Source organism: Gorilla gorilla, chromosome 19 (assembly GCF_029281585.2).
Source record: "Gorilla gorilla gorilla isolate KB3781 chromosome 19, NHGRI_mGorGor1-v2.1_pri, whole genome shotgun sequence".
In the NCBI taxonomy this organism is placed as follows: domain Eukaryota; kingdom Metazoa; phylum Chordata; class Mammalia; order Primates; family Hominidae; genus Gorilla; species Gorilla gorilla.
Window position 1 is genome coordinate 52,583,546 of NC_073243.2, and position 72,089 is coordinate 52,655,634.

The 72,089-nt window shown below is 39.0% G+C and overlaps 1 long non-coding RNA gene across 1 annotated transcript; it reads right to left on the reverse strand.

Moving 5' to 3' along the window:
* Positions 1–11,818: 11,818 nt before the first annotated feature.
* Positions 11,819–58,209, reverse strand: LOC101131932 (uncharacterized). The gene is made up of 4 exons (XR_176634.5): positions 58,119–58,209; positions 57,131–57,209; positions 20,846–21,170; positions 11,819–18,617 (listed from the first exon to the last, which is right to left on the reverse strand). It is a non-coding gene; the product is annotated as an uncharacterized lncRNA (long non-coding RNA).
* Positions 58,210–72,089: the final 13,880 nt, after the last annotated feature.

A 72,089-nucleotide genomic window follows, 5' to 3' on the forward strand; every position in this document is an offset into this window, starting at 1 on the left:
GTGATATAAAAATACACAAAATATTTAAGAAGCCTTAGCATTCACAAAGCCAGCCCCCAGGAGGAACTAAAACATTGTCCAGGGCACACAGACAGCTCTTCTGACCCACTTATCCTATTCTCTATAGAGGAGGCAGAATGAGAGTTCATAGAGTGGATGGGATAAAACTGGACCCCTAGTGCAATCATCACCAGGTAAAAGAATTTGGAGGCCGGGCACAGTGGCTCACACCTGTAATCCCAGCACTCTGGGAGGCCAAGGCGGGTGGATCACAAGGTCAGGAGTTCAAGACCAGCCTGGCCAAGATGGTGAAATCCCATCTCTACTAAAAATACAAAAATTAGCCGGGCATGGTCGTGGGTGCTTGTAATCCCAGCTACTCAGGAGGCTGTGGCAGAGAATTGCTTGAACTCGCAAGGCGGAGGTTGCAGTGAGCCGAGATCACGCCACTGCACTCCAGCCTGGGCGACAGAACGAGACTCTGTCTCAAAAAAAAAAAAAAAAAAGGACTTGGAACATGTTCAGAGGTAGCCTGCCATAGTTGAATGATATATCCTGTTGAATTTTAATGTGCACATAAATTATCTGGGGCTCTTATTAAAATACAGATTCTAATTCATGAAGTATGGATGAAGCCTGAGTGTCTGCATGGCCAACAAGCTCCCAGGTGATGCCTATGATCCCATCCTGGTAGCAAGGCTGTTGAGTATGTTCAGTAGTCACCTGTCAGAGTGATAAATACTACCTGTGCCTCACATCCACTTTGAGGTCTTAAAGTGCAGCTTCACAGACTGGATCAGGCCTCTGTGGACTACGCAGATACTGGATAGGCCCCCAGGACAGTCAAGATGATATCAGTGGCTTCTTCAGCTACTGAATATCCTTTTAGGCCTCTCCCTAAAACTCAGAACTCATGCTTTTAAAGTGAAATCATGTGTTTGCCATGCCAATAGAAAGTGAGCTAGGGGAAGCACATATACATGCGATGCAAGGAGCGAGCCAGTGCGCCAACAGTCCATGCCTTCAGCAGTTGGCCTTCACCGCCTGAACTCCCACAATCTCCTCCTCGTTGTCTTCCTTACTCTGTTTTTCCCTTTCACTTTCTTATTACCACCCGCCCACTCCCTCTTTCTTTTTTCTGTGGTTCTGATTGTACATGGCTTCTATCGCTCCCCATTTTTCTGCTAACATTTGTCTCTTTAAGTGAATCTGGGCTGCTACAACCCTTCTGTCTCTGTCCCTCTCTGTGCCACTCACTTTCAAACTCCCCAACACAGAGAATTTGACTGTGCATGTTAATCACTAACCAGTTTAGGGCCATTCCACCTGAACATAGATATCGCACCAGACCACCTCATAAGTCATTGCACCTCTGTGGATAGCTGCCTTTGCCTCCAGTTCTGCTCTCTAAATAACATCTAACTAGATGTGGTTGATGTCAAATAGCATCTTAGAAAGAGCTCAGGTTTGGAAGATAGAAGGCCTGGTTTGATAACCTGCTTATGCCATTTATAATACTCTGAGCCTTTGGGCAAGTTATTGAACATTTCTGGGTGCCTACTTATTCACTTACAGAAGGAAATAATAATAGTTATTATCGCTGCAAGAAGTAAAAGAGAATATTCACCTAAAGCACTGATGGTTTTTTGATGCATCAACTGGTTAGGCTGAACTACAGACTCCAGTTATTCATTCCAGCACTAATCTAGGGAGATCATCCTGTGAGGGCCTGAACTAATTAGTCGAAAGGGAAATTATCCTGGGCGTGTGGACTTAAACAGTTGGAAGACCTTCAAACAGAACTTAGGCTTTCTCTGGTGAGACAAAGAGAGAAACTCCTACCTGGATAAGAGCTTCTGCTCATGCTGGTGAATTCTAGCCTGCTCATAATTTTCCCTTCCTGACCACTTGCCCTGTGAACTTGGGGCTTGCTTAGCTAGCCCCCAGAATTACGACAACCAATTCCTTGAAATAAATTTGTGTGTGTGTGTGTGTGTGGTGTGTGTGCATATGTGTGTGTGTAACATTTACATACTCTCCTACAGGTTCTGCTTGTCTGGTTGAATGTTGACTGATGATATAAGCACTTAGAACAGGGCCTGGAGCATATAGTTATGCGCTTAAAGGATTTCACTCATTGTTATTATTAACTATGCATAAGATGACACTGGCAGCTACTCCTCTGAAGCACTGGGTTGTGGGTGTGGTGAGTTCCCAGGATATCCCATCTTGAGCTATACATTCGACTTCTTAAAGTGGTAGATTAAAAAATAAAAAAAGAAAATTGGCCCTCAGAAGGAAGACCAGAGGGCATATCTATTAATAAAACCCATTATATTTTGTGCCTCTTTACTTCCTGGTTCTTGAGCTTGTTTAGGATAGAGAAGATAGCTAGATAATAACAGTGGCGCTACTATATTTTAAAAGTTGATGTCAACAATTATTTAACATATGTGTCAGTTATTTAAAGTTATTGAGATTGCTCCGAGTGGATAGTTGTAGAAGAACAAAATCAGAAGTGGAATCTTCAGATTCCACCTGATTCCACTTGTGCCAGACTTTTTTTGTTTTCTCTGCCCCGGCACTCCTAACCCCTTTCTTCTGTCATTAGTACCTGCTATGAGGGAATTCTCTCTCCACATTTCATGCAGTGGGAGATGGCTGTGGACAATGAGGCTTCACATGCAGCCAAAAGGGTGAGCACAAGAGTGAACTCCAGCAGTCACTCTATGATATCTCCCTGGACAGAGCGCACATGGTGGATACATGAATAAATGGAGTCAGATAAGAATCCTTTCTTTAGATGTCCTATGTGGACCCTGGGGAAAATAGAATCCCTCTCCTAAGTCATGAGCCATGAGGATGCAAGCTTATGATTACCTGTAGCCATCTCCTATGCCACATACAGAGAGCTAGCTCAAGGACAAAGAAATAAGTTGGGAAAACAGAGATAAGAAAACAGAATAGCAGGGTCTGTTGACTACAACATTTGAGAGCCAGGATCCAGCCATATCTGAAACTGGGTCCTCCTTTATTAGTTATCTACTGCTGCATAACAAATTACCCAAAACTTAATAACTTAAAACGGCAGTGGGTTACTTCTCACAGTTTCTGAGGGTCAGAAATCTAGGAGTGGCTTAGCTGGGTGGCTCTAGTGTAGGGTTTTTCATGCACTGTGGTAAAGTTATAGAAGGCTACAGTCATCCGAAGATGTCATCTGAAGATTGTCTGAGATTGCAGGATAAGGTCTCAGTTCATTGCCATGTGGGTCTTTCCACAGGGCTCTCTGAGTATCTTCATGACATGAGTCCCCCAGAGTGAGTGATCTGAGACCGAGAGCAAGCAAGAAGTCACAGAGCCATTTATGACCTAGTCTCCCAAAGTCACACACTGTACTTCCACTGTATTGTATTCGCTGGAACTGAGTCACTAAATCCAGCCCACAGTCAAGGACAGGAGAATTCGTTTCAATGTAGACATTTAAAACCACTACACAGAAAACTGGCTGGCCATATGTAAAAGCTGAAACTGGATCCCTTCCTTACACCTTATACAAAAATTAATTCAAGATGGATTAAAGACTTACATGTTAGACTTAAAACCATAAAAACCCTAGAAGAAAACCTAGGCATTTCCATTCAGGACATAGGCATGGGCAAGAACTTCATGTCTAAAACACCAAAAGCAATGGCAACAAAAACCAAAATTGACTAATGGGATCTAATTAAACTAAAGAGCTTCTTTAAACTAAAGAAACCACCATCAGAATGATCAGGCAACCTATAGAATGGGAGAAAATTTTTGCAACCTACTTATCTGACAAGGGGCTAATATCCAGAATCTACAATGAACTCAAACAAATTTACAAGAAAAAAACAAACAACCCCATCAACAAGTGGGTGAAGCATATGAACAGACACTTCCCAAAAGAAGACATGTATGCAGCCAAAAAACACATGAAAAAATGCTCATCATCACTGGCCATCAGAGAAATGCAAATCAAAACCACAATGAGATACCGTCTCACACCAGTTAGAATGGTGATCATTAAAAAGTCAGGAAACAACAGGTGCTGGAGAGGATGTGGAGAAATAGGAACACTTTTACACTGTTGGTGGGCCTGTAAACTAGTTCAACCATTGTGGAAGTCAGTGTGGCGATTCCTCAGGAATCTGGAACTAGAAATACCATTTGACCCAGCCATCCCCTTACTGGGTATATACCCAAAGGATTATAAATCATGCTGCTATAAAGACACATGCACACGTATGTTTATTGCAGCACTATTCACAATAGCAAAGACTTGGAACCAACCCAAATGTTCAACAATGATAGACTGGATTAAGAAAATGTGGCACATATACACCATGGAATACTATGCAGCCATAAAAAATGATGAGTTCATGTCCTTTGTAGGGACATCGGTGAAGCTGGAAACCATCATTCTCAGCAAACTATTGCAAGGACAGAAAACCAAACACCGCATGTTCTCACTCGTAGGTGGGAATTGAACAATGAGAACACATGGACACAGGAAGGGGAACATCACCCACCGGGGACTGTTGTAAGGTGGGAGGAGGGGGGAGGGATAGCATTAGGAGATATACCTAATGCTAAATGACAAGTTAATGGGTGCAGCACAACAACATGGCACATGTATACATATGTAACAAAACCTGCATGTTGTGCACATGTACCCTAAAACTTAAAGTATAATAATAATAATAATAATAATAATAATAATAATAATAAAAACTAAAATAAAATAAAATAAAACCACTACACAACCTTTTGGACTTCTAAATTATATGGCCCTACACTTTCCATTTTTTCTTAAACTAAATTAGACTGGATTTCTGCCACTTGCTGTTAACCCTCAGGGACTTGGCAGTATGACACTCACTCCTTCAGCTTTGACCTTGACTCTGCATTCTACTAAGTGGAGCTTCCTCCAGAGGCTGAGATGCCACCTGATATTCCTGTTCCTTTGTTTTCCTTTGCCAAAACCCCAATGCTGATAATGCCCAGAGGTCAGTCCCTCATAACTACACTCCAGCTTCCCTGAATGACTACTACCTATCTGGTAGTAGTACTTAGAAGTCAAAGATCTGCTATTCAATGTTCCTAGCACCTGGTTTGGGGATTTCTTTGTGCTGCCGCCTTGCCTATTATCCATTTGTATATTCTCATGTTCTCCCTTTCTACCTACTTGGACTCTTCACAGCAGCAAGGTCTGTGATTGTGATTCCCTGCTGTCTTGCCAGCACCTGCCTGTTCCCCAAGCAATGATTATTTTCAGATCATAGTCATAAAATTCTTGCTCATCTCTCCGCAGTTAACTCTTCCATACCTGTTTGATATATCACATATATTCTGTAATTCTCTTCATAAAAAATTTATGTAACTTTACATCATAAAACCTTGACTTAAGAAGAAAGTGACAAACCACCTTGAAATTATTGATTGGTCCCACTGCTAAAGAGTTGCAATGCTAAAAATATCTAGTAGCAAATGCAAGTACATGGCTACATGATTTTTAAATTTAGAAGTATTATGAGTAGCAACCAGAATACAATATAAAAAAGGACATGAATCGGAAGGTGTTAAGGCTAAAGCACTAAACGTGATCAAGTCCAGTGGTTTTCAGTCTCAGATCAATAAATGTCACAACAGTGATCATGAGCTAATTTCAATTTTTTTTGAAGAATGGAAATATTTACTTACAGTGAAGATGTCAGACTAACTAAAATGTCAGGATATTTGCTTTGCATGAAATTTTATCAAATCTGTTTTATCACATACTGTAATTGTAATACAATAATACAGTGCTAGTTATCTATTTGTGATCAGAAGTTTTAACTAGTTATACATGATAGCTGGTTTATACTTGTTAACATAATCATATGTCAGGAGATCTCAGAACCCAAACTGCATATATCTGGTATAGAAATGATCCTGAAACGAAAAAGAGCAGAAGTTAATTATCAGTAGCAGTCAGCCGTTCTAACATATGTCGGCATTTGAACTTCATTTCTCGGATCCCTTATTATTATAGCCAATAAGCCATAATTAACAAGCCTTTAAAATCTGAACCAACATTAAAATGAAGAAACATTGATGGCACAGATAAAATTAATATATTGTTTCATGATGAATGTAGTACGTTAAGATGATTAAAAAATTTTAAACATGGGCTCAATGAGAGAAAATTAATAGAAGGTATTGCTGGCGATGAATTGGTTGAAAAACCTTATCTAGTTTAATATATTTCTTTCATTCACAGGGGAACTGGTATTTTCATAGAGGAGTAGTAAATTGCTTAGATTTATGCAAGTAAGTGGCAGAGCTAGAAACCAGCTCTCACTCAAGGTATCTACCTCTCAACCATGTTATATCTTCTTTGACAACATAGAAATATGGTGTGTGCAGCCACATTCTAAATGTTCTGACTTTCTAACTCATATATATCCAGCTGCCTGCTTCATTTGAAATTCACACAGGATCTCAAACTTAATAGACTTGAAACTTAACTCAGCCCCCAAGCTTACTTCTTGCCCATTTTCCTCAAGTCACTAAATAAGCATTCCCTAGATTCTCAAGACAGAAATTTGACGGTTCAGAATGATTTATTCCCCTGCTTTAATACTAATATTCAGTCACTGACAAGTCCTAACATTTCTTCCCCCAAAACATATTTTGATTCCATCTGCTTCTCTCCATCTTCGCTCCCACCACAATAACTCAGGTAACTAACAGCTCCTGTCTAGGAGACCACCATAGCATCCTACCTGGTTTCCATTCTTCTCCCTTCCCACCTCTACCACCCATCTATTTTCCTTACAGTAGAGTGGTCTTTAAAATATGAACCTGGGAATACAACTTCCTTGCTTAAAAATCTTTTAGTATCATCTTTTTACACCTTGGTTTCTTGTGCACTACTGACACTTTAGACCAGCTAATTCTTTGCTGTTGGGGGTGGCTATCCTGTGCATTAGAAGATACTTAGCATCGCTGGTTTCTCATCACCAGATGCCAGTAGCATCCCCACATAAACAGTGGTGAAAATAAAAAATGTCTCAGGCCTGAACAAATGTCCCATGCAGGGCAAAATCACCCCTGGTTGAGGACCACAGGTTTTCTCATATGACAAATTTAAACTTTCACATTTAAAGTCCTTTTAACTGCTACTGACTACAAACCTCTAAGGAAGATCTCAAAAAATACTAGCTGAAGTCCAGTCAAATGACTGAATTGGCCAATAAAGAGAAAACTGTCTATCTATAGACTAAAAAAATATGTCAACAAGAGTTATTGGCAAATTCAACATGACTCAATCTAAAGCTGTGGTTAAGGACAAAGGAGGTAAAAGTCGTCAATGCCCCATTAACAAGGCAAGCAGAAGAACAGCTCTCAGTGTACATCTCATTAGGAAGAAACAGAGAGACCTTTCTCAGGATGACCTTCAATCTTCTCGTGCTAAGTCCTTTAAATGTTTCTCAAAGTTTCCTCAGACACCCTTCTCATTATACTCATGCCCTAGGTTGCCTCGTCTACTTCAATACTCTCAATAACTATCTAGTGCTGATTAATCTCAATTTCGTATTTTCAGCTCAGATCTCTTCCCTGAACTGAAAGTATATGGCTACACTTTCCAGCTGGGCACCCCACTTGTAGATCTCATAGATGCCTCAGATCCACATATCTAGGACAACACTCAAGCCAGAGGCATTTTCAAATTTAAGTCATAATAGCTAAAAAATTGGGGTGGAGCTGTGCTAAGATCATAGTGGTAACCATGCAGGAGGAGATAAGTGAGATTTTGTAAACCCACTGTCCATGAACATCAGAGTATATTCATGACCTGCCTTCATAATTTCATGGGTTCATAATGCATGGGTGATTGGCCTGATAATAAAGACCAGATATGAAATGGACAAGAATCATGTTTAGAAACGTTGAAGTTATCCTTGAGTGAAAAGCTTTCCATTTCATTTGTTTAAAGAAAAAAAATCAGGAAATGGACCTTAAAAAATTATACATAAAAACAAATGGTACATTTTAACATATTTGTTATCAAACACATCATATTCCCACTTATGGCTCCAGGTAGTTAATAACTTTGCATGTAGTGATGCCAAGTCCCATTCAAGTCCCATTCAAGTCAGACCACCCATTCTCACCCAAAGACAGTGTAGTCTTAGACCTCTGCTCTGACAATATGTATTTCTTGCCAAGTGGGCCCTGTATTCACATCCTAGTATATCTTGGCCTTGGCACCTGGACTGGTGGGAGCTATAATGAGAAGCAGTGTGTCCTGACATTAATATACCCTGAAGCAGTCTGTTCCAAATGAGGCAGCTCTGCAAGGCCCAGTGACCATCACAGAAAGTGCTGACACAGGATTTTCTTTAAAATTGGCCCAAGCAGTAATATAAGTCATTCCCAGAGGAGTTGGCTGTGTGGTTTACATTGGCTTCCATAGCATTCCTGTGATACCCAGGTTCTATTTCATCAGCAGTGGAGCTGTGGTGGCAAAATTCTAACAGATTGTCTTCTGAAAAAAAGCCTCTATTTTACTGCTTAAGAGAAATGCTTTGAAAAATTACAACGCATTTTTCACCAATCTCCTTCAAGTTCTATATTTTCACAACTGAGTACAAGTAATGCATAGCCAATATTAAATGCTTATGATGCCTTTTGTTGTTTCAGAATGCTACAAAGCTGTGCTGTAAACAGTTTGGAAACTATTATTGCGACTACTGCCTTATGTTAGGCAGAGAAGTTAAATGACTTGACAAGTTTACCCAGCCAGGTAGTAGAAGAGCTAGAATTAGCTGTCTATCTTCTGCCTTCCAGTTCCTCTGATATTTTTAGTAGACTTTGCATATGGAATATTTAGTGTGACGGAATGTCCAGGTAGACGTATCCAGGACTGGACTTTGGAAAGGAGGGAGGGTTTAGAGTTACCCAATCGAGATTTACATTGAGTGAAGAGTGGAATCCACGTTGGCAGGTCAGATTGCCAAAGAGAAAGATAAGAGTTATGAGGAATAGTAATCATATCATAATTCCAAATATACAACAAATAATGATTGAGCCACTGAAAAAAATTAATTCAGATAACATAAGCTGAGGTGAAGCCATACAGCATTTTAGAGTATAAAAGTGATTCTATCAATTTCATATTTACTCAGCTCATTCAATCACCATCTATGTGGTGTCTACTAGCACCAAGTTATGTGCTAAGGACATAAAGATGAATAGAAACTTTTGATGTCAAGATAATCACCACCCACTGGGAAAGCAAATAAACAATAAATTATTAGGCCATAATAAAACTATATTTAAAGTGTTATAAGAGCACAGAAGATAGTACTCACCTCTGCCTAAGGTAAAGTTCTCATAAGCACAGGATTCCAAAGTAGAACAAAGCTGACAAAATTTTTAATGCAGCATGTAGCAGTAATTTGGTGAGCACCTCATCAAATGTTGTACAACAGATTAATTATTCCGAGCGGGCCGGAATAATTCTCTTAAAGTGGCATAACAGTAGCATTAATGTCCTTCCTTTTTTCACTTCTTCACATTGTTTCGCTCTGCCTCTGTACAAAAATGAAATTAGGGTCACCATGCCTTTGAAATATAGCCTCTGCTCTCACTAATGCTAGAGCTGTCAAAATGAGGAATAAGAACTATCACTCCCATGTCTGATTCCTAAATAACGATATTTTCTTTAAGACAGGAAAAAAACAGTTACACGTATTCATAATCCATAGACTAAAATACTATAAAGCTATATCAAATAAATAAAAAGATGTGTTTGAAGTTTCATCTAACATCTAGTCAACTGGCTTTTGTGAAGAGTATCTGGTTATCACCCTTCCTTCTAGCTACACCGTACTTTATGCTACTATTTCCTTTTGGCTCTGTATCCAGGAAGAATACAGAGACCAGAAACAATAGGGTTCAATAAGAGGAGGAGTATAAACTAAGGGTCCACAGTGCAATGTTTGGAAATGTACTCTTGCCCTCTAGAACTTTAACATGAACCCTATCTCCATTCCATTTGTGCTCCTCTCTAAGTGCCTTCTCACCCTTAATGTCAGCAATACTCAAACAACCCTGAAAAGCTGGTATTATTAGACTCACTTGTAGATATATAAACTAAGGCCTAATCTAATGTTAGACAGCAAATTAGTAAAAAAACCAGGTCTGAAAGTCAGGAGTTTCTTTCTTACTAGCTCAGAAATCTGTCCTCTATATCAGCAGTTGGCAAACTTTGGCTATAGAAAGCCAGGTGAAAAATATTTTAGGCTTTGTGGGCCAAACCATCTCTGTCTAGGACTGACAGATTTAGCAAAGACAAATGCAACACACCTAGTTACATTTGAACTTCAATAAGCAACAAATTTTTTTTTAGTGTACATCCCATGCAATATTTTTGTTTAGCCGAAATTCAAATTTAACTAGATTTCTTGTATTCTCTCCGGCAACCCTATCTCTGTCACAATCACTCAACTCTGCCATTGTACACAAAAGCAGCCACAGACAATACATAAATGAGCAAGTTTGACTGTATGCAAATAAAATGTTATTGACAAAAACAGACAGCAGGGCTTATTTGGCTGGTGGGGGGTCATGGTTTGCTAACATCTACTCCACATCATTGGCTTTGTCTTTACTAAGAGTTGACTTGCATAAAGGAATAAAACATCAAACTTACGTTATCATTGTATTTGATTTATAGATCATTTAACAAGTTTAAACTTTCAATGCCATATCTTTCACTGAGGGTACAACTCACTCAATTTATAATTATAATGGTAAAACACTTCAGAGTTCCTTGAGTGTCCTCATTTTGCACATTCTAAAATTGACACTCAGAGGGGTGGGAAGACTTACTCAAGGTCACACACAACTTAGTTGCAAAAAAAAGTCCACTGTTTGGAGATAGCCAGTCACTTAAGTGTTAAATAATATTACTGTCACTGGATACTGCTTAGGTGATGGGTGTACCAAAGTCTCAGAAATCACCATTAAATAACTCATTCATGTAACCAAACACCACCTGTTCCCCCAAAACCTACGGAAATTAAAAAAAGAAAGAAAAAAAACCCACTGAGATCTCTGTGACTATAATATGTTGCCTAGGCTTTATAGAACCATTATTCCCCATCCCCCAAAATTTCAAGCATAAAAAATAGGCACGTAGAAAAATTAGGAGGTACGTTGTTCAGTTTCCTCCTCTCCAAAGTCAATTTTGGGTGTGCTGCCCTTCTACTCAGTGTCCTCATGGCCTCTGCCCCCACTGCCTCTACTGTGAACTCCCACTCCCAGGGAGGATGCTTCACAGTGGTGCATAGGAGGTGTTGGAGTCCAAATATGGATAAAGTGTCCAATCACAAAATATTTTTTCAGCTAAGATCACAACTAAGGAGTCATTCTTTTGAGAAATTAAATTGGAATTTAACCTATTTCATCACTGTAAGAGCACATCAAACACAGAAGGCTGATTAAAGAATCAGAACATAAACAGCATCAGCTAGAGAAAATAGGTGTAATAAACAGCCACTATTCCACTATTTGGGGGAGCAACAATAAAGACTGCTCATAGACAGACTTTTCAAGGAAGTTTGTAGAAATAGGTTCCAAGATTTCTGGAAATAGTAATAGTGCCCCGAAACAACAAAGTCACTTCCCAGGACAAGCGTGTGTCAACAGCAGTGTGGGACACACAAAAGAAGACCAGAGGAATCTGGGGAAAGACCAATGAGAAGCAGAATAAAAGCAACTCTCACAGGTAATAGCAAGTCGTGAGTTTATTAACAAGGAGAAATTTGAGATTTTTATACAGAGACGCTGTTGTAAACCACAGTTAGTGCTATATCTGTATACCTGAGTTCTCTCAAGAGTAATGCATATGTGTATATGTTAATATATTCTCATTTAAGACATGTTAAGCCATTCTCAGCTAACCCTTTCGATGCCTTCAGATGTCCCAAGTTAAAAGAGCTCATCCCGCGGCTGCTTTATAGAAAGGTGAACTGTGTGGATCCTACGTAACAATTACCGCCAAAATTATTGCTGCTCAGAAATGACAAAATCAGCAGTACCTTTACAAAATTTACAAACTTGATTAAACATACAGAACTATATCTTTTCTTCAATGTATTTGATATTATAAACAACATGGCACTATAAATATGCTTAATATATTTTATGGATTAGAAGTGTCATTTTGCATTTGATTTTAATTTCCCCTTTTTCTTCCTGTGCAATAGCCTCATTTCATTTTGTCTTCCCAGCATCTAAGCACTCTTCATATTCAGAGAGAATTCCAAGATGGATGGCAGGCACCTTCCACTGCTGATGCCAAAGGGGAACTAATATTATCTCCCCAACCCTTTAAAGGGGCGATTTCAGCCCACCCAAACAGATACTCCCAAGATTTTTAGTGTTAAGAATGAGATGCAAAGGTGCATGACCTGTCTTCCAGTGAATTCCACAGAGATGAGAGCCCAGTGCTGTGGAGCAAGTATGGGCAATAGACTCCAATGGTAAGCTGAAGAGAGTCCAGCAACAGCGGTGTCAACAAAAGAGATTCTAACATACAGTATTCTATCTCAAGTTTTTGTCTTCTGTGGTTCAGGTCCAGCTTGGATTCTCCAAACTCCTCATTGATTCTTTAAGCCACCCTAAATCCTTCAATTAATATCTGATTCTGCTTAATCAGGTATAGATAGATCCCATTTTTGTAACCCTAAACCTCAACTGTTAAGCCTGAGATCAAATAGTGGTGAGCAACATATAGCTTTAAGAAAAAAAAAAAAAGCTTCAAGTAATTAGTATGCGCACACACACACACACTTATGACAGATGATTATTACCAAATATTTCACCATTATAGTACTAACAGAATTGAGGTCAAAAAGAGCAGTTAATGCCTGATTCAAGGGTAGAACTCATAGTAGGAATGGCCACACTTTTGACAGGTAAATCCTCCCCTCAGATTTGCCACTCATTATTGAAACTATAATCCTTCTAGCAATTAATAAGAATTTGTTAATGTTTAACACTGTGTTAGGTACTCCATAAGATATGTATGACTGCAAAACAACTTGTAATCCAAATGGGAAAACAAGAAAAACACAAACCAAGTAATGATAAGTTGTAAAATAAGATGACCTATGCTCAAGTTTTAATACAGACTATAGCATTCAAAGAAGAGTTGTTTGAGAAGTCTTCATGGGGAAAGTGAGTCTAAGCTAGACTTTACGAAGATGTGTAGGCTTTAGGAAGGTGGAGAAAAAAGCAGAGATTAAGTTAAGAATCTACGGCAGGATTAGAAGGGGATCAGTAACAAAGGCATTATTTTCATTCTCTTTCGGTTGAACATCACTTCTGCCTCTTGTCCTGGCCCTTACAAGTGAGAGATGGCCATATGAAACATGAGAAAGGAGGTGGCATGCTTTCCTGGCTCTCTCCTCTCCTTTCAATCTCATACCCTGCCCTACTCATGTGTCTTCATGCCTACTTCTACCCAAGTCTTTCCCTCTAGGGGAGTGCCATACCATCTGTTTTTCTTTTTCCTTTTGCTTTTTTCCCCCCAGAAAATCTGTATGAATATATTGTTAGTCAGTTGTCACATCAGACTTCAATGATCTGGCTCCTGCCCTTCTTTCTAAACTTGAGAGAGTTCTGTGACAGACATAAATCCTCATTGCATCTATTGGGCAGGTTTATATCTGGACCATTCATTTGTGGTGATGTTGTCTGAGGAAACCTACCTTTATGTAAGGGTCTGTTATACAAGTTTCCACCTTTTGTGGATCCAGTATTGGCTTTCTATGACCCTTGTAGCCTTTTATAACTCAAGCTCTAGGTTATAAAAGTCTGGCTGATGGCCCAGGGGAAATGCCAGTTTTAGATTTTGCCAACTATCTCTGTTCGAGTTCATTCATTTCTTACAGTCTCAACTATATATATTTTGAACTTTTTTTTTGTAGTTTTAAATGTTCTATACTGAAATAATTTCTCAGTACATCTATAGCCATTTGGACAGGGGAAAGGCATATCTAAATACTTCCCTTTTTATTCTTTTTAATGTGTTTTCACTTTAAAGTATTTCAAACATAGAAAAATATACATGGAAAATATAACAGATCTGTGTGCCCAATGTTCAGATTTACTGGGTATAAATATTTTGTCACAATTACTTCAGACTTTTTATACACACACAAATACATACTCCGCTCTCTCCTTCCTTCAGTCCTAGAGGTAACCATCATCTTGGGGTTAGTGTGTATAATTCCATGCTTGTTTTGGTGCCTTACCTAACGTATATGCAATATATAATATTGCTGAGGTATCAAGTTTAAAACTTAATATATTGTGAGCACACAACTGATATTTTCAATCAATAGTATATTTTTGAGATTTGTCCAATTCAACACATGTAGATCTAGTACAGTCATTTAAATTGCTCTACTGCATTTTATTATATAACTAAATCATAATGTATGTATTTCTTTATGGATAGATATGGAGGCCAATCATACTATTATGAATGGCATTGCAATGAACATCCTCGTTCAACTCTTCTAGTGGACATGTCTGAGCCAGGCTCAGAGACACCTATATATATGAGGGGAATTTCCAGATGTGATGTGGAGTGTACATCTTGAACTTTACTAACAATTGCCAGATTGCACTCCTCAGTAGTTCTTGATCATTACACTCCTGTCCACAATGTGTAAGAGTTCCACTTTGCCGTACTTTTCACCTATACATAGAGTCATCAGATGTTTGGGTTTTTTCCAATTCCATAAGTATAAAATAAATCTCATTGCTTTAATTTGCTTTTATGTTTACTAGTGAGGTCACTCTTCAAATGTTAATTGGCTATTTCAGTTTATTCCTCTGTGAACTGCCCGTCTTGGGGATTTTTTTATTTTTCACTCGAGTTGACTATGTTTTCTACAATGACTTTAAAGTTTCTTTTCACATTCTGAAAACCAACTCTTAGTTATATGCTCCGCACATGTATTCTCTCATCTGAGGCTTGCATTTTGGCTTTGCAGTATCTGTTTACTTTTGACGTCTCCTCTCATTTGGAAGTTTATAAAAATAGTCAAATTTATCAGTGTTTTCTTTTAGTTTGTTGTGACATCTTTAAAAAATCTATCCCTGTTCTGGTATCATCCAGAGATGCTTCAATATTTCTTCTAAAGTTTCACAGTTTGTGTTTCACACTTAGGTCTTTAAACCATCTGAAATTTGTTTTTGTGTGTGAGATGAGATGGAGACCTAAGGGTATCCTTTTCCATCGCTTTGGATAACTATTTCAGCACTCTTGATTGAATAGACCTTTTCTCCTCTGAAATTTAATGTCCTCCATTATATACCAAGTTTCCACATATATGTGGGAATGTTTCTATAAGTGCTTCTGGGTTTTTTTTTGTTTGTTTGTTTGTTTGTTTTTTTGATTGGTTAGCTTGTTTGGTTATTTGTTCATTAGATCTTTTTTTCCCCTTTCCTGCACTAATACCATACAAGTTTCTTTAATGATGAAAGCACTATAAGAAGTCAATATAAGGCCCCACTTGTATTTTCTAATTTGTCTGTGCTATTCTCAGACTTTATACATTTCCCGTTTCCACGTTTCTGCATGTGCTCTTCCTTCTGCTTAGAATCCCTTTTCTATCATTCTCCATAATTCCAAATTTGACTCATTCTCTCAGGACAAAGGCCAGCTTCTCCAAAAAGCCTCCCCTGATTGACCTTAAGTTGAAATGAGTCCTCTCTTTTCTAAACTACCCTGTAACTTAATTTGTATTTTGCTTTCACTTTTTTGTTTTCCAACTCTAGTATATAGCTCTTGGAGAGCAAGATTCATGTTTAACTAATCATCAATTCCTTGAAATTGCTACAGTGCCTCTATACAAAAGCTACTCTATAAATATTGATTTATGCTTCAATACTAAAAGTTTTCTGTAATTAAATTTTTATCATATAGTAATGCAGGAAAATCGTCAGGGTACTTTAACATTTGTAAACCCTTTTCTATTTGCATGTAGTGGGCATTTTTGCCTAACTCACCTTTCATTTCCTTTTTCTCCTTTTTAACTATATTTGGTTCAAGTATGTAACTAACCCCTAAACAGCTTGTGATGCCAAGGAAGCTGGCTCCATTCGCAGCTTCAAGAGAGAGACCTCAAATATTCCAAACAAACCAATGCACAGCTTTCTCTGATAACTGCTACTGGTCTAGGAGTGGGCATAAGACCAAGTTGACTCAATCAGACAGAACAGAAAGACTGTAATTTCATAGTGGAGAATGGTTTATCATAGTTTCATTCTCTCTTCCTCTCTCCCCCCTATACACTGCACGTGAACAATGAAACATATAGCAATAGCAATAGTTATCTATTGCTGTATAACAAATCAGCCCAAAACTCAGCGGGCTGAAAAGAGCAATTATTTATCATCTCTTAGAGTGTCTGTGAGTCAAGAATTCAGCAGAGCATAGGAGGGATGCCTTGCCTCTTCTCTACAATATCTGAGACCTCAACTGGGAGACTCCAAGGCTGGGAGTTGGACTCAGTAGAAAGCTTATTCACTCTGGTGGTTGATGCTGGCTATCAACTAAAACTTACTGAAGCTGTTGGTTTGAACACCTACATGTAGCCTCTCCACGCAGCCTGGGTTTTCCCACACCCATCTGGTGGTTTTCCCCAGGTGGCTGGGTTCCAAAGGCCAGCATCCCCCCAAAAAGTCATCTTACATCATTGATGAGACAGGCCAAAAACCAAGTGGACTCAGAAAAGCAGAACAGAATGATGGTGTTAACCTGGTCTTGATCACACAGTTAACCTGTGAATCAACCAACATTAATGGCTAACCGTACTGCTGCACTTTCTATATGGGACAATACATTTAAAATAATTTGAGTTGGACTTTCTATTACCTGTGTTCAAAACCATCTTAATTAATGTACTGCATTTCGACTATCAATAACAGGCTAATAGAATAAACTGTTAGGAATGGGGGACCATAAATCATACCACCACATATTCTTCTGCAAGAAAGCAGCTGCATCCTGCATTCAAACGTCTGAGGGCTATTGATTCTGTATATGCCATCTCGTCTTTTTTTCGTCTTATTTTTAGTGATGTATACCTATACAGCACAGTTAAATTTCCACTGCAATAAGCAAAAATGCTAGTTAAAATTCTTATGATGCTATCAGGAGCTTCATATCCAGAAACAATTAAGTCCTATTGTGCCCTGAAGCCTGGTAACTTTGCAATTTTGTTGATGATATTCCTTCTGGATACTGAATCTATGCATTATTCAGTTAAACTGATTAGAGAAAAAGCACTACATTGTCCCTATTTTGATTATCTATACTACTATTTTAATTTTCAATCCAGGTCATTATTAAGTAGCTAGAAACAAATTGTAATGCTGAGAATTTGTATCATTATTTGCAGTGTTCATGTATTTTCAAGGATGCAGAATTTGTTCAATCTGGTTTCATCCTAAAATTTTATATATCTAGCTTTAGAACTAAGTAATAATTTGGGGGGGGGGGGAATGAGGTGTTTTCTATAAGTTGAAATGAGCACAGAGCTAAAATATTAATATTTTTGTTACATGATGCTCATATACATTTGAAATGGCTTTTCTTTTTAAAAGGCAATTTGTAGATGATTGGGACATTATATTCACAGATGATGCCACTCGATCCTTTTTTTAGTTTTTCAAGTTGTTTTACTGGAGACCTGTGAATCAGCATGCAGTGTATTGAAGATTATTCAAATTCAGAAACCAAATCTCTTGAGTTTAAAGAAACAAATGACAAAGCAAGCTGAAAATTCTTAAAATGACTCAAAGTGTCAGGATGAAAATCTTTTTCCTTCTCTCCATTTTTTGTTATATCATAATAATTAATAACATGTTGTATTTTCCCTTTTTAAAACAGAGAAAATACACAATGGCAAATAATCAGGCTTATCTCTAATGAGCAACCAAATACAAAAACATAAGAAGCCAAATCAATCCCCTGGAAGAAGATGGAGCAGGAAAACTATCAAGAAACACCTTCAATTTCTTAGGACTAAATATAAGTGAACCGTAGGTGAAATGCCATTGAAATGCTCTGAATAAACCTGCAAAATGAACTGTACAACTAATCTCATCTGGGAAATATGAAACCTAGTGGTCCCAGTCATCTAGACATTGGGGTGTATGATTCAAAAATAAATAAAAAGAAATGAGTAGATAATAAACATCCTTGAAATAAAAAAGAATGGAGTTTCAAAAGAAGCGGTTACAGAAGAAAAATGTTTTTTGGCAGCATATTCTTCACAAAACAATCCAGAAAGAACAAAAGCTCCAATTATGAATTGAGGTTTGTTTTTTCTGCAGCAGCCTTTTTTCTCTCTTCAAAGCAGACCCTCCACCCGCACTTGTGTGGCTGTTGCTGAAGATGTTTTTATTGCATAGCGCAATAAATAGTTATATAATATGTTTATTTTTCCATTTCAGTGACTTCTCTCCTCTTTTTTTCTTGAAAATGTCTTTAAGTCATTTTGCTCTCCTTCTTTCTTTTTTCTCTGGAAAGAAAAAATATAACCAGAAAAAAAAACATAAACATCCTGAATACAGTGTTTAATGCCTGGTAGAAATAAGGCAGAAGAAAACAAAATATGTGACTGAAAAGTTAGACAACCTGACTGAGGGAATGCTAGTCTACTGAGCAATGCTATGAAGGAAAATAAAAAAAAATAGCAGCCTTTGTGTTGATTGTTAAGAAAAGAGCTCCCAAAATAATAACTATGAATTTCTGGATAGTTTTTAGAGTTGTCATCTGTTCTTTCTCTACTGATTGACATATCCACAAGCAGAATCTTTTGTTTTATTATTCTTTGTTTTCTCTCATATATTTTTCATGATGAACAGTTAAATAGCAAAAGAAAGGAGAAACAAAAGGTCTGTCACTAACAACATGGTATTTTATACTGTAAAATCATTTTGAATTAGACTTAACAGCAAATCGTTAGGCTGACAAATTGTACTCATCTTAGGTACCTACCTTCTTCCCACTCTGTCACAGCCAGGGCCCCTTTTCTCCCACACATATATTTTATCTTCTGTTCTTTCTTGCCTGCAGGTCTTGGCTTATTCTATAGCCCAATCCAGAATGCTACTTCTCAAACCCCTGTTGAGATCTACCCTACAATGTTCCTTCGAATCTCAAATCTAAGCTTCTCTGCCTTAAGCAGGCTTCACCTACTAATTCTACTTCATAATGTAGATTCCTTTTCTTCTAAACAATATTATGTCTATGGCATACTAGACACAGTATCTGGACTAAAAAAATAGCTTTTATTCTTATAACTTTGAATTTCTTCAGATGTTACTTTGGCAACTTTACTATCCGTCCTAGAATATCATAAAGGTCACCTTCAAGTTAAATTCAAATTTCTCCTTATTTTTTACAGTTCTTATCACTCTCTCCTAAGTAACACTTAATGAATTGAGTTATATATTTAGAGCTTCTTATAAATTTATTAAATCAATTCTATCAAGAAGATAGCCAAATAGTCAATTTATGTCCCAGTTCTATACTATTATAGGATATGTAACAATTACAAAAATGTGTCCAGTTGTGTTCACAGCTAAAGACTACATGAAACAGAAGAAAGAAGTGAAATCAAATTTTCGAAGGATTTCTACCTACCCTACATCTCTGCAGTTGAATCAGTTGGATGTTTATTGCAGCTGCCTTCCTGTAGTGAATGATCTTTATAATTTGATTTTCCATCTAAATGAAAGAGCATCTCTACCTTCCATTGAATACAATTGTTTGCTTAAAGATCTAATGATTTCAGAAATAGATAGCTTTCATTCCTTTAATTCTCTTTGAATCTCAAAACCTTAAATAAGTTTTCTAAACTTGATTGTATAGTAGACAAGGTTATTTGGGGACAAATTAAGAAACATAGTCAGAGGCCCTTGTCTCTTTAAAATGCTTATAAAATATCTCCCTCCCAAACTCTCTTTTCCTGGAGAAAGGTGAACAGCCTTTTGACTGGCTTCTTATTATTTTGATGTTGATAAAGAAACCATACCTTCCCAGGCATAACAAAACAGGTCTGACAAATTTCTAGACTCATCAGCAAATGGCAAGGATGATAAATGAGATTAGAGTTGTCTGTGAAGCTGTTCTATCTTGGGTGTCTTGCTCTAAGTTTGGAAATGGTGTGGTTCGTTTATTAACAAAGTGATTACTAGAAGCCTGAAATATGAATCTACCCTGTTAGACCTTCACCTAGGGTGAGAATTGTGTCTTCTTATACATTCATTCCCATCCATCTGCTCTGTTCTCTCAGTTCGTATCTTGACAGATGGCTGTAACTTACATTACAGATAACTTTTCATCAGATACCATCTAAGCTCCCATCTTACGCTCAACATATTTTTAAGTTAATGCTCTTCCCTTAGATAATCTACATAAATAAACTAGTGTTTTCTCTTTCTCTTTCTTTCTCTCCTGCCCCCATTTCCTCCACACATACAATCTGATTTATACAAATAACTTCCTACTTATCTATAATTTCTATATCTATACCTATATCAAATATATTTACTCATAAAACATTTCCACAGAATTCTGAGCTCAAATTATTTCAAATAGCTGTGGATAATCAGGAGCAGACTCCAATAAATTGAGGCATGTCCCAAAATTTCTCTCTATCAAATTCCTGAAAAATCTCTAAAGTAAAGCATAAATATAGTCCTACAGAAGTAATCTGACAGCACATTTTAACCTTCTACTTACCATTTACAACCCATGCAGGAGAACACTGCAGTATTCCTCTCTGATGGTCTGATTTCATAGAATCACAGAATCTTAGCACTTAGGAGAGACTCTGAGTATACTCCACCTTTCCCATATAAGAAAAAGACTATAATTCAAGTCAAATGACTTCTCAGGGTCAAAGAGCTGGTTAGTAACAGATTTTGGACTAGAACTCAAATCTTCTCACTTCAGCCCAATGCTCTTTCTACTATTTTGTTAAGTCGACAATATTCCAATCAAATAAGGAGTTAACTAAAACAAATTCAATTCTGCTTATGAATTCCTCTGAAACACAGCGTCATCCCTGGGAAAGAAAAAAAAATACATAGATATAAATAAACCCTAGTCACAATTGCCAAAAATGCACATAATGTAAGACATTGCCAAGGCTATTCATCCATGTTGAAAATATACAAACACACACACACCATAACAATCCCCCTCAAATCAAGTATCCTATCTTTAGAAAGAAGAGTGAGACAATTCTTCAGAAACTGCCAGGGCTCTGAAGTAGCTTGAGGTCATATATAACCCTGAAAACAAGGACTTGAACAAATGCCATGAGGTGATACCATCATAAATATCTTAGAGAAAAAGGGGTTGACATTTAGCACCTGGAAAAAGGCAAGGAGAACACGTAAGAATGACATGTGGTCTGTTAAAACAACACTCTCCCAATGCCTTACTCTTAAAACAGAGTCAAATTAAACCCAGTGTGTCTACCTTGTCTTCTGTTCCCCTGCTCATATCCTAGGATATAGAAATTTGCTCTCCACGGCCCTAGTAGGGGAGAAATCCTCTTCAGTGCTCTTTTGAAAAGAACCAAAGCATCACCCTCCTCATCAAGTGCTCAGGATCTTCCTGAAAACTTAGTCCCCTCATTTCTCTCATCAGAGAATCGGTCGAGTGGTGATATGGAAGAACTGATTTGTGCCATTTCCTCTCATATCTGATAGCATGAAACTAGAATCTAATAGAATCCAAGAGTGTCTGGCCTCGTGTGATCTGGGGAAATATAAAATGTCTTCAAGTCACTTTTGAAGAAAAAGGAGGCTAAACCAGTTTATCTTTGAGATCTAAAGTCAATCCTTCCTTTTCCCCTGCTTCCCTCCCTCCTGCCCTCCTTCCATCCTTTCCTCCAAACTTTTCCTTCTTCCCTCCCCCACCTCCTCTTCCTTCCCTCCTGTCTTTCTTCTTTTCCCTCTCCTTTCTTCCTTTTATTTTTATCCCCTTTGGATTACAGGAAGCTCAATTTATAATTATGAATGGGCTACTTTATAAATATTCTCTTCAAAGAACAATATAGTTAACAGAGAATGATTAACTTGAACACCAGAAATATCAGGTTCAGAATGGAAAAATGAATAAGATTTTACACAAACATAACTAGAGAGGACATTTTCTCATAGAAACTCATTCATAATGCCCCTACGACACCTCCTATACCCTCTCTGCCTTGCTCAGCTTCCCCTTCCAGCGGGGTCCCCTGGAGAAAAGTATTTTCTACTTTTGTGAACCAAACACCTCTTACACACAGCCATTAAGTGATACATTTCAGTAGTTTCTTCTAACTGCAGAGCAAAATATAGACATGGGAGTATTAAGACAAGTGTTCCTCCTCTTAAAAAAAAAATTGTACTCAAAGGAGCAAAGATGCATAAATAACAGTCTTACTGGTTGTGAGATCAGCATTGTAAAAGAAGGCCATGCAAAGGACTGCAGAACCACAGAGGAAGGAGAGGGGCTTTTGTGTGACAGATTTTGTGGGACATTCTAGAAGACAAGGGAAGACTTACAAACCCAAGGGACTAAAGTCTCTAATGACATAATTTATTCACTTGCAGGTGACAGGGACATAATTTTCAATGTGTGTTTGGTAGGGAGGGGTAGTCTTTCAAAATCTCTCAAATTCTTCTACATTAACATTTAACCTCCATGCCCACCCAGAAGACCAGCCTTAAATTCCACACCCAGAGGGGAATGCAGGTAGGATGCAGGGCCTGGCTCAGAGACACAAGTTTTAGCTTCAGACAGACAGATTTGAATGCCATCTTCTTCCGTCACTTGTTGCATAGGTAGACAAGTTGTTTAACATTTTGATCCTCAGCTTTCTAATTTGTAAAATGGGAAGGGACCAACTCATCTGGGTTTTTCGTTTGTTTGTTTTATAAGGTGTCAGAGATCTAGAACATAGCACACATTTACCAAATCACAGCAGGATTCACTAGATCACAGCAATTATTATAGTAATTCATAAGAATATTTGTTTTACACAAAACCGAGGCATATCTGAAGCATAACAATGAAGAAATAAAATCGTTTTCCACATATGGCTGGTAGAAATTCTGTGTATTTTCCAATGGCCAGAAAATATCCAGGCCTCCAGTGCTCTCTCTCTCTCCCTCTTTTTCTCTCACATATGCACACAATGCATCTTTTATGTTGAACCAGGTTCCCATTTCTCCATCTACAGAACTTGTAGCAGCCAGCAGGAATATCAAACTGCAAGAATAGTGTGTCTAAGAAGCAAGGCAGCTACCTTCTCTGGCATCTATGCCATTCTTAGAACATGATGTTCCTCAGACCGATTTATGAACCATCATCAAGGCAACCCAATTTTCTGACATCAACTCCTTAGAGATCCAAAATTTAAAAAAAAAAAATCTGTCATCTTCTTCTCTTGGCTCACTTAGAAGTCTCCTTCTGTGAATTCTAACCCCACTGCATTGCAGTATGAGAAAAGGGGGAAAAAATACATCAGTAGGAGACCCAAATAAACAGTTTTTAGCTAGCATATTTTTTCATACTATACTGTATAGATGAGCATTTTGAGTATTTTTGCCCTGACATTTCATTTTGTGGAGTAAGCAACATCTGAAAAATGTTTATGTATAAGAAAGCCTCTTTTTCATCTCCTGGAAAACCAAGTGAAGAATTTTAACCTATCCCATTTTATTTCAGTAGAAGCATTGAGGTAGAAAAGAAAAAGCCCTAGAGTGGAAACAAGAGCCCCTCCTACCATTCATAACTATGTGACCTTGAGACGTTCTCTCTGAGCTGCGGTTAGATTTATAAGACCTGCCATCCCTATCCCCTTCCTGAGAAAAACTGCCTACCCATGACTACATTTGTACCCTGTGACCTCAGCCTTACACTAAGCCACAGTGAAATTGATCAAGAATATGTTTCTTTAAAAAAAATATGGCAACCCATCCATAGGTCAGACTTAGATCTTTGGCCTAGTGGGAAAAGATAACCTGAGCCAATCAAATTCCATTCTTCAGAATTCAGCTCTGGGAAACACGGAGTTAAGGCAGCTGGCACTAGCAGCAGAACTTACAAAGGACATCAAGATGGTCATGTGGCAGACAGAAGTCCAAGAGAACACAGAAATGTAACGATAGCTGTGAACTCAATTGTGAGCTGTCCTGGTGTTATGTCCCAGGTTCTCTGGGCCTCTTGCCCTTCCAGAAAAAAGATCAAAGGATGAGGCTGAAAGGTGAGGTTTCATTTAGCGTGATGGAAAGCATAGAAAGCTCTCTTAAGAGAATCAAACACCTGAGGAAGGAGCCCATGCAAACTTCATAGACTGAATACAATTTTAGCATTGCTATGATTACTCAGAACCATTTGCAGAGCTGAAATCGTTTTTCATGTATATAACACTATTATGAGTGTCCTTACTAGCTCTTTTCTGGCTGAATTATTCTTACTGCTTTAATGTTCCCTCTCAAATCTGTTTCCAATTCTGATTATTGTTATTCTCCAAGTTCAACGCCAGACCTTGGAATCTCATCAAAGTCAGCCTAACATTTTGCTTCATGTTATGCTTTTCAATGATAAATTGAGAGAATGGATAAAGAAATGTCAGGTCTCTAATGTCTCTAATATCACATAATACTACAACTTAAGGCCAGGCGAGGTGGCTCACACCTGTAATCCCAGCACTTTGGGAGGCCGAGGCGGGCGGATCACTTGAGGTCGGGAGTTCAAGACCAGCCTGACCAACATGGAGAAAACCTGTCTCTACTAAAAATACAAAATTAGCCAGGCATGGTGGCGCATGCCTGTAATCCCAGCTACTCAGGAGGCTAAGGCAGGAGAATTGCTTGAACCCGGGAGGCAGAGGTTGTGGTGAGCCGAGATCGTGCCATTGTACTCCAGCCTGGGCAACAAGAGTGCAACTTCGTCTCAAAAAATAAATAAAACATTTAAAAAATACTTCAACTGAAGATATGCTAATCAGCAATGTGATAACTGGGAGGGAACAAAGAAAACAGAAGAAAAAATATATATGTATTTCATTTGGGGCAGTGCTCATGTAAATAGTATTGTTTTTAATTTCAAATGTCACTTGTTAATTGCTGGTGTATAGAAAAGTGATTAAATTTTGTATATGAACTTTGTATCTGTTTTTGTCTCATATAGTTTGATACTCTGTTGTTAGCCACATACACATTAAGTATTGTTACTACATCTTCTTGGAGAATAGATCTGTTTATCATCATGTAATGTCTCTTTTTATTCCTGATAATTTCCTTGCTTTGAAGCCTGCTCTGCTCTGTCTGAAATTAATATAGCGACTCCTGCTTTCTTCTGGTTAGTGTTAGCAGGGTATATTTTTCTCCACCATTTGCTTGTAATCTTTATATGTCTTTATATGTCTTTATATTTATATGTCTTTATATTTATATGGATTTCTTTTAGACAAAATATTCTTGTCTTGTTTTTTATTCACTTTAACAATCTGTCTTTTTACTGATACATTTAGATCATTCATGCTCAAAATGACTATTGACATAGTTGGATTAATATGTCCCATATTTCTTACTGTTTCCTATTGGTTGCTCTTATTCTTTGTTCCTATTGTTTTTCATTCTATTTCTGTCTTATGTAGTTTTAATTGGGCATTTAATGTGAGTCCATTTTCTCTCCTTTCTTAGAGTATCAATTACATCTCTTTTTTTTAGAGCAACCACTAAAAACAGGAGTTAAGAAGTACACATTTACTACTAATCAAAATCTACTTTTATTTAACTCTATACCACTTTACAGGTAGTAGCATTACCTTATAATAACAAAATAATTCTAATTCCTCCTTCCTATTTTTGTATCATTGCTCTCACTCATTTTGCTTATATATAAACATATGTACACATATAGGATGTATACATAAAAATACACAATTGATTACATTGTTGCTATTACTTTGATCTGTGAGACCGCTTAAATTAGGGAAAATAATAAGGTAAGTTTTTATTTTACCTTCACTTATTCCTTCTTCAATGCTCTTTATGAAAATCTGTGTTTCTAACCAATATTATTTTTCTTCTCTCTAAAAAATTTCTTTTAACGTTTCTGACAAGGTAAGTTTACTGAAAACAAACTTCCTCAATTTTTGTCTGAGAAAGTCTTTATTGCTTCTTCACTTTGAAGGATAATTTTAGAGAGTATAGAGTTCTAGATTGGTGGTTTTCTTTCTCTCAACACTTTAAACGTTTCACTTCACTCTCTTGTTTGTATGGTTTCTGAGAAGTCAAACATGATCCTTATGTTTTCTCCTCTATAGGTAAGATTTTTTTTCCCTTTAGCTTCTTTCAGGATTTTTTTAAAATCTTTGGTTTTCTGAAGTTTGAATATCATATGCTTACATATAATTTGTTTTTATTTTTGTTTTCATTTGTCCTGCTTGGTGTTTTCTAGCCTTCCTGGATTTGTGGTTTGGTGTCTTACATCAATTTGGAGAAATTCCTCATCATTATTATTTCAAATATTTCTTCCCTTCCTTTCTCTCTCTGTTCTCCTTCTGGTGTTCCCATTACATGCATTTACACCTTTTGTAGTTGTCCCATAGTCCTTGGATACACTGTTCTGTTTTGTTTGTTTGTTTTCTTAGTCTTTTTTCTCTTTTTCATTGTAGGGGGTTTCTACTGAGATATCCTTAAGCTTAGAGGTTCTCTCCTCAGCTGTGTCCAGTTTACCAATAAGCCCATCAAAGACATTCTTTATTTCTGTTATGATGTTTTTGATCTCTAGCATTTATTTTTTGTTCTTTCTTAGGATGATCATCTCTCGTGGGGGGCGCCTCTGCCCGGCCACCCCTTCTGGGAAGTGAGGAGCCCCTCTGCCCGGCCACCACCCCATCTGGGAGGTGTACCCAACAGCTCATTGAGAACGGGCCATGACGACGATGGTGGTTTTGTGGAATAGAAAAGGGGGAAAGGTGGGGAAAAGATAGAGAAATCAGATTGTTGCTGTGTCTGTGTAGAAAGAAGTAGACATGGGAAACTTCATTTTGTTCTGTACTAAGAAAAATTCTTCTGCCTTGGGATGCTGTTGATCTATGACCTTACCCCCAACTCTGTGCTCTCTGAAACATGTGCTGTGTCCACTCAGGGTTAAATGGATTAAGGGCGGTGCAAGATGTGCTTTGTTAAACAGATGCTTGAAGGCAGCATGCTCATTAAGAGTCATCACCACTCCCTAATCTCAAGTACCCAGGGACACAAACACTGCAGGGTCCTCTGCCTAGGAAAACCAGAGACCTTTGTTCACTTGTTTATCTGCTGACCTTCCCTCCACTATCGTCCTATGACCCTGCCAAATCCCCCTCTGCGAGAAACACCCAAGAATGATCAATAAAAAATAAAATTTAAAAAAAAAGAAGAAAAGAAATTTTAAAATCCCATGCAATATAGAAAAGAAAAAATAAATCATCTGAAATTCCAAAAACAAAACAAAACAAAAAAAAAGGATGATCATCTCTCTGGTCACATTGCCCATCTGTCCTTGTATGGTGTCTACTTTATCCATCCAAGCTCTTAGCATATTATTCATAGTTATCTTAAATTCCTGGTCTAATAATTCCAACATCCCTGCCATGACTGGTTCTTACTCTGTCTCTTATTTGTGTTTTTTGCCTTTTAGTTACCTTTGTCATCTTTGATAGCTGGACATGATGTCATGGATAAAAGAAATTGCCGTAAATTGCCCTTTAGCAATGTGGTGGTAAAGTATAGTCTTTCACTGAGCCTCTGTCTCTAGACTGTTAACTTCACAAGTGTTTCTCAGTCCCTGCTCTCTGCCTCCAAGATGTCTCATTGCAGCATCCTCCTGAAGGGTTGAATGCTGTGTCATCACACAGTAGAAGGTAGAAGAGTGAAAGAGCTGAACACTGTGAAGCCTCTTTTATAAGGGCTTAATCCCATTAAAAGAAGGAGCCCACATGGCCTAATCACCATTTAAAGGCCCCACCTCTTAGTATTATCACACTGGCCATTAAGTTTTGACATCTGAATTTTCAAGGAGACACATTCAAATTATAACAGGGTCTTCGATTAATGACAGATATTTGCTTATTCTAGCCAGCTCAAGTATATGGAGAAAAATGATGTGTAAGCTGAGGGTAAGCATTCAGATTGCTGCATAATTGCACCTGTACACCCTAAAGAAGCAGAACTCCTGTTTGTAGGTGGGTCCACAGAAAGATGAAAGTCCTTTCTTTTCAATGACAACCAACCTAACATCTAACAATAGCGACTAGTTCTGACAATCCAAAACAGAAGATGTAAAGAGTAGCTCAAAAGTACAAAATTGTTAAGCTTATGGGGAAAAAACTCTTTTTTTCTTGTTTTATTTTGAAGAAAAGTATGTCCCAACTCCACTTCTGTACTCAGGAATAGGTCAGACCACGTTTGTGTGAAAATAGGAATTGGCAATACAGACGAGACGTATTTCAGAAAGGTTCAGTATATAAATGTCAAATCAAATTAGGCTTGTACTTTCCCCTTCATTGAACCATAATTCAATGAGAGTTTTATTATGCAAATTCACTGGAAAGCACAGATCTCTACATCTCTGCCAAACACTCTGAGTACAACAATGGCAGTCCCATCGGTCTAGTAAGAAAATACTATATCTTGAGGACAGGAACTAAAGCCAATAGAAAATTGTAGTATGTTCATCTTGCTTAATATGGTGACATATTGAAAGAACACACACTAAATAACACTTGGAGGTAGGGCTGTTCTGTGCCAAGTTAACCAAAAGGAAAATGTGTCCTAAGCTTAGCTATAAAACATTCATTTCCCAAATAAGTATTGGACTCTACAGTTTTCAGTACACTTTGCTAACGCTTCTTTTGTTGCCTTTAAGCAAAGGGCATATTTTGTGTTTGTTTCTTTTTTCTAAGTATTACCATATGTATAATTCTTCTAGATTAACTACCAGTCTCATTACAAGTAGTTCAATATATTATTCACATTTGTCAGACTATCTCAATTGATGGGATAAGGTGAGTCTCTAAAGATTTTCTTGTTCACACACACACAAACACACACACACGCACACACACAAATGACTAAGGAGATTAATGCTTAAGCACGCTCATGCAACCAATAAGTTAGCTAAGCAATTTCCCAGGAGCTCAGAGACATTTTGAAAAACTTAAATCCTCTAACTACCTATACAATGAACTCATTAACTTTATGAAATTGCAATAAAGCCCACTAATGTTCCTTAAACATAGGCATTTACTACAATCTCCACTTCTGGTAAATGCTGTTCAAGAAATTCCTCCACAGCAGAAGGGCTGAAAAATCTTTATTTCTAGAAAATGTTAAAAGAGCCCTTTCAGAATGTGTAACTCCAAACCTAAAACATTTTATTTCCCTCTTAGACTAATATCGATTAAAGGGAGCTTAAGTTTAGTTCAGTCAATGTAATTCCTTCTACCAAATTATAAGAAAAAACCAAGTCCACATCTCTATTGCCAGTCTCATGTGACAACCCTGATTTGAGTCAAACAGCAGTCAGGGATCCTGCTAGGGCCACACCCTGAGCTATGCCTACAGCATCACAGAATAAGAGCACCTCTGAGTGGTGAAGACTCAAATGTCACCTAGTCTCACCATCCTCCTTGCTGCCTGGAGCCCTCTTCAATAACCCCCAGTAGAAGATCATCCAGACTGTGCTGAAGAATTCCAGTGATGACACTCTCACTGGCCATTCACACTATCCCTGGAAAACTCCGAATTCGTGAAAGTTTCCTATGTGTTCTTGCTATCTTAGACCTAGCAAAACATCTTCGCTATCTGCATTATATTGCAGGGACATAGCAAAGCCTTCCACCGGCCTATAGCATCCTGTATTTGCCCACTTCAACGTACCTATTCTGGGCTAGGGGTCCATGTCTTCCCTAGTTTTCTGAGCCCCAGACCCAGCACCACAAGTCCCCATACCCACTTCAGGCCCAGTTTGCTCTGATGACTATTTAGACCTACTTCTCCCATACATCACTCAGCACGTGCTCAGTGCTGCTCTCTGGCTCCACATAGCTACGAGACTATAGGCAAGAGGTTCCCCCACCTTCTGCCAATTCCTCCTCATCCTGCCCTGACCGGATCTCCCTCCAAGAAGCCAGAATCATAGAGAACTAACATTAAAACCCCCCAGAAACTTTGACTCACATCTCCCCCTTCTGTACTCTGAAGTCAAACAGAACAACTAAAATGTGGTTATAGGAAAGCAGATCAGAGTTTACCAAGAGTAGAGAATTTGTGGGCTTCTGTGGGCAAGCAGAGTTAGACGTCAGAGCCCACCTAATATCTAAAGACCAAAGCCCAGGACAGAGAAAGGGAAAGGCTAGCTCCTGAAGGCTGTACTGACTCTCGGTGCAAGGCAAACCTCCTTGCCTTGGTCCTGAGTCAGCTCATCCAGTCTACTTTGGAATTTGCTCCCTCAGTAATTCTCTCTCCTACATCTTAGCTTCTCTTTGATGATCATGTGTGACCCCTTTCTCCCTCAGACCCCTGTAGAACCACCATCCCCAGATGGGCCAACTTTACTTTCTAAGTGTATTTGTGAATTCTCTCCCCTCCAACTCTGCCACTACCGGCTTGGTCCAGCCACACATGGCTTCACGTTTCCCTTCTTGTCTCTGGTTTGTTAGCCTCAAAACCATCTAGTTACAGAGACTCTTCTAAAATGCAAAGTTGGTCACGTTTGCTCCCACTCACCCTTTTCAGTGGTTCCCCATGGTCTTTAGCATAGAGTCAAAGGTCTTCCATAAGGCAGACAAAGACTCCCTCCTCTGGCCTCGGTGGACCTTATCCACTTCACACCTCACCATTTTCTTTCATTCTCTGCCCCAAATAAAGAAAAGGTATGCTTTATTTCCTGCACACTCCAAGCTTGGGGCTTTGCCTCCATGCCTTTGTTCTTGCTTTTCTCTCTGCCTAGAATGCCCTCGGCTCACTTCCCCACTTCTGACTTGAACATGTCATTTTCTTTTTTTTTTTTTTTTTGAGATGGAGTCTCGCTCTGTCACCCAGGCTGGAGTGCAGTGGCACTATCTCGGCTCACTGCAAGCTCCACCTCCTGGGTTCACGCCATTCTCCTGCCTCAGCCTCCCGAGTAGCTGGGACTACAGGCACCTGCCACCATGCCCGGCTAATTTTTTGTATTTTTAGTAGAGACTTTTTTCACCATGTTAGCCAGGATGGTCTCGATCTCCTGACCTCATGATCCACCTGCCTCAGCCTCCCAAAGTGCTGGGATTACAGGCATGAGCCACCGCGCCCAGCCGAATATGTCATGTTCATTCTCCAAAATTCAACCTAGACATTATCTACTCCAGGGAGTCTTTCCTAATTCCCTCAACACTAAAGAAGGCTGTGGGCACTTTATACTCTTTGCTTCTCCCTAACATTATCATACTCACCATGCTTGTCTACTTAGGTGCCTGCATGTTTCCTGAGTGCAAGGCATGTCTTAATCCCTCTCTGAAGCTTCAGTACCTGGGGCAGAGTCTGGCACACAGCAGCAGTATTATAAATGTTTGTGCAATGAATGCCATGACAAGTTTTTAAAGGCAAAACATACCTTGACTGTGAAACCATTTATACTGGTTTGTTAAGCAGTAGAATAGTATTTATATATAGCATAATAATAATAATATGTAGTATATAATAGTATAATCACATTTATATAAGTAATAGTATTTGTTAAATAGTAAAAGTGATTTCACAGTCAAGGGCAAATCAGAAAGTTTCTAGATAAGTCCTATAATGATTGAATTGATGATTTGGAATAAGCATGAAATCCTTGTGGGAATGATTAGCACAACCTGTAGCTAATAATTTCACATCAGTTACAGAATAGAAGGTGGCTTGTACTGAATGGAGGGTGTATTACACTTAGGTCAGACTACTTTAGGGAAGCCTTTATTCTAGGCATCTAGAGAGAGCTGGGATCCCTCTATCCTTCACTGCCTCAGCCCTCAGATTTCAACCCTAACCACACCTAAAAGTGGTTTAGATACTAAGAAGAGTACTACCACCTAGTTTCTCCATTCACCATGTTTACAGCCTACTTGGATGAGATGAAAGATGCAGAAACAATATAATTAGAGAACAGGATGATCGAATATGAAAATGAAATCTACAATTGAACAGTAATGAGTTATCAACAAACTAGTAAGCTAAGTAAAACGTGAATTCACCATCCTTTTCCTTTCCTCTTCCTTTCTTCTTTACCTCTTTTTTAATCTTTCTGTCTTTACTTTCATATTGCTCCTCTACTTTTCTTCTCTTTCAAGATAAAGAGAGACAGAGAAGGAGTATGAAATTCAAAGAATTTAGGAGTCTTTCATAATATGTTGCCTAAATCTTAAAAACTTTATCTAGCACATACACTCATATATATATATATGTATATGCAACTTCCTGATGTTTCAATAATTTATAACTTGTTAAAAGTGCTCCCAAATCAGCACTCATACCAGAGAAGCCTCAACAGCTATTTTCAAAAGATCAATAACGGACAATTATTTATATTTATGTTCTGTAGTGGCTTGAATGGTGACCCACCCACCCACCCCCTCAGAAAAAAACATAAGTCTGCCCAGAGCCTGCAAATGTGACCTCATTTGGAAAAAGTGTCTTTGTAGTTTGAGAAGTAGAGAATATTCCTCCACCCCTTCCAATCTGATCTTTCATGTTTTGATCAATAGGGGATTGTAGACGTGACACTGTGCCAGCTCCAGGCACTGGCAGCTTCTACCTTGAAAGGACTGGCAGCTTGCACATTAGTAGCTTCTACCTGAGCACCTGAATTTCCACTGGAGCAGCCACAGAAGAAATTCAACTCCAAGGAAGTCCAGGTTGAGCTTCGCCTAGTCTGGTCCCTTTTCTTTGTATCTGGCTCCTGCAGTGTGCGGTGCAGAATAGGTTTGCCTATGCCTCCTGCTGCCTATTTCATCTCAGCTTTTGGTCTCTTCTCAGCATTTAAACAAGATACATATTCGCCTCTGCACCCTTTCATTGGAACAAGTAACAACATACTCGCAAAGCAATATCTAAAAACATGCTTAGAAAAGAAGCATTTCTCCTTAGAAACAAAACCCCCAATTCTTCAGTACAAAATAATTTATATTACAAAACCACCTACAACACTTGCAATCAGATTCCCAGTTTCTTCTCAGTTTTCCCCAAGTGGACACTTGCTTTTGTATTTGTATTTAACTAAAGGGTCTATTTAGTTAGTTTTCTCTGAAAAAGAAAGAAGTGTACCCCAAAAGAGTAGTCACGTTTCTACCTCTTTTAAGACTAAATCTTTTTGCAGCTTTGAAATGACAATTATTTCAGATTTTATCAGTCCCATTAAGGTTTTAAAAGCCTTGAAAATTATAGCTAAGGCACTGTGTTACATTTACATGCCTGTAAGCTGAAGTTTTATTCTGAGAAATGTTAAAAAAGTTATAAGCTTCAGTGACATTTCTCTTAACCCCTGATTATCCCCAGAAAATATTAAAGCTACAAGAAAGGAAAGGAGAAGCAGAGACGTGGGACAGATATGAAAAGAGCTGTCTCAGAGAGGATCATACTACTTCAAAAGTAGAAAAGCTGAAATGAAGATAGAGAATTTCATTTCTAGTCCATTTTCTCCTCTTCCTCCTTCTTCTCATCCTCTTTCTTTCCCTTCTCCTCCTTTTCCTTTTGCTCCTCCTCCTCATATTCCTCCTGGTAGCTACACATGATTCACAAACACAGCATCAGGATCCAGAACACAGCTAAGGAGCAATCTTACACTTAAGCATTTCATGTGACTTCTAGAATAGGTCACTCCGAGGGCCAATTTAAAATTACTCATTCGGGTATCAAACATGAGATGATATTCTCATTGTCAGCTCTGTCACCAGCATGACTGACTATATCCCAAGTCCTTTGAGTAAGAGTTGAGTTCACTTCTTAGGCTGCAGAAATTAAAGTTCAGTGTATTCAAATTACACTTATATCACAAAGGAAATAATAATTGCTGATAATTTAGCATATACAACAAAGTGATTCTGAATGTTTTTTTTTTTTTTGAGACAGAGTCTTGCTCTGTTGCCCAGGCTGGAGTACAGTGGCACGATCTCGGCTCACTACAACCTCTGCCTCCCGGGTTCAAGAGATTCTCCTGCCTCAGCCTCCCAGGTAGCTGGGATTACAAGTGTGCACCACCACGCCCGGTGAATTTTTGTATTTTTAGTAGACATGGGGTTTCAGGATGTTGGCCAGGCTGGTCTCGAACTCCTGATCTCAGGGGATCCACCTGCCTCAGCCTCCCAAAGTGCTTGGATTACAGGTGTGAGCCACCACTCCCGGCCCTCTGAATTTATTTTCAAAAAACTTTTAAGGTAAACACCAGCTTGCCTCCAACACGGAGTCTCTATATTATTGTTGATGCTTGATCAAAAATAAGCATTTGTTAAATGAGTAACAAAAGCTCAAAAAAAAGCATCAGTTTCATAATCCAATGTATAAATGTAGATAAAACATCAAAAATCAATAATGCAGTTTGACTTTGGGCCTTCAAAATATCAAGCATGAACTATTAAACTAGGCAATAGCAAATAAGAAAATCAATGTTCCTACAAGATAAAACAGCCTTCAAAACCTACACAAACACTTAATTTTAGGTTATAAATTTTGTTCTGTTTCTTATTTTTCAAATGTACTGAGTTGGCTATATTTGCATCTGGTTCATTACTTCCACCTGCCTCATCGCAGGTGTGTGTATCCATCACATCTCTCTCTTTCCCTCCCCCCACTCCCTCCCACTTTGTGTCTAGAACACTAATCCTTGTCTTCTCAGCCTGCAGGTCTGGTGACAATTCCACCCTAATTTTTTAGCAATTTTCTTAGCCTCCTGCCCACTTAGCACCAGTATTCAACAAATGTCTTGAGGGGGAAGCTGGCAGTGTGTTGGGTTCAGTTTTCCACCCCTCCCTTCTCAAAGGATTCTGACCCCTCAAGGCTCTAGGTTTTGCCTTTCAAGCCCCACTAGACTCTGCTGGTTATTCCCCCTCTTAGTAACAGCTCTGGGCAAGAACATGTTCCCAGATGTCAACCTCTTGCCCCACACCTAGAACTCCCAAATGCCCCAAGGATAAAAGCTGCTGCAGAACACTGACAAATCTCCCCTTTTTCTGGGATTTTGTCCCCTTAAGTACTGATTGCCTCAGAAGTTGCATTACGCCTTTAAACATATTTCTTTTTTAATCTGGCTTTTCTAAACCCTTTACCCCTTGGTGGGAGCATTAGTCAGCTGCAGGCACTCAATCATACCTGAAAGTGGAAGCTCACAGTACATGAATAATACACAGAAGAGGAAATCTGTTAGCTGAAAAAACAAAAGAACAGATGTACAACCCCACAAACTATCAGAGAATTGAAATTTAATACAATTTCCTCTTTTAATTTTTTTAAAAAATACCACGTTCCATCAAATGAGAACAAGTACTTAATGTCTGGTGATAGGGAAGTTACATTAAATCAGGAGCTCTTGTCCTCTGTTGGTAAGAGTATAAACTGCTACAATCATACTGGAAAATGACCTGGCAGAGTCATGGTAAGTTTGTGAATACCCTGTGGGCCAGTGATCCTACTTCTTGAACTTGTCATGGAATTGTCTGTGGAGGAAGTTGGAGGCAACTTAGGTGACCATCACTAGGTCAATGGCCAAGTAAATAGAATAGACATACACTATAAGGGTGCTATGAGGCAGGTGGAAGCAATGAACTAGATGCAAATATAGCCAACTCGATACATCTCAAAAATTCAGTGCTGGGTGAAAAAAAAAAAAACAAAATGTATAATTTAAATCAAGCCAAACACACAGACATATTTTAGAAGAATATATACATAATAAAGAACACAAACGTATTAGAAACAGATGCCTATGGAAGCGGCTACCAGGAAGGAAGGAGGGAATAAAAGAAAAAGATGAGTAAACCTTTGAAGTTCTTTTGTGGTACCCGGCATGGTTTTAAGCACTTTCCATTGGCTTATTTAATTCTCTCAACAGTTCTGGGAGGCATATACCATTATAATTCCTATTTTACAGCTGAGGAAACTGAGGCACAAAGTGATTAAGTAATGCCCAACGTCACACAGCAAGAACGTGGTTGGGCCAGGATTGAAACCCAGGAAATCTAATTGGGAGTCTGTGCTGTGCTGCCTCTCCCTGGAGGCTTCAGACCAATAGCAGTACTAGTGCTGAGGGGATGACTTATCCAGTGCTCCATTCCTAAGGTCCCAAAATGAATCGACCAATTTACCTATGAATTATCAAACAAAAAAATCTGAGTAAGTCGAATCGCGTTTAAAGCTTCAATTTCTTTCCATCAGAAGCTCATATTTCATGAAAAATATTTTCCTCATTTCTCCTCAGCGAAGAGTCTAAACCCGAAGCGTGTAGACAATGATAGTTGAACAATGGTTACAGTCTCGGCACACAATTTTATACTGCATGCTTCTTTTATTTGAGAATCAGAGATACGATCTTTGGTTGTGCAGAGCCTTATATCTGAGCCTCACAATTGACCCCAGAGAATTGGCCTTGCAAAAAAAAACAAAAATAAAAGACACTCTGGAGCGTCCAGGGAAATGTCAGGGAATCAATGGTACAGAGGAATCCAGATAACTGAGCTTAAGGTGGGTTCAATACCACATATTGATTTGGGTCCTAGGAGAGGTCCCGAAAATGATTCTTAGGACAGAAGATTAAAAAGAGGTGCTAACAAAATAATTCTGAGGCCCCTCGTCTTGAGAACACTGCAAGGGATCAATGCCTATCACCTGATAGGCAAAGTGAGCAAGAAGGAAACAGCCAGTCACCAGCAACCACTGCTTATGAGAATATGCCTGCTGACTCATAAAAGCAGCCAGTCACAGGCAACCACTGCTTATGAGAATGTGCCTGTTGACTCACAAAAGCAGTGTTTGTAGAAATGAATGCAAGAAAAGGGCAAGGGAGTGGGGGAAGCTATTGGGAAGGAAGGAGGAGAGAGAGACAGCATGGAGAGGAAAGGTGGAAACGAAGTGGGGAGTGAGAAATAGAAGAGAGAGGAAAGAAAGAGGGGAGTGAGGGAAAAGGAGAGGGAGGGAAGGGAAGACAAAGCGGAAGAGGTGGAAGCAGAAGCAAGGAGGATTGAGGATTAGCATGAAAGAGCAGAGAGAAGGAATCATCTATCCAGTTTCATAAAAATAAACCTGCCCTTTCCAAGTGGCTGAAAATCTTTTCAAGCCTATTCCTTGAGAAAATCCTACCAAAGTGAAAATCAGTTGCTTCTACCCCATTTCCCGACTCTTGTCCCCAGCACTTACACACAGAAGCCTTTTATTCTTCACTGTATTGACAGCCAGTGCTTATGGACAGACTGAAAGAAAAGGGTACCAGATGTCTGCCCCCTAGCCCATTTGCTTATTTGCTCTCGGATCTGTTGACTGGCTGTCCTCTCTTAGGGTTACATCACAGGGGCCTGCCACCTACGGCTTTCATACACCTTTGCCTGCTAGCTTCTGCTTAGTCTAGCCAATACACAGGAGGCACTGGTAGACGGGGGCCGCGGGGAAGAGGAGGATGTCGGGATGTTTCTCCCTGACTTTTCTCACTAGAGGAAGCATCTGCAGTGATGGCAGTACCTCTACAATGGTCTCAGCTCCTCCAAGCAATGCCTGCTCCACATTGTCAGCTCCAGCCTGGTGGCGCATCTTCCCCTGCGGTAATCTCTGCGTTTCCTCACCTTCCCTTGTCTTCAGCTCCTGAAACAGCTCATCAGAGCAATAAGGTCTCCACATGTAATTCCCTCTTCTGAAATAGCTGGCACAGCCCAGTTCTGCCTGGATCCTGTCTGATATGGTGTGGCACACATTCCATTCCTCTTGTGTTTTTTGTTTGTTTGTTTGTTTGTTTGTTTGTTTGTTTTGAGACGGAGTCTCACTCTGTCGCCCAGGCTGGAGTGCAGTGGCGCGATCTCGGCTTACTGCAAGCTCCGCCTCCCGGGTTCACGTCATTCTCCTGCCTCAGCCTCCCGAGTAGCTGGGACTACAGGCGCCCACCACCACCCGTCTCATTTTTTTGTATTTTTAGTAGAGACGGGGTTTCACCATGTTAGCCAGGATGGTGTCCAGCTCCTGACCTCGTGATCCGCCCGTCTCGGCCTCCCAAAGTGCTGGGATTGCAGGCGTGAGCCACCGCACCCGACCCCATTCCTCCAGTTCTTAATTCTTGTGTGTAGGAAGCAGAATAATGCTCATCCTCACCCTACCTCAAGATGTCCACATCCTAATCCAGGAATCTGTGAATATGGCATCTCACATGGCAAAAGAAACTTTACCAATGTGATTAAGAGAGTTAAGATGGAGGATTGTCCTTGATTATCTAGTTGGGGCCAAATGTAATCAAAGGCTTCTTATAAGTGAAAGAGGGAGGCAGGAAAGACAGAGTCAGAGGAGTTATGATGATGGAGCAGAGGTCTATCGAAGTGATTTGACTGCTGGAAGAAGGCCAAGGAATGCAGCCCGCCTTGAGAAACTGGCAAGGGCAAGGAACCAGATTCTCCCCTGGAGCCTCCAAGACCTACCTGATACACCTTGAGTTTAGCACAAGGAAACCCATTTTGGACTTCCGATCTCCAGAATTTTAAGATAATAAATTCGGATTAAGTTACTGAGTTTTTCTACTTTGTTATAGCAGCTATAGGGAATTAATACATTCTGCAAAGGTCATCTAAGACAATCACCCAGCCTAGGGAGTAGGGAACACTAAAAGAAACTGTAGGTGTTCATGGAAAAATAAAAGGCATTGTAGGTTCATGGGGAAGCAAAAGAGTTGGAAAAAATTACCAAGGGCCAACCAGTCTCAACACCAAGTCTCCATGGGCACAGATGTGGGGGTCCTAATAGAGACTAGGAAATGACAAGAATTACTCAGAAACTATATGGCAAGTAAAGCAGCTAATTTATCAATAACGAGAGGTAAGAATGTTGTCAAAGTTGCCTTTTATCAAAAGGTGTCCTGTCTATGAGGACACAAGGGGAATTTTCTTTTATGAGTTTAGTGTAAGAAATTTAAATTAGCCAGGCATGGTGGCTCATGCCTGTAGTCTTAGCTACCCAGGAGGTTTAGTTGGAAGATCGTTTCAACACAGAATGTCTAGGCTGCAGTGAGCTGTGATTGAGCCACTGCACTCCAGAGCAAGACCCTGTCTCTAAAGAGAGAGAAAGAGAAAAAAGAAATAATTGTGTTTCACTTATTTGACTGGTTTCATTTTACTGAATGGATTCTGTGAAGCTTGTTCAGGTAATCCTTCCCCTTTCCAGTTGATTGCTAAAATATATAAGGCCCAAATTGCAGCCCACAGCCGATCATAGTATAGGACTTTATGATATACCTTATATGGACTAACCTCACTTTTGCCTTCATTGATTTTCCTACTTTACTTTCCCTTTGCTTGCATTTCTTAAATTTATTTGTTCTTTATAATATGCATCTATAAAAACAAAATTAAGACTCTTTTGAAACAAGAAAGGGTATAAATAAGCAAATGAGTCAATTATTAACAATGAATGCTACCAGCAAGAGAAAATGGGAGAAAAAAATGGCATGAATGACAAATGTCCAGAGGTCTAATGCAATCAGCAGTGGCTTCAAGGGTATTGGAATAAACAAATCTCCAGTTAGGTCAGGATGCCTTTTGTGGCATGCCCATCATATCAGTGGAGGTTGAAGGTGTGGGTACATACAACAAATAGACAAATGTACTCATGTGCTCTTAGCATTGACTATATTGGAGCCTAAGTATTTTTATTTATTTCCAGAAAAATAAAAGAACATACATGTGCTTCAGGTCATGTTCAACACTGCCCATAAAATAGGTCCAGGAATGCTCTTTTGGACTCCTCCATATCACTTCCTGTCTTAAAATGAGATACTGCAGGCTGGGTTTCATAGCTGGGTAAAAATAGCAAAGACCCAAGCAGCTGCTGTGCATAATGATTACTTGAAGATTTATAATATGCAGGATATAATCACTACCCAAATTAACACTATAGACTAAGGGCATCAGGTAACTGATCTATAGACAAAAAAACATCTTGACAGCAGGGAACATTTTCTTATTTATACAAATGGTCTGTGCACTCAGGCATTCAGTGTAAATAGATCATTATAGCCATTTCCAAGACATTATAATCCATTAAGTAAATTAGACATGCTTTATAAGTCCTAATGATACAATCCCAAGACCAAATATCTCCAGAAACATTTATTCAATTCATCTCTCAGACAGGCCTGGCTATAAGACAGGGCATTTAGCTGAGAAAGCTACCAAGTGGTTCTGTTTTGAGGAAAACCAAGAGCAGAATCTCAAGGTTCAGAGAGTTGATGCCTTCTTTGTGCTGCTGAGCAATAAATGACTATATAGAATGAAACCCTACATTTAAAGTCACTACATTTAAGTCACTTTTTTAATAACCACCAAATCAGACACTTCTTTGTTTCTTCTTCACTTACAGTGTAAACAATGATAATCTGAATGGCTTGAGCAGGTTTCATTTTTCCTTCTCAGGCTTTTTCCCAAACTAATCCACCCCTCATTGTCTCTTGCCTGGATTATTTTGGTCATCTCTTACCGGTCTCCTTGCCTCTGGTCTCTCCTCTTCCTCTACTTATTTAATATTTGGCAGTAGATGAATCTACCTTCAGCAAAACTAGTAAGTATACTTTGCTTTGCCACATTTCAACATAGATTAACATCCAGTACACATTTTTAATTAAATTATCGAAGTAATCTGAAAGAAAAGGAATCATTTTCCTAATTAAAATGGTTCCAAGAGTCCCTGTTGCCTTCATTCAAGGTCACCTTGAGTTTCAGTTCACCCAAGACTGTTTCAATTTATATGCATCGTTCAGGCACAATTCTTTTTTTTTTTTTTTTTTTTACTTTAAGTTTTGGGATACATGTGCAGAACGTGCAGGTTTGTTTCACAGGTATACATGTGCCATGGTGCTTTGCTGCACCTATCAACCCGTCATCTAGGTTTTAAGCCCCATACACATTAGGTGTTTGTCCTCATATTCTCCCTCCCCTTACTCCCACCCCCTGACAGGCCCTGGTAACGTGTGAGGTTCCACTCCCTGTGTCCACGTGTTCTCACTGTTCAACTCCCACTTATGAGTGAGAACATGCAGTGTTTGGTTTTCTGTTTCAGGTACAATTCTTAAGAACATCCTCTTTCACTCTCAGATGTGTGCCAAGTTTGGACAATAATTTTATTGTTCAAATATAATGTAAAGCTGAAACTCGTTGCCTTAAAATTCATTCCTATCCTGAATAGGAGCTTCTCCAACCATAATTCTGCCAAACACAAGCCCCGGACCCCAGGAAATCTGAAGGGCCAACTCACCACCCTGCCACCCTCCACCCTAAGCACGTATGGGGCAGAGCTACTGCCATGTAGAATCATGGAACCAATAGGCCAGAAAAGACTTTCCAATTTAAGCAACTCCACTATTTTACCAGTGAGGAAACTGATGACAGAGCCAATCACAGGCATTGGTGCTTCAGAACTGTTGGCCCAGGGCACTTTTCTTTTTTTAGTTTTCATTATTCTATTTTAAAATTGATAAATATTAGTTGTGCATATTATAGGGGTACATGTGATATTCTGATACCTGTATACAATGTGTAGCAATCAAATCAGGGTACCTGGGATATCCATCACCTCAAGCTTTTATCTTTTCTTTCTGTTGGGAACATTACAAATCTTCTCTTTTAGCTATTTTTAAATATACAATAAATTATTGTTAACTCTAATTTCCCTACTGTACTATCAAGTACTAGAATTTGTTCCTTCTATCTAACTGTACTTTGGTGCTCCCTTACCAGCTTCTCTCCATCCTCCATCCCCCAGGGCATTTTTCATTCTTCACAGGCTGCACATAATAGGGAGACTGTGAATGTGAGAGAGATATTTCTTTCTCCAATATTAGAAATAGATTTGGGATTGAGCTGTTTACATTCCTCCACACCCAGGAGCTGTGGCAGTTTTAAGAGGACTCCACAGGGTTAGTGTGAAAGCTGTTCTGGTGAAGCAGTAAACCTAAATGACTCCAAGAGAAATCACATTCACAACCTCAATTTAATTCACCTGTGCACTAAGAAAGGCAGCATAAGTGCATTTTAAATTAAAAGAAACTAAGCCTCACACACATCTCCCCAGACGAGATTAGAAATAGGTCTCCATCTTCTTCCCTGCACTCATCTCTTCTCTCATCCACAGGCTCTGAATAGGAGCTTGGCTCTTTGTCCCTCATTTTCTTGTCTTTCTCCCCTGGCATCTTTCTAATAATACCACAAATTGTAGGTGAAAAAAAAAAAAAAAGGATGCCACACCTGAGTTTCCCTGTCATTCCTGGGTCACACGGGTTGGAGAATGGTAACAAACAATAGGTCACCTTAGCCAGGTTGCCTCAATGTATTTTGTCTTTCTGCTTTGAATTGCTGCAGTTTAGCAGCTAACTGACTTTTAGGAAGTGATTACAAGTGTGGATGTGATAGTTTTATGTATCCATTTGGATGGGCTATTGTCCCAAGTTGTTCAATCTAACACTAATCTAGGTGTTGCTATGAAGGTATTTGGTAAATGTGATAAAAATCCAGAAGCAGTTGACCTTAAGTGAGGGAGATTATCCCGGATAATCTGAATGGCCTGATTCAGTCTGTTGAAAGGCTGTAACAGCAGAGCTAAGGATTCCCTGAAGGAGACAGTCTGCCTATAGACAGCAGCACCAGCTTATATCCAAGAGTTCCAACCTGCCCTTCCTGATGGCCAGCGCTATGGATTTCAAACTTGCTTTACCAGCTCCCACAGTCATATTAAGTCAGTTTCATGCAATAAATCTCTTAATATATAACTCCCACTTGTCTATTCTTATTTAAACCCTGACTAATATTGGGGTTGTTGGTTGGGGGGATGGGCAGAAGACACTTGACTTTTTTTCCTTTTCTTTGTAGAATTACATAGCAAGAAACAATGAGATAGGTTTCTAATTGACAAATATTTCAGGCCTGGCCAGGTCCAAGCCTTCCAGCAGGTATTTACACTCCAAAGACAATAGCCCCTTACTGGACTTCATTTCCTCCCTCTTTCACCCAAGCCTCCAGTCTTTTATGTTTGCCCCTCACAGCTATATATGCCTAAGACTTTATAAAGGGTGGCTTCCAGACCAGTGACTCTCAATCCTAGCTTCCACTTTAGAATCTGCTGGTAAACTTTAACAATACTGAGACTTGACCCCATACCAGCATATATGAACCAGAATCCTGACAATGGGGTCTTGACGTGATTTTTTTATAAGCTTCCAGATGACTCTACTGTGAGTCAAGGCTGGAAGACACTGGATTTGACAGGTCAGTTTTCACTGTAACCTCAACGTCAGCTGAAATCATCCCACCCTAGATAATCTAGATAAGATTTTCTGAAACCCCATTCACAACTTGTGGAAAGTCCAATGCCCTTGCCAAGATTTCTGTAAATTTGCTAGGGCACTTGTGGTTCTCTGGTAGGGTGGCCAGATGTAGTAAATAAAAATACAGGACATCTAGTTAAATTTGAAAAAATAGTTTGACAGAGGAGTTTTGCCTTTCATTGGGAAAAGGCTGAATCTAAGACGTTTAGGGCATCCTGACAAAGTCAACACATGCTTCAGGACAAAAATCATAAAATACAAGGGCATGACAGGATGCTGGCAACCTTGTAATCCATGGATACCCTCAATCCAAGCTCTTTCTCTCATTGAATTGGTTTGATCTACTTGCAGTCCTACATGTTTTGTGATGGTTCTGCATATATGAATTTAGATGTACATCTTATTTCTTGTCCAAAAAAGCAATACAATGCCTTTGTGGATGAAGCTGACTTTGCTAAAGGTCTGAGGAGGAAAAAAGTGTTAATACTGCAGCAACACAAACAACCAAAGATGAAACATAAAGCACGATGTCCAATATGGTTGTTGTCACGTCACTATATTGTTTAGTCTTTTCCTCTTCCTCTTCCTCTTCCTCTTCCTCTTCTCTCCTCTCCTCTTTGCTCTGTTCTTCCCCAGACTCAAGTTCCCATTCTTTTCTAATGAAGAGTGATTTAGCAATCTCTCTAGTTTCCTTGTCTCCTTCTTTCTGAAATGCCTTTACCAGTTTATGGTCCTGAACAAAGACAGCCCCTTCTTTATCAGGGATTCTACTGCCACCTAGAAAGACATTTATTTTTCACTGAGTTTCATGATTATGTTAATATTTTCTATATCAACAAATACTAATTTTGAGTCTTCTGAGTTTGAAGGACTGTTTCCGCACTTCCGGTTTTCAATAAGGGAGAGTTCCTTCTGCTTTACAATCAACACCGGCCTCCTTGAGTGGACTGATTTGAGCTAGAAAAACTCGATTGCCTAAAACTACACAGTCCATTAGCCTTACTTAGTAGCTGGAATTTACAATGCTACTAAGTCAGCCATTGCGTTTAATGCAGTTTTCCAACATATGCTAATTATTACAATTACCTGCGCCTGTTAATAGTATAGTTTCCTATTCCCAGCTCAGGCTTAGAGAATCAGAACCATGATGGGGGTGATTTCCATGATTAGCCAAGTTTAGGAAACACTGGTCTAAGCACTTGAAGGCCCAGTTAAAACGCAAATAAAGGCATTTTCAATATGGAAAGATTAACATAAACTGGTTCAACAGAGGCGTCCTGGCGTGAAGATCCAGCATGGCAATTCACCTTACATCTCCAAGACTAATTCTCCTCTGTTCAGTGGCTGGGCTAGAATAATCTCTGATGTTTCTTCCAACTCTAGTATCCCATGATTCTACACCCACTAGATCCTTATAATTAGGCTTCTAGGCTACAGTCCAGGGGACTAATATATGGGGAGGGAATAATGCCAGAAAGAGACAAATTTTAAGAAGCCAAGGAGTGAGAAGGGAAGTAAAGTCTTGGAAAAGATACTCTAAGCTGGGGGGATCCCAGATTTTTTAGAACTTAGAGTTCAGTGGGAACACAAAAACAACAGGTGCTTGAGGGAGCGAGCAGTGACTAAGAGGACAGAGGAGCATCCCCAGGGCACTTGATTACTGAACTTTAGGATAATCTTATGCAGAACCACCTCTTTTTCTCTTCATATAGAAATTAACAGTCAGATGTCCTCAATATTCCTGAGGGGTAGGCCAGCCTACTGCACTAATAATTGTAGCACAGGTGTAAAATAAAATCAAATAAAAAATAAAATAAAATAAAATAAGATAAAATAAGCTATGTGATCTTACTAAAATACTAATGGAATAAGCTCTTTCCTTATCCAACATACCCCAACATTCTGCTCAGCACACACACAATCAAAGTGTGCTGACTCAGACATTGGTTAAATCTAACCAATGTGTACAAGCAGTTTCCACTCAGGTGCAACATTTAGAAAATAATCTGCATTTTGTTAGATGTGCCATGGAAGAGAAGTGTCAGAGTCAGGATTAGGGATTCATGAAGGGCAGAGAGAGGGAAAGGGCAGTTTAGATGACATTTACCCTTTTAAAAACAGCTGCTCATCACCCAGGTGGAGGGACCCCCGTAGTTACTCCATTACTTAGAAATGATTTGACATCTGAACAAATTTTGAATTCAGATATGAAAGCTTCAAATCATTCATGCAAAACAAAAAGATAACATCTGTCCACTTATACTCATTGTTTACATAAAACTAGCATAGAAGAAAATCTAAAATGGTGATAGAAGTTTCAAAGCAATAATAGCAACTATTCCAAAGAAGTATAACCAAACAATTAAAAGACCTAAAATGATTAAGTAAGGCAACATTTCTGGGACGTTAAGACAAAATGAGAGAGAGGAAAGAAGACAAGCTGTGCTCTTCTATGAGGTTACTGGCCACCTCAGATCAAATCCCAGACCAGGCACATTAAGGTCCATGTCTCAGGAGCCCAATGGTAGCAGCTGGAAGATAGCCAGAGCAAAGGCCAGAGGGATCCAGGAGTCACAAAGCCCAAGCTGTACCTTAGTGACTGTGGGCAAGGAAGTTGGTGGCTGGGCCTGCTTCTTCGCTTACAAAATGAGCATATAACACCAAGCTTAATATGATCAAAGAATTAGAAATTCTGTATAAGAAGTTCATTTCATATAGTAAGTGCCTAACACATATTAGCTACTAACATATCCTGGAATCTTCATCATTTACTTTTATTACTATTACTATTTGCTAAAGGCCCTGTGGATACATGCACATTATACATTGTCAGATATAACCTATCTAAGAGCAATTACGTTATGTGTTATCAGGCCTGGCTTTGCTAATCAAAATCAACACACAAATGTCAGAATTTTGAAGACTGAGAAATGAAACTGACAAATTTTGACAACAGGATAGTGAAAAGGAAGAATGGGGACATATCAGATAGGCCTGGTAGGGTTACCCAGACAATCAAAAGTCAAAATGGAAGCCTTCGTCTTCCAGAGGAACCACCCCCAAAACTGATATAACAAGGCATTGCATACAAAGCTTGACTCTGACAAATGTACCTCTGGAGAATACCTGGTAGTTTGCTCTTCTAGGGAGCACTGACTCTGGACCCAGCTGTTGGGGTTTGAAGCCTGGCCCCACCACATACTTGCTATGTAACCTTGCGCAAGTTACTTATCCACCCTGTGCTTTGCCTCAGACATACCATGGAGAGAATCCTTTAGCATGTGTCTCAGGGGTTGTGAGAGTTACGTGTGCCTAGCACTAAGGAAACTCTATATAAAGGGTCATTATTGTATTATCATCATTGTGACTTACTCAATAAAATCCCACAGAAGCCCTGAGTAAACCTTTTAACTACCTATTTGTATTAGTTGCTACTTTTTTATCTTTAAATTAATACTCTTATTGATTAAATCTTTCAAAGTCATAGGTCAATTAGTCTCAATAATTTTTAGTATAGATGTCTTTTATATATTTTTTTTATTATACTTTAAGTTTTAGGGTACATGTGCACAACGTGCAGGTTACATATGTATACATGTGCCATGTTGGTGTGCTGCACCCATTAACTTGTCATTTACATTAGGTATATCTCCTAATGCTATCCCTCCCCCTTCCCCCCATCCCATGACAGGCCCTGCTGTGTGATGTTCCCCTTCCTGTGTCCAAGTGTTCTCATTGTTCAATCCCCACCTGAGAGTTAGAACATGCAGTGTTTGGTTTTTTGTCCTTGCGATACTTTGCTGAGAATGATGGTTTCCAGCTTCATCCATGTCCCTACAAAGGATATGAACTCATCCTTTTTTATGGCTGCATAGTATTCCATGGTGTATATGTGCCACATTTTCTTAATCCAGTCTATCATTGATGGACATTTGGGTTGGTTCCAAGTCTTTGTTATTGTGAATAGTGCCGCAATAAACATACGTGTGCATGTGTCTTTATAGCAGCATGATTTATAATCCTTTGGGTATATACCCAGTAATGGGATGGCTGGGTCAAATGGTATTTCTAGTTCTAGATCCCTGAGGAATTGCCACACTGTCTTCCACAATGGTTGAACTAGTTTACAGTCCCACTAACAGTGTAAAAGTGTTCCTATTTCTCCACATCCTCTCCAGCACCTATTGTTTCCTGACTTTTTAATGATCACCATTCTAACTGGTGTGAGATGGAATCTCATTGTGGTTTTGATTTACATTTCTCTGATGGCCAGTGATGATGAGCATTTTTTCATGTGTCTGTTGGCTGCATAAATGTCTTCTTTTGAGAAGGGTCTGTTCATAGCCTTTGCCCACTTGTTGATGGGGTTGTTTGTTTTTTTCTTGTACATTTGTTTGAGTTCTTTGTAGATTCTGGATGTTAGCCCTTTGTCAGACGAGTAGACTGCAAAAATTTTCTCCCATTCTGTAGATTGCCTGTTCACTCTGACGGTAGTTTCTTTTGCTGTGCAGAAGCTCTTGAGTTTAATTAGATCCTACTTGTCAATTTTGGCTTTTGTTGCCATTGCTTTTGGTGTTTTAGACATGAAGTCCTTGCCCATGCCTATGTCCTGAATGGTATCGCCTAGGTTTTCTTGATGTCTTTTTTCAATCCGCTTTAAGAATTCATACATAATACAGTAAACTTCAGTAACTATTGGTTGAGAAAACACACTAATTCGACAAATTTTCTTAAAGTAGTATATACACAGCACTGGGTAATTTACAAAGGAAAGAGGTTTAATTGACTTACAGTTCAGCATGGTTGGTGAGTCCTCAGGAAACTTATAATCATGGCAGAAGGCAAAGAGGAAGCAAGGCGCCTTCTTCACAGGGCAGCAGGAAAGAGAAAATGAGTGCAAGCAGGGGAAATGCCAGACACTTATAAAACCATCAGATCACGAGACTCACTCATTATCATGAGAACACCATGGAGGAAACCACCTCCATGATTCAATTACCTCCATCTGGTCCCATCCTTGACTCATGGGGATTATGGGGATTACAATTCAAGGTGAGATTTAGGTGGGGACACAGAGCCAAATCATATCAAGTAGAATTCCTATTTTTGTGAAAACAATATCTGCTAATTGTTTTTTTTTAATTCTGCCAATTAAAAAATAAAAGAATTCCAAAAACCATTTCAAATCCAGCACCTAAAATAACAATCACCAACATCAAATTAACATAAATCCAGGCATTCTCCAAGGGGTCAGAGGTACAGACAGGTAAATAATTTTATTAAAATTATTTATACATGGGAGAGTATTACAGGGAATTGGATTAGAAAAGAGAAGAGAGAATAGAATAAGCAGTGCCTTGGGCTGCAGGAATTCAATGAAATCTTTTCCAGAACTTTCTCCCATTTTGTTTGTAGTCATGGCAGCCAAGAAGGAATCCAAGTCAATCCAGTGGCCAAGATGGAGAACATTACCACATTCTGTCATAAACACATGTGTTAAAACTCCTCTCTTGAAAGTTAGAATTGATATAACACAGAATGCTCTGCTCTCCACATCAGCCACAAGGACAGATCCTGACTTCAAAAGGAAGCAGCAAAAGGAGGTATAACCTCAACAGTGACCGTCTTGCCAAATCTAGTCAACAAAACTAAAATCACTTGAAGTTCAGTTCAAAATAAATATGTTTTCAATCAAAGTTTGTTTTCATAGATCTTCACTAACATTGACATTCTTGGCTTGGAAAGCATTTGGGTTTTATCTCTAAGGAAGGCAGGCCCATGAACACAGTTGGGGAAGTGGTTGGCGACTGAATTATATGAACCAGAAATTTAATTACTTTTGACAATCACACATAAAAGAGAAGAAAGAGAAAATGGTTAGGATATTTAGAATTAACTGTGTACAGTCAGAATCTCTACCACCATTTCTGGTCTAGTATAGACAAATTGTATTTCATTGCATTGGTGTGCATTATTAACCCACAGTCAAAATGCATAAATACTACTTTAGCAATGTAATGTTCCAAACATTTTATAGGAAATTAGAGTCCTTTCAGAGCTATAGTTTCATGCATTTCCCTAAGCAGTTTATATTTTAAGAACTTCCAATGAGGCTATAAAAAGTTCTTTTTATAAACACTGGCAAATATATCCACCACAGGATGGCTTTATGCATTTTAATGAACATATTAATAATTTACTCTTTTAAATTACCACCATACTACTGCTGATCTAAAGGATGTACCTTAGAGAGTTTATGTGCTAAAAAGGTTATTTTAAAAAATTCTCTCAAAAATAGTTTAGAGGATTTTTTTAAATAAAATATTTAAAACCTATAAAAGTCAGCTTGAATTATATTTTGCCATATTGCTCAAAATAAACTTACAAAATAGTGATTCCTGACCATGGTCAATTGATCTCAATTTTTATGGTCAGGTCCAGCAGTGGAAATAGATTCCTCTAGAAGGAATTCCACAGTAGTATGATAAGTGCTCTGAAAAGGGAACCCCAGGATGTTGCAGAGTACATAGGAGAAGCACTCAGCATGGGCTTGGGTCAGGAAGGGCTTTGCAGAGTAGCAACTTCTCAACCGAGACTTGAAGGATGGGTTCAAGCAGTGTTTTTCAAAGTGTGACCCAAGGATATCTGAGACTCTGTTAGAAGGATCCTGGGAAGTACTGCCTTTTCCACTTTCCCAAAAAGATATAGTAGAGTCCTTACCCCCTCAGAATATGGCCCTATTTGTAGAAAGGGTCTTTGCAGAGGTGATCAAGTTAAAATGAGATCATTAGAATAGGCCCTATTCAAACATGGCAAGTACCCCTATAAAAAGGAGACATTTTTGACACAGAAATAGACACACAGATAGAGAGAACTCCATGCAAAGACAGGAGTTATGCTGCCATAAGCTAAGAAACTACCAGGAGCTAGGAGAGAGGATGGATTCTTCCCCACTACCTTCAGAGGGGGCACAGCCATACTGATCTCAGACTTCCAGTTTTCAGAATTGTGAGGAAATTAATTTATGTTTAAGTCACTCAGTTTGTGCACTTTGTTACAGTAGCACTAATAAACTAATATTCCAACTATATACTACTTGAAGCTAGATCTTTTTCACATACTTTGACTAAAACAACATATTACAGAGATTGAGTTCAGAAGCAGATATGAGACCAGTGTCTTTTATTGAGCCAAACACTACATATATTTGCAAAAATGTAAAATGATGTCACTCTTCTCACTAATATGTTTTGTCTTGTCAATAGTCATTTCCATAAAATGTTATTTAGGTATTGTCATTATTTATGTATTGTATTTTAAAGTCAATCAATGAAGAATTATTTTCAAGATTTCTTAGTTTAATTCCAAATACAGTAACAATTTATAGATAATGCCCCTACTCATAAGAACTCTTTGGGGTCCTCAATAATTTTCATAGTTTAAAGGAGCTCTGAGACCAAAAATTTTAGAACTGCTAGGATCAAATTAGCCAGGGAAAGAAGGTGGCAGGAAGACTGTCCAAGGCAGAGGAACAGCACAAGCAAAGGCCCAGGAGACAAAAAGGAACCTCAAGTTCATTGTAAGTTGAAGGTAGAGCACAAGCAGGCAGAAATATGGGAGAGGAAGGTAGAAGCCAGATTACAGGGAAGAGAACAACACACACTGGGGCCTGTGGAGGCAGGGAGGGACAGCATCAGCATAAACAGCTAATGCATGCAGGGCTTAATACCTAGGGTTGATGGGTTGATGGGTGCAGCAAGCCACCATGGCACATGTTTATCTATGTAAGAAAACTGCACGTTCTGTGCATGTATCCAGAACTTACAATAAAAATTTTTTTTTAAGTTTAATTTTAAGCAAAGAAACAAGGGATTGACCAGTAATTTCTGTTTGAGAAAAGCTCCTTTCAGTGCAATAAGGAGGCTGGAAAGAAGGATCAAGAGTGATGGCAAGGAACTAGTCAGAGGTTAATTGAGAAAAGACAAAATGGTAGCAGTGGGAATGAGGGGAATATGTGACTCAATCAAGAGATTGTAGTTAAGTTTAATCAGAAGGACTTGCTGATTATTACATAGGGGAGGTGAGAGACAGAGAGGCATTTAATTTAGAACAACAACCCATTTCAGGCTGGTCAACTGAATGGTTAGTGGTACCATTTAGTAAAACAGAAAACAAAAGTAGAGAGTCCAGTTTAGAGGAGGAAAAGTAATGACTTCAGTTTTACAAATGGTGACCCTTCAGATATCTAAAAGGGGTTGATTCATGAGCAATGTATTATATGGGTTTGGTCAGGAGATGAATATGGGCTGAACATACATATTTGGGAAATATTTGTATGTAAATTACAGTTAAGCCATGGATGGATAAAAGTATTGATGGTGAATATATGGAGTACAAAAGACAGGAAGATCAAAGATGTAACCATTGGAGCATCACCTTTAAGGGAAGGGCAGTAAAAGGGGAGCCCCAAGTTGGAGCAGTCAGAGAAGCAGAAGAGCTAGGAGAGGCAAGTGTCATGGAAGCCAGGAGAAGAGAGACTTTCAGGAACAAAATGGTGTTCAGCAAAGTCAATGGGAAGGTCAGATAAAAAAAAAAAAAAGAATTAGAAAGTATCCATTGGGTTTAACACGAAGGAAGAAATTGTTTGCTCTGGTAAAAGAAATTTGATTTGGATAACACCTTTCCCCTCAAGCAAATATATGTTTGCATTCATAAACAGCTCCTCCCACCCACTTAGCTCCATTTGCAAACAATTAAATTTATTTATTTAAATAAGAGCTGAGAAGTTTTCTGGGGGAAGTCATTAACTCCAGCCATATTCACAGTTGGAGTTCAAACATATGGACACACATCTGAAAAACCAAAAGAAGAAAGCAGCTCTGGGATTAGAGGGAAAATAAATCAGAGTTCAAGAAAGGAGGAAAAAGCCACTTGGAGCAAATTACCTCTGTGGGCAGAACTTTGGCAGAGTCTAGCCCTGTGCTGTTCAAAATGGCAGCAGCCACTAGACACATGTGGCTACTGAGTACTTGAAATGTAGCTAGTCTAAATTGAGATTAAATGTGCATGGGATTTTGAAGACTTGCTTTGGAAAAACTAGCATAAAATATCTCTTAAAAAGCTTTTATATCAATTGCATATTGAAATAATTTTTTACATGTTGAAGTAAATAAAATATATTATTGAAATTAGTTTTACCTGATTCTTTTTGCTTTTTTAAGGCAGCTGCTAGAAGACTTAAAGTTACACCTGTATTTTGTATTATATTTATCTTGGACACTGGTCTAGCCAAATTTAGCTACAGAGCCTGAAGGTCAACAGGGAATTGTGTATCTAAATTTTACAAAAATAAAAGTACTGGCCTTTTTATCTCTTTAATACTTTGGAACTCAAGCATCCCTGTTTTAGGATCACTCCTGCTACCTACAGACTGAGAACGTAACAGAAGGAGGGAGCACTCTCCTTCTAATTTTTTTTTTGAAGCTGCTAAGCCTCAATGGAGGCCCTGCAGGAATTGGACAGTTAAGAGATAAAGAGAACAGCACTGAAACGCTGCCCAAGTTGATTCAAGAACATCTAGAACTCCCAAAAATACCAGCTGGAGATTATGAAAAAAGCTGCGGTTCCCCAAGTTAGGAGGCCAAGCCTTGGAGCTAGTCAGGGGACATTAGAGCCACAATGACTACTTGAAGCATAGGTATTAGGATGCTTTCAGCTGCGAGTAAGAAAACATAACTCGGAATAGCATAAACAGTTGAGGAATGACTTACATAACAGAAAGTTCAGAGACAAAGCAGGTTCCAGAGTTTGTTGATCCATGCAGTCCAGCACGTGATCAAGCATTAGCTTCTTTTTGTCGCTCCTTGTAATGCTAGGAGGGTATGTTGTTTTGGTTTGTTTTCTCATGGTTATATAATTGTCACTAGAGGAATTTGGAGCTACATGCTTCTCTATTTCCATCCATAGAGGGAAAGACAGTGACATTCAACATCTCTTAAAAGCAAATAAGAACAGTCTCCATGGCTACCCACAAACTCTCTTTATGTCTCAATGGCCAGCAATGAAACACAAAGGACCACACGCCCATTCTTGAACCAATCACCAGCCAGCATGATGAGGTTACACTTAAACCAATCGGGTTCTCTTTGCCAGTGCTGATGGTAGAAGCAGCATCCCTGGAGGCACTTGTCTTGCAAGAGAGCAGGGTGGATACCTGCACACAATTAGGGATGTGTTCAGAAGGACGGCAGGGAATTCTGCTGTGTAGGCAACTTATAGTGCCCACAGAAACTCTCTTTACAAATAAAAATGAGCCAATGGTGGAAAGCTTAAAAACCCAAAAGGGAGAATAATACTTCCAGTCAATTATTCAGTCCTGAGCCAGCATCCCTCAGCCTCTCATTACCCCCACATTCTTTGGTTTGGCTCAGGGAAAACTATCTAACTTTTAGTAGCCAAAGCAATAGGTCATTGTGAAAGTTAAAGCATTATAAAAACAAAGACTTTATTTCAAAGCTGCAAGTCAGTGACTTTCTAAATATCTGTTGTTTAGTACTATCTGGACCTCCACTGCCACTGCTTATTTGCACAAATGGTGAAGAATCCCATAATCCTCACTCAGTTCCCACTCCATTTCCAGCAGACATACTTTGCCCATCTCTATGTTCCATCCCTTTGATTTTTCATACCCTACCTGCACTTTTCAGGCCACAGTAATGAAAGTGTATTCTCTTATGACTACTTTCCAAGCCCCGTGTGATACAGACTGGCCACGATCTAAGAGGAAAGAGTAAGCTTGTCAGCTCAGGGTTTGAGTTGTGACTGAGCAGGAGACAAAAGATGTCCTTTAGTGACTGTTGTTTATCACAAAAACAGCTTGGGTTTCGAAATCCTTGGTATTAAATATTGTAATTCCTCCACATGACTCCTTCTGTAGCAGCACAAAGGTCAAGATACACAGAAGGAATTGGAACTCCACAAAGTTGTCTCTTCATTGAGCACAGTGAGACACAATGAGAGTACACAGTCAGGGCTAGTGATTAAATGAGACAAATCATGCTGACATCGCTCCAATCAACCCGTGGAATTTTCAAGTTAGAAGAGAACTTCAAGACAAACTAGCCTTCTGTAGTAGGCAAAATAATGCCCCATCACCAAAGACGCTCAAGTCTTAATCCTCAGAACCTCTGAATATGTTACCTTACAGGGCAAAAGAGAATTTACAGATGTTATTAAATTAAGGAACCTTAACTGGGAGATTTTGCTGGATTATCTGGGTAGGCCAAATGTAATCACAAGGGTCCTTATAAGTGAAAGAGGGAGGCAGGAGAGTTAGAAATGGGGATGCATGGCTGCTAGAAGTAGAGGGCAGAGTGTTGCAATTGCTAGCCGGAAGGGGGCCATGAGCAAAAAGAAAAAAAAAAAGGAATGCAGAAAACCTACAGAAGCTGGAAAAGATAAATAAATTGATTCTTCCGAGAGTCACTAGAAGGAATGCAGCTCTGCCAAAACCTTAATTGTAGACTTCTGGCCTCCAGAACTATAAGAGAATAAACTTGTGTTGTGTTAAGCCACTAAGTTTGCAACAATTTGTTACAGCAGCCACAAGACACTAATACACCCTATCACCTCAGTTTATAATGACTCCCTTCCCAATACCTGCTATGCACTGAGATCCTTATATGCTTCTTTTCTTTACAGCACTTGCCATTATAGTGTCAGATATTTTTGTTTGTTAACTATCTCCCCAATGAGACTCCAAGGCTCTCAAAGGTAGACACTGTGTTTTCCTTTTTCATCTCCGAGAATACCTAACACAGACTATTGGCAAACAGAAATAATTTATTAAATATCTGTTAACTGGAAAAAAATACAGGAAAAAAATATATATATAAAATTGGGGACCCATCTAAAAATTCCCTAAATGGCAAACAACATGAACAGACAGTTCTCAAAAGAAGACATATAAGCATCCAACAAACACAGGAGAAAAAGTTTCAACATCATTAATCATCAGAGAGATGCAAATCAAAACCACAATGAGATACCATCTCACACCAATTAGAATGGCTTTATTAAAAAGTCAGAAAATAACAGATGTTGGTGAGGTTGCAGAGAAAAAGAAACACACAACAAACAATAGTTGACACTATTGGTGGGAATGCAAATTAGTTCAGTCCCTGTGAAAAGTGGTTTGGAGATTTCTCAAAGAACTAAAAATAGAACTACCAGTTGACCCAGCAATCCCATATATTCCTGGGTATATATCCATAGGAAAACAAATAGTTCTACCAAAAAGACACATGCACTCACATGTTCATCACACATGATTCACAATAGAAAAGACGTGGAATCAACCGAGGTGCCTATCAGTGGTAGATTGGATAGAGAGAGTATGCTACATACACACCACAGAATACTATGCAGCCATAAAAAAGAACAAAACTGTGTCCTTTGCAGTAACATGCATGCAACTGGAGGCCATTATCCTAAGTGAATTGATGCAGACACAGAAAACCAAATAATACATATTATGTCTTATAAGTGGGAACTTAACATTAGGTAGACATAGACACAAAGTTGAGAACAACAAACACTGGGGATTCCAAAGCAGGGGAGGAAGGGTTGAACAATTACCTATTGGGTACTATGTTCACCGCTTGTGCAACAGGATCATTAGAAGCCCAAACCTCAGCCTTACAAAATATCCCCATGTAACAAACCTACACATCCACCCCCTGAATCTAAAAATAAATAATAAATGGGGAAAAAACACATAAACGCACTTAGTACATGGTATGCACTCGGCACATAGCAACTATTATTGCTGGGTATTCTTGGTTCTACTAGTACCCTTCCATCTTTGGTTGGAATCTATTTCTTCAGTGAATAAGAATACAAAGGATATTAAAATAATTAAGTTAGAAAAATACATATCCCCTAGAGGGTCCTAAATCACAGGAAACTAATGGCAGGACCCTCCAACTTCGTAGTTATGTGTTCCCCTTATGCCAGAACTGGCAATGCTGGGCACATTTAAGAAAAATTAAGAGCAATATCTCTTTCAATTAAGGGTTTGGGATGTGAATGAAGAGATTCCACTTTGGCCTTTGAACTTTAGCATGGTAGCATCTGTACACCTGAGTGGGGGAGTTATAGACGATGCCTCTTATGGCCTTCACAGAGAGCCTCCTCAGGAAAAAATGTGGAATTCAGTGCACCCATGCATGGATCCTCTCTGCCCAGTCCTTCCACAGCAGAGCAAGGAATACCACTCAATGACTGAGACCTTACACCCTGTCACTCAAGTTCAGATCTCCCTGGTCCTCACTCTCAATACAGTACCAGTGCCAGTGTGGTAACCGTGGGCTAGAGCTAAGTCAGAAGGGTGCAGACCAACAGCATCATGAGGGCATCCCAAACCAGACCCTAAAGAACCCTGAAGGCCAAAGTTCCAGAAGAAGCTACCTTTTGTTGTTGAGTCCAAAAGTCCAGTTCAGGATGAGAATTTTGAGTAAACTTCAAAGGATTTAGAAGGCAGGATGCTCTGGAATAGAATGGGGGTGTTAAAATTAGGTCAGAAAGGCAGGCAAATGGGCAGACATTTGCCGTGAGGTTAGAAAGGCCAAGGCTCATTGAGATTGGACCTCGTCCAGGGGAACGGATGGGTATCTGGTTTTAAAGGCCGGGACAAAATTACAAAGAATTCACCTCTCTGAGGAAGGCAGGGCCAAAATACTGCAGGAGTAACAGAAGTGATACAAGGGAAATGATAGCAAGTCCCCAGCTTTCTCTGCAGAAGTAGGTAACACTCTGCAAACTGAGCTGGCTTCCCGACATCTCACCTTCACCTGGATACAAACCCTATCCTTTTGAACACAGGTGGGCTGAGTTAATCACAGCCTCCCCAACTCAAGCCTCAGGGCTTCATATCAGGGGCAGATGCATAATCCCAGCCAGGCCAGGGTCCTTTCCCCATGATTTTTCAGACAGTTTTGGGGAAGAGAATAATTTCTGTCTTCTTTGATGCTAGCTGTAAGGACGTGATGCACGTTGCCAGCAGTCATGTTATGTAAGGTCATGATGCACGTTGCCAGCAGTCATGCCCTTTTCCATAAGAAACTGGGAGCATGGGGTCAAGCCTTAGAGAGAAACAGGGATGAAAGCGAGACTCCAGGTAGGCTCCAACCCTCAGAGGTCCCAGGAGCTGCCCTGGGTGTAGCCTTTCCTTGGAATCTGCAAACTGTACCAGTAACTCTCCCTGTGGCTTTGTCTGCTTGAAGTTGGTCGCCTGTTACTGTAAACAAAAAGGCTAATTCATTGGATATATACAGCCAGCCAACAAAAAGTGATATGAAACCTATCTAGGCTCCTGCTTACCTCATACCATATTCACTAAACAAAAGCCCTCCCCTCCTATATACATCACTTCACCCCTGCCACCATCCACCGTCACCTTCCTGGCCTCTTGACCTCGATGTGCAAGTGTTGCCAAGGCCACATCTTTGGTGTTCCCAAGGCCACCGAATGTAGAGGAGAGCAGCCGGCTGAAGGAGACAGGCAGAGGCACAAGCATTTCTTTAGACGTAAATACTTCCTTTAAGGGACTCTAAGGACTGAGCATGACGAAATTTTCTCCTCTTCTTGGTCTTACCAGCTTTTATTGTTGTCGTTCCAAAATACTGTATGGCAGACAATATACACAGGCAAAACATTCATGAGGAGCTTCAAAGAGCAAGGGAGAGAAGGGAATTTCTTGAATAACACTCTTTTTATTTGGTCAACCAATGAATCTCCTATTTTCGCTGGAGCAGAGTTATTAACAAAGTTTCCACTTCTGAGTGCTGCTTTCATTCTCTACAGCCTCTCCTACTGAAGTCCAAGGGACAGCCCTCCAAATGAGCCCCTGGCAACACCCCCATGGGCCTGATCTTATAATATGTTGAGCAAAAAAGCAAATTGATCCATAAACATTTCCTGGGGACCCAGAAAGTTGCAGTGCTAAGCTCTGAGGGTTCACAGCAATGCACGAGGTGTAGTCCCAGCTTTCAAGGAGCTAAGAATAATGAAGACAGCAATGACAGCAGCTAACATTTACTGAAATCTTAGCCAGTGCTGAGTTCTGTATGGAGGATCTAATTTGAACAACAAGAAAAAAGAACACAGGAGTTATCTCCATTTTACAACTGAAGAAACAGAAATCATAAGAAAATCTATCTTGCTCAAGGTCCCACAGAAAATGAGTGACTGGGACTCAAACTCAGATCTGAATTTCAAGACACTGCTTTTATCATCTTAGTTTAATAAATAAAAACTATGTATACAAGGGGCAATCAATAGAGATACAGATGATATAGATAAGTATAAATGTACATACACACAGAGTATTTACACAAATGTGATGAAACGTTAATACATAAAGAATCTGGGTGAAGGGATGTAAGGGTTCTTTGTACTGTACCTGCTACTCTTTTAAGTTTGAAATTATTTCTAAAAGAATTATTTAATAAAAATTAGGCCTACCTTGGGGTACTCTCACTATAGTTTATTAGCTATTTTTTCATCTATGCCAATTTGATAGGAGAAAATTGTTGTAATTGACATTTTCTTGTTAATAAACACTATGTTTTTCATAGTTTTCTTTGCCATTTGTATTTTTACTTTTAGTTAATTATGTGTTTGGGGCTTTTTTCACCTTTTGTAAGAGGTGGTATAGTGGATACTGTGGTGTCTCACCCAGATCTTCAGGACTCGAGCATTCTTCTTGCAGCTGCTGAGAATACTAGCTGCTGATGGTTCACAGCTGCATCCCCCACTGGGAATTTCCTCTCCTCGCAGGGAACTGTCCCACTCATGGTTACTTCCCCTCCAGGGGAGCAGCCCATGACTAATGAGTGGCTAAGTAGTAACATAAAGTCCCCCTGGGCTAAACGTTGGGGTGGGACACTCTGAAATGGCATCCCAGCTCCCAGTACAATTGGGTAAGACCTCAGGTGCAACCACTTTGTGTATCAGCACTTCGCTCTGCCTAGTCCTGTCTTCCTCACTTCTTCACAGGTGTATCTCCTGAGAGAGCTTCCAATAAACCTCTCCCTCTCAGAGCCTATGTATTAGTCTGTTCTCACACTGCTATAAAGAACTACCTGGGTAATTTATAAAGAAAAGAGGTTTAATTGACTCTCAGTTCCACAGGCTGTACAGGAAGGATGCCTGGGGATGCCTCAGGAAACTTACAATCAGAGTGGAAGGTGAAGTGGAGGCTGACACATTCAACGTGGCAGGAAGGAGGAAGACGGAGAGAAGGGGGAGGTGCTACGTACTTTAAAACAACCGGATCTCGTGAGAACACTATCAGGATAACAGCAAAGGGGAAGTCCGTCCCCGTGATTAAATCACCTCGCACCGGGCCCCTCCTCCAACACCAGGAGTTACAATTCAACACGAGAATTTGGTGGGGACACAGAGCCAAATCGTATCAGCCTGTTTCCTGGGGAACCCACAGCAATTGGTACATCTTTTACTTATTGATGTGCAGTGCTAAGAGCTGCACTTATTATCATTAAAAAATGAAAGTCTTAAAACAAATTTAAGAAACTTCAAAATGTTCACTGTTAATCTTCTCACTGTTATCACGAGTATCTTTAATATGACTCGTGTCTAACTAACACTAACGCACAATATACAATGTGCTTTTCAAAGGCTTTTATCTGTGGTCCACTTGATCCTCATGATCTTAACCATGAAGGACATGAGCTCTGGAGCCCAGAGCCTGCCTGCATTCAGACTCAAATAATTGCTTACCAAATTACCTAACCTCTCTGGACTTCTATTGTCTCATTTATCAAGAGGGGATGATATTCGTTCCTAATCCATAAATTAAATGATGGGGTGGTGATTAATTGATTAACGATGATTCCTGCTATGTAGTAAATACTCAGAACCTCACAACCATCTGATGAGATGGGCTGTGTTAACTGCCCAAGGCCATTGTACGTGCACAAGGTCACACTAACTCTTACCTAGGCTTCAGTTGACAAGTATAACATAAGAGATTATAAAATAGCTATCAGGAGTACAGAGGGTTGTAGCCTTTGTTCATGTCATGATTCACAGTTATACAACAGTATATAATTTCACTGAAATCTCATTCTAACCAAGTTTTCTGCATGTTCTCAAATAAACAATTGTGAATATAATAATTGAAGGCACATTCATAATATATTAAATTTTCTATATATAAGCTTGAACTAGATATAAATGGGCTTGGAATTATCTTGAATTATGTTTCAAGGCACCTATGACCCTATACTTAAATTCCTTCTATTATATTTTGGCTAATCACAGACCCTGAATATGTGGTAACATATTGATACTTTCAGTACTTCTGTGTTTCTTCTAGAAAAGAGTCAAATGTAGTGAAATAGTTGGCATTTGCTATAATTCTGTGAAGTAGAAAACTAAGAATAAGGTTTCTGCTACCAAATAGAATTACAGAGAGAACAAACTAAGTCTGAACAATGTATTATTTAAAAATTGTATGTTAAATTTTTTTATGACTAGTGCCTCTTCTAGTGTTCCAAAAATAATTTATACAGTCCATGCTCAGGCATTGCTTTATATCTGAAATTTATGGGAGCAGAATGGTAAATCACAATGTATCAATCTCACTAAATTTCAGCATTACAAATTTACTTGTTTGGAGTTTTAAAAGAACGATGTTTCCCACATTTGTTTACTGGGAAATATTCATTCATTTGGAATGCCTCATAGCCTGAGAAACTTTCACTCACTGAACCCCCCCAAGCTAGATTTGATCTTGAAAATGCCTATTTATTTCATTTCACCAACAAAGTGAAGCATTTCAAATGCTCGTTTAAAGTTAGAATTAATTCATTAAAAGTAAGGTAACTAAATACCACTCATCACTGTGCAAAATTACTCAATCTCTTGAGCAAGTTACTTCCCCTCTCTCTGCACCATTTTTCTAATCTGTAATATGGAGATATTGTTATCTACTTCATGGAGTTGTTGTGAGAATCAAATAACTTAATAAATGTAAAGCTGCCAGAACAGTGCCTGGAACATAGGAAACTCTATATGAGTGTTAGCCATTATAATTGTATTACCATCATCATCATCACTATAATTAAATAAATCTTCAGTCCATGTACTTTAAAAGGTGAAATCATTTCATTTATTTACAATATATTATGATTCAGTCTTTTCTTCTAATTCACATTGGTTTTTCTCCCCCAATTTACAGGTTAGTAAGGTTTGAATATTATACTTACTTTTTGCCCTGTTATAACATGACAGGCACTCACTATGAGACTTTCAAGGCCAAAGTCTCATAATTTTTTTCTGTACAAGAGAAAAGAAAATATATAATTCTATTTTATTCTTAATTAGAAACATTTGTTCTATTCTTAATTGAAGAATTGTAAGACACCAAAGCTGGAGTGATTTGAAAACAGAATTCATTATACATCTTTCCAAATTCCTAGAGGGCAAACTCATGGCAAAATGCTGGTTATAATGAGACCAAACTTTAGGATAATTACCAGAGCTAATCACAGGTTATTAGTTTGTGAAAAAAAAAAACCTGTTTTCTAAATACAAAATGCATAGTTAAGTCTTTTAACTTAGTCCATGCAAAGGAAACAAATAAACATAAATGATGCAAAAGTCAACCTAGCTTAAAAATCAATATTCTTCCCTTATTTGGCAATAGCGATTTAAACTTACCAATGTGGAAGAGCAAGGACTCAGATCCTCAGCCCAAACTTGTAACTGACTGGTAAAAAAACATTCTAGAAAAGATTGGAGTGGAAAAAGAGCTGGACCATGACAATTAGAAGCAATTTATAACTGTACCAACCTGTGCCCTGGCACAAGGTGTAGGTTCAGATAGCCTCTGAAGCAGTGATTTGCTCTGCGAAGGTTGAAGGAGATCAAAGAACACAGTCTTGGTAGCTGAGACATAAAAGTCATCAGCCCTGCTTCTGTCTGCTGGAACATGGAGCGAAAATGGACCAGATCCAGTGTCCATTTCACAAAATGGTGAAGCCCACCAAAGACACCTTCAGCCTTCCCTTTCATATCTTCTCAACCTCAGTGGTGTATTTACTACTTTCCTGTCAGTGGCCCAGCACGTTTTTACTTCTAAAACTCCTCTTCCTCACAAAATGAGGATGGACTCATGTCATCGTTTGTACTTCGAAGTTCGTTCACATCTCACTTATTTATATGTGGAATCTAGAAAGCCAAACTCACTGAAGCAGAGAGTAGAATGGTGGCTACCAGGGCTGGGGGAGTCAAGGAGGTTTGGGGAGATGTTGGTCAAACGATACGAAATTTCAGTTACACAGAAGGAATAAGTTCAGAAGATGTATTGCACATCATGGTGACTTAGTTAATAACCATGAATTATATGCTTGAAAATTGCATAGAGAGTAGATTTTAAGTGTCTCACCACAAATAACTAAGTATATAACGTAATGAATATTTTAATTATCTTGATTTAGCCATTCTACAATGTAGACATATTTCAAAACATGTTTAACTATTAGTTAACTAATTACAAATAACAGCCAGCCCATAAAAAACTCCAAACAAGCTTCACTCCATACAACAAAGAGGATGCTTGATTGATTCATTCTGTTCTTTCTTCCTAGCTTTTAGATTTCATAAATCTTTTTGCCAAATAGTTCTAAACCTTTGGAGTTCTTTCCAGTGATTTATCTTTATCTTTCATAGATGACAGCTTCACTCTGCTTCCATATTTTTAAAAAGAAACTCAAGATATAGCAGATGTTTCTCCTTAAAGTCATAAAAGTTTCTGAGCCTTGTTCTATTCCCTAATCTTATTTTATTAAAGAAATCATAGAAAATTTTTTTAATTTACAGGGTGAATAGCTACTCAAAATAATTTACCATTAATTTTATATGAACTTGAATCCATCTTAGGTTTATCAAGATTGAGTAGTTAAATAACTTATTAGAGGAGTCCTATAGTACATAGTGTAAATATGGTGCTTTCTAAAAAAGATAATATTCCCAGAAAATGCAGGAAGCTATTTAAATAAAATATCTCCATGATTTTAAAGATGAGACAATGATTCTTTCCTATACAATTTCTTTGCGGAGCAAGATGCTGTATTTGTTCCACATCTTTTAAGAGAAAAGCATTGTGTTGGAACAAAAGAACACAGGGAGACTACTGAAATTAATACATCATGGTCTTTTCTCTTAAAGGGCCTGGGATCTAGTAAGTGAGAAAATATTTGCATACCTTTTCAGGAATATCTCTACTATATAAAGCATGTCATTTCTGCATTATAAACAAACCACAAAACTGGTTCTATCATCTACACAATCATAACCAATATCAGTAATATATACTTCTAGTTACAAAGTACTTTTATACTCACTTTTTTTCTTATGACAAACTTATGAAGTGGAAATTATTAATTCTCATTTACACATGAGGAAATTGAAGGTCAGAGAATCAACAGCAGAGGGCCCATATTCTTTCTGTTTTCCAAATACATGCTATTTATCATGCAGCCACTGCTGGAGTATTGGTCATTCCATACAGAGCCTTCACTGGGGGTATTCTCTAGTCCTGATCAGAAAAGTTGGGCAGCGTCTGCCCACCACCTGTCAGAACCTGGCTTCAGGTCAGCCAGCATATCGGGGACCACCCCACTGTGGGATGCTGCTAACTGCATTGGTCTGGCAACCACGTTTGTTTACCAGCACTCCTTGGCAAGGCCACAGCTTTTGAAGCTGCCTCTCATTGTGTCTTTAACACTTCTGCTCTGACCACCCAGCCTCAGCAAAGCAAGACCCACGTCTGCCCACATCAATTCACTCTGTAACTGCTTAGGGAAGATTTTGCCTCCTCCCTCCTCTGTGTGCTTCCTGACTCAACAGTGACATCAAAGTCCAGGGGACCCTTTGTGAGAGCCTCACTGCTAGTGATTCCACGACCAAAATACTGGTAAGAGCATGCAAAACAGAGGTTCTCGGGCATTCATCCCTCACAATTCCCGATGCCACCAAATCCCCACCCCCCACATACACACACATACGCTCCTTTTGCCTCAATTGGAGACATGGTAATACCATCCATTCATTTATCCATTTTGAGTAAGCAATTTATAGTTCCGAAGCTCACAGTAGTTGTTTTCTAAGACATTTAACAAACACTTATATGGCACCTACTCTTTGCCACACACTGTTCTAGGCACTGAACAAAACAATAACTCATTTCATCCTCATAACCACACATGAATTGCATTGTCTCCATTTCACAGGCAGAAAGACTGATACAGAAAGTACTTTGCCCAAGATCACTTGCTAGGGAAGCCAGGTTTTGAACTCAGAAAGGTAATTCCAGTATCCATCTCTCAACCACTACACTCTGCAACCTTTTTCTTTTTTTTCTTTTTTTTTTTTTTTTTTGAGACGGAGTCTCCCTCTGTCGCCCAGGCTGGAGTGCAGTGGCGCGAACTCGGCTCACGGTATGCTCCGCCTTCCGGGTTTATGCCAGTCTCCCGTCTCAGCCTCCTGAGTAACTGGGACTACAGGCGCCCGCCACCACACTCGGCCAATTTTTGTATTTTTAGTAGAGATGGGGTTTCACCGTGTTAGCCAAGATGGTCTCGATCTCCTGATCTCGTGATCCGCCCGCCTCGGCCTCCCAAAGTGCTGGGATTACAGGCGTGAGCCACCGCGCCCGGCCCACTCTGCAACCTTTTGGTTGGGGCACATTAACAGGAAATTACAAAAACGGATGGAGGAAAAATGGATGATGGTGTAGGATGAATGAAGAGACATATGCCATCAGGCTGAGAACATAAAAAAGTGATCTTCATAGATTGATAAGGTACCAGGGCAGATTCTCTGCTGACAAATCAAACACTACTTGAAAATTTCAAGCTTCCCAATTTTCTCAAAATGCTTTTACCTTCCCGCTTCCCATACACCGAAAGTAACAAATTTGGAAGCATCTCACCAGTCATTTTCCTTCCAGCTCACAAGGAAGTGCTTATGTATAACATTTTCTGCCTCCTAATTGTCAAGATGCAGAGATTTTACAGATTCACAAACAGAGACAATGCTTTTATAATTTATAAATATTTGTTTTTCAAGCTATAGCAAACAGACACTTCCCTTGAGCTCTTAAAAAAGAAAATCTCAGTAGTTTTACATCTCAAGTATCTATGAAACTGTTATTTAGGTGAGGTTTGGGGAGGTTGGGTGTGGGGGTTGTGTTTTATTTTTGCTTAATTTGGTATTCAAATCATGTGGTTATGCATTGAAAATTAGCTTGATCCACACTCATCTGTGGGCCTTTTGTGTGACAGCATTCCACACATCTCCCTGTTTTCCTAATTCTAGTTTATTTTATGATGACTTGGAGAAAATGGCAATGTTATCGCTGAGGAATTTATATTATAATATTAGTCTTTCTCTGGCCTGAAAAAGACTAATTGTTCCCCATTCTGTGTTGCCACAGCTCCCTCCCTCACAAAGCTATTATTGAACTGTATTTAACTATCTGGGTGGGCTTCTGGTAATAATTAGATTGCCATCTCCATTAAATCCCAGGGAGAGCAGACAGTGAGGTTAGCAACGGCAGGGCTTGTAGTAACATTTCACCATCAAAAAGAGGATGACTTGAAGGCCTCTTTTGTGTTCTCCCTCTGTTCTTCTGGCTTTAAAGCTATAAACATCTGATGATAAAGCATCCTTTAAAAATTCTGAATAATTTATTGGATGCTTGCTTACAGAGGATTCTATTATTTTTTGACTCTTCATTTCTACAACTAGGCAGTGGCTTTGGAAACACATTAAAGACTCCATCAAATAATAATTGTAATCCAAATCCCAATAAGAACCAGATTTTGAATATTGAGCCCTGAATCTCAGCTTTTGATAAAAAGAAGAGAAGAAAGAGAGAGGGTGGGGAGCAGCAGTGAGAAAGAGAATAGTATGAAAGTAGCGTGGATCACTGGAAAAAGAATGTCTTTCTTTCAGAAATGGATAGTAATTCTACCTCTCTAAGTGCTTTATTGGGATCCAAGAAAAGTGAAAACATCCTTGAGCTCTTGCCTCTTGTATCCAAAACTCAGATTAAATGCATCAGTTAGAACTAGACTGGCTGCATTATTTAAAAAAAAAGAGAGAGAGAATAACAACAGTTATTTAAATACATGGTAGAAACCTGAGGCTGGCAGTTGAGGGCTGAGATGATGAATCCACAGGCAGAGACCCAGGCTTCCACTCTGTGGCCCTGCTCCATTCTTAGTTTGCCAACTCATGGTTTAAGATGGCTCCTTGAGCACCAGCCATCATGTCTACATTCCGAAAAACTGAGAAAAGAAAGGAATAAAGAAATAATGTGCTCTCTCCCTTGAAAGACACTTTGGAAGTCACAGCACACCTATGTCCAAATTGCAATTCTTTGTCTAAACTCAGTCATGTAGCCAAATCTTCATTATTTAAGAGAAGGTAGTCTTTTGCCAGGTAGCAAGGTGCCCAGCATAGGAGAAAGCAGAGAATGCATTTGGGAAGGCAATTGGCAATCTCTGCCCTAAAGAAATATAGTATTCGCTTCCGGGATATTTAAATGTGTCAATGAGATACTAATGTACTTTCTCCAAGCATGGCATTCAGATGGCACTGCATAGTAATGAACTGTTTTCTCCCTGCAATGTAGCCTTGCCCATCCTGTACCATTGTTGATATTGCCCACCAGCATTAAAAATGTAGAGAGTTTGAAAACTGACCCCCAAATCTGACAATGTCTTTCAGGTTTTTAGTAGGGCTGTCTACATTGTCTGCATTATTTAGAAGTGTGAAATTAGAAGACACTTTCTGGCAAAAAGCTTTCCAAAACATCAAAATGTAATAATAAATACTAGAAGTAACTGGTCATGAAAACTAACAAGAGACAGAATTCACTTCTGAAACTGTTAGAGTGATGATTGGGGAGGGAATGGAGAGTTGGAATCATTCTGACAAGAGAGAGCTGTAAGGACAAAAAAAAAGCCAGCACTTAGAGGCCATGTGGTACATACCAGTACCACCAGCACTATGCTAACCCTTTCATAGACTGTCTCGTTTAGTTATCACAAGACCCCTATGAGATAGATACCCTTTTTTTATTATTTACAAATAAGGAAATTGAGGTTCAGAAAAATTTAGAGGCTTGTTCGAGGTCAGACATGTAGTAAATGGCAGAAATAAAATGAAAAATGACTTAGAAAGGATTCCCCCCCCCCAAAAATTACTAAATACTAAAAAATACTTTAAAAAATACTAAATACTAATACATAGTAAAATGGCCAAGAGGAAAAAGCTCTTGTACAGAGACAGGATGCCTTGTGAGAAGCAGGGACCTACACTGAAGGGGCACAGCTAGGCTGAGGTGACCTAGCTGGAAGGGAGCCAAGAATCACACCTGGGACTCACCATCTGTCCTTCTGCCAGTCTCCTGCACATGCCCCCATTGGCTTAACCCAACCAGAAGCCCAAGGGCAAGGGTGTTCTTGATATGGTTAATATAGTCTACACAGGTCAGCCTCCTAGAGAAGAAAGCAGCGTTGAAAAGGGAGGAATGAATCTAGAGGAGCAAACAAAATACACAGCACAGCAGGTTTATCACCACTGTCCTCTCCTCACTGCGTTCCAGGGCATCGATGGGCAAGGGATAAAGCTTTGCTCGTTTTACCATCAAAACTTCCCCCCGCCACCCCAATTCCCCACTCACACCTGCAGAGAACAGTCAGGATACAGGATGTGATTTGCTGCCCTCTTACTGCCAGCAGGTGAGAAGTTGGAACTTTGGAAACTGCATTTTAAGGTTTCCAAAACCTGATCTGAACTATGTAAGGGAGAGACTATCCTATTTTAACTTATCTTGGGGGGTGGAAATTACAGAGCTCCTCCACATGGTTTCTTCCATGGTTTGAAGACAATCACAATCAAGACCTTTCTCCTGTACAAATCATCTATTCACCAAAGAATCTTCTACTCAAGTCTCTTGATTCTCTTAAGCTAAAGAAAACAGCAAGCCAGCAACATTCTTCAAGAGACTGTCTTCTGTTTTGAAGACACGTTTCTACCCTGCTCTTTCACCCTCAGTGAGAAGGTCGCTGATCCATCCTCTATGAGTGATTCGTTTCCCCTTTTTCTGCTTTTTGCACACTAACCATGGCCTTATTTTACCCTCCTGAAATGCCTGCTTTTCTAGTCTTTCCTAGCTTACTTCCCACCTACTCACTGCTTCAAGAAAGCCAGCTAAGACTAATACATTCCCCAAGGGAGTTTTGGTTTACTTAAATTTCCATAGCAACTATGCTCATCAGCAAAACACTGCGATCCTCAGTATCTATTAGTACTGCCTGAAATTCCCTTGAACTGTTTTGTAGAAAGTTAATACAGAGACTGGGCCCTCTCTTTTTCATGAGTATGTTCTCTTTTGTGGTATGAACTATGATTGTTAACCCATCCCCTATTGGTGGACACTTAGATTCCTTCACGTTTTATCACTGTAAACAATGCTATACTGAACATAATTATAAACATTTCTCCACGCTCATCCAGGAGTATTCTGTAGGACAGATATTCGGGATATTTGATTAGTCAAAGGGTTTACACATTGTTATTTTAATAAATACTACAAAATTCCTTTTTAAAAGCCATTTGCCTTCCTACCTAGTGTATGACAGTATGCATTCTTTCACACCCCTTCCCAGCCTGCACTGACACAATGGATACTACTAATAATTAAATGTTTTTCTAATGTGATAGGCAAAAAAAAAAGACTCTACATATTTCAATTCAGATTTCTATGATTACCAGTAAGATTAAACATCTTTCCATTTATTTTTAGAGCATTTGTTTTTCTCCATTAGCCTTTTCCCATTTTCTTATTAGAATGCCTTTTTCCCATTGATTTGTAGATATTCTCCATAAAATATAGATTAAAGCCTTTATTTGTGGTATATATTACAACTATTTTCTTCTCGTCTTATGCTTGGCATTCAAGAATGGTTTCACTGTGGATATAAATTTTTAATTTGTATGTGGTAAGGTATATAAATCTTATTTATTCTCCTCATGATTATAAAAATATGAAAACTTATAAAAGCATAACATCCCCTCCTGCCTTTCCCTCTCAGCTTTTAGGACTTTGCTTTGACCACACTGCTATGAACTTTCTCACCCATTTGTGTTGAGCATTTGATGTATTCTCTTAATCTTAAAGCTCAGTTCTTCAGCTTTGGAGATTTTTCTTGAAGTATTTAAAAATATCCTCTTCTCTATTTTCTTTATTCATACTTTCTGAAATATCTTGAACTCTTGACTCAGTTCTCTATATTTCTTTTATTTTCTCTTCAATCTATCCTTTGGTCTTCTTGCTATATACTTGCAAGGAAATTTTTTCAATTTTATCTTCTAAATCTTCTACTGTGTTTGAAATTTGTTTTCATATTTTTAATTTCCAAAAGACTTTATTTTTGTCTTTTAAATGTCTTACGTTTATAGCTTCCTGTCTTTTATTTCATAAATGAAATATCTTCCTTTTCCAAGGACATTAATGAAAATAGTGCATTCTGTTTGGTTTTTTTAAGTTTCCATTTTCCTGCATAGTCTCTATTTTTTTCAAGTTGCTTTTTTTAGTTTGTTTATTTGTTTGTTTCCTGGTCTCTGGCTTTCATGTTAGAGGCTTTCCTTAAATGTCTAGTGATTCTTACCATTCATTTACAATTAAGAGTGAGGGGCTCCAAAGCTGGGTGTATTTTCTGTGCATGGAGCTTCACAGTGAGGGGAACTCTGGTTATACATCCTGCTGGGGAAGTCTCAGTATCAATCTGTTTTAGGTGTTCTCTAGGCTGCTCGTGCTATGCTAGGAGGGCTTAATTCTAGCCAGGAATTGTGGCAGCCAAATGGGGAAATCTGTGAAGATTGCTGGTCTTCACAGTCAGGGAGTAGACTTGCACTTTACCACTTACTTTAATGTGGTACCCCACCCTCAAATATGCCTGTGTGCCCCAGTCCAGACCCTCTGTTTATATACTTCAGACAATAAATTTTCAGCCACTTTCAGGAGGGGATGAGACAAGCTGCAGCTACATGGATTGGGTTAAGATTTAAAAGCCTACTACTTATAAATAGGGTTTCAACCCACCACACAGGGCTAGGCCCTACCTCCACCTCCCACTTCCACGGGCACCTCATGCTGCCAATTCCTGTGATGTGGGGATTCCATAGTATATATCGGTTTGCTTCTTCACTTTCCCCAAGGCCAATTTAAAATTCAGCTCTCAGTGTTTTGCTAGGTCAGCAGCCCTTCATTCTTCCACTTTCCAGCTCCCAGAACACTGTTGCTGTTGTCTCCTTTCCGAGTCTCTTTTCTTTGTGAATGATAGCCTTAAAAAATCTTTTTCCTGTAATTATAACAAACATTTGAAACGGAGTGGATTCACTATGTTTGATTTGCCAACTTTAACTAGAAGATTCTCATTATTAAAATTTAACATATAGATTTAAATACGTTTGCCTATCAATCTCCAATGCTAATAAGTATCTGTATCCCATCTTCACTCACACAATTACATACACACATAAAGAAAAAGACAAGAATATTAGCACATTTTAAAATCCCTTCTGCACTTCCCTTTTTCTCCTATGTTAAAATCATCTGGAATCAAATTCTAGGTTTATCATTGTCTTAGACTGTCTGTGTTGCTGTAAAGGAATATGTGAGACTGGGTAATTTATAAAGAAAAGAGGCTTACTTGGTTCACAGGTCTTCAAGCTGTACAAGAAGTATGGTGTCAGCACCTACTTCTGGTGAGAGTCTCAAGAAGATTCCACTCATAGCAGAAGGCAAAGATGAGCATGCATCGCAAGGAGAAGAAAAGAGGAAAAAAGAACAAAAGAGAGAGAAGGAAAAAGAGGAGGAGGTGAGGGCTATTTTTCCCAACCATTTTCTTTAGCTAGTAGTATGTTCTTTAACTAGTTGTTCCACCATTCATCATTGTCTCTTTCATTCACTTAACAAATATCTGCATATTTCCTCCATTTCCAGAATTGTTCTAGGACCATGTGCCCTACCCTCATGGAGCTCAAGTGTTGGGAGAAACGGGCAATAAACAAGTAAGCATCTAACTAAACATCGTTATTTTACATAGCTGTATTTGCTTTATGAAATAAACCAAAGTAAGGAGAGATGAAGGAAGAAAGGTAACATTTTGGATAATGTGGCCAAGGAAGTTCTTTTTACAAAAGTTATATCTGTGCAGAGACCTATATCATGTAGCAGAGCAAGCTGTGCATACTAACACTGTCTACTGTAATCAGCATTCATCCCACTCCTTTCTATGCTTTCCTCAATATCACATTGTAGGCT